Source organism: Sus scrofa, chromosome 16 (genome assembly GCF_000003025.6).
Source record: "Sus scrofa isolate TJ Tabasco breed Duroc chromosome 16, Sscrofa11.1, whole genome shotgun sequence".
NCBI classification, from domain to species: Eukaryota; Metazoa; Chordata; class Mammalia; order Artiodactyla; family Suidae; genus Sus; species Sus scrofa.
The window spans coordinates 23,626,231-23,679,994 of NC_010458.4; the positions used below are offsets into that span (position 1 = coordinate 23,626,231).

Here is a 53,764-nt window from a genome sequence, read left to right on the forward strand (position 1 = left end):
TGCCTACTGGTGGGTGGTGCTTTGTTTCTGGATGAGATTAGAAGTGGCTGTGTGCCTGGGGGGTCTTTAGGCAGCCTATTTACTGATAGGTGGGGCTGTGATCCCACCTGGATTATTGTTTGGCCTGGGGCCTCTCAGCACTGATAGATGGGGCTAGACTTACCAAAATGTCCACCTCCAGAGGAACACACAGCAGATGAATATTCCCAAGACCTTGGCTTCCAATGCCCTTCCCCCACAATAGGCCACAGTCACCCCCTGTTGTCCTAGGAGATCCTCCAAAAACTGCAGTCAAATCCGACCCAGATTCCCATGGAGTTTCTGCTTTGCCCTGGGACCCAGCGCACACAGAAGCCTATGTGCGCCTTTCAGGAAAGGGGTCTCTGATTCCTCCAGTCCCAGGTAGCTCCCATGCATAAACCCCACTGGCCTTCAATGCCAGATGTTCCGGGGTCTCTTTCTCCCAATGCAAGATCCCCACAGTGGGGACCTGACCAGAACTCTCACTCCTGTAGGTGAGTTTCTGTGATAGTTACTTTCCAGTCTGTAGGCTTCCCACCTGGCAGGCATGGGGTTGCTTCTATCACGTAATCGCCCCCCTACCTCTTGATGTGGACTCCTCTTTGTCTTCTGGAGTAGGATATCTTTTTGAAAGTTTCCAGTCCATTTGGTTGAAGGCTGTTCAGCATTTGGTTGTAATTTTATTGTTTTTATGAGAGAAGGTGAGCTCCAGTCCTTCTATTCTGTCATCTTAATCCCCTAGGATTGTCCACTTAACATCTTTTTTTAAATCAAAATCACCCTCAAAACTTTCGTTTCTTTAATCTGCAAGTAATCACGCTGGGATAAAATCATCTTGGGTTTAATCCCAAATTAGTTCAAGACATATCCTCTTACTTCAAGTTTGCAGGTTCTCATAGGCTGAATAAGGACTTTTAATTCAATTCAACTATTAGTCCTTCTGGGGGAAGGGTAATGGATCAAATTTATAGGCCATTCAAAACTGATTCTTACACAGGTCTTTTGTAATGAACTTGAGTTTGGAAGCTAACATTTTAGTGTGATGTTGGACACTATAGATTTAAAAAAAAGGATTATTCATACACCTATATTTTTGTTTCCCCTAATAATTACATCATCCCTCTCTTTTTGTCCCTTTCTAAGTCCCCGGGGTTGATGGTGCTACACATTTTGGCTCAAGAACTTACCATCTAGGAAACTAGTAATGCACTAAAGTCTCCCTAAAAGACAGACCACATGTATGAGATCTTCTGGTACTTAAAATACTAACATGTGTTTTACAATCAATTGAAAATTGATCTACAGTTTCTTCAGGTCAAATACAGGCCCATCCATAATGTATCAGTTGTTATTCAAAATATATATATATTAACAATGAAGCAGAAGCCACTTTTCCTAAGAGCTTAAAATAGGAAAAAGAAAACCCAAATAATGACCGTCTGTCAGTGTAAGTTGTAAGAAAATATATTTATTTTTTCCATGACAATACTATGATAAAATCGTTAAATACATGCATGTTTTAAAAACAAACATAAGTAACATCTTTAGAATTAACAGCCAGCATACTAGTTTTACACTTAAGGTATCTTAGTAATAGGTTATTTATATTCTATATTCTTGCTATAACCATGTTTCCCAAAAGTTATGGAAACTAAATTCTGAAATTATATAATGATATAAAATGTTCAAATTTTCCTTTTGAACAGCAACATCACCTCCAAATTTTCACAAGGCAGAAAATACTTCAGTTGTCATCTCTGTTAAGTGGAGTTTGTTTAATCCATATTAAACTCAGAATTCTGTGAATCAGACTGAATCACATAAATATACTGTAATCTCTAGTTTGCTTCCTGCATAAGTATATTTAAATGTTTCCTGATACATGATTTTAGGTACACAACATCACAACTGATCATTTAGGTTAAAAAAGAAAAGTTTGTAGTGGCAACATTTCAAGAAATGAAAAAGGAAACAGTTTTGGATCTCAGTTTTGGATCTGCAGTTTCTCCCTACCTTTCAGCTACATTTGCACACAACTGACTAAACAAAAATTAGTAAACAGTTACTTAGTATTTATAAAAAAAAACTGAAAATATTTTAACATATAACATCCCCTTTAAAAAAACAATCTACAAACAACCTTATAAAAGACAAAAACTTGTATCTGTTCACAGTATGTGCATTTTGTAAACAGTAATTCACTATAATGCAATTTTGAAAGTAAAAAATGGTGATTTCTTAGCATTATAAGGACCTCTGACTTGCGGCTGGCTAATGAAAGAGAAGAAAAGGTAACATACTCCTACTAGGAAAGCTTAGTGTTTTAAAATGATGTTACCTTTGGACATACCTTAAGTTAGTATTATCTCAAATTTAGGATGCCTCTCTATCCAGGCCAATCTTTTTTAAGCAATTCTGAATAGAAATGTAATTAAGAAGATGCCTTGCTCCTTTTGGAGAAAATAATAGTCTAAAACATATCCCAGGGTATCAAATAATACCTACCCTTCCACAACAGTGAATGATATCAGGTTTCTTCCTGTGTGTACTGTATTCATAATGTACTCACGTTTTCCTGAAACATGTTGGAAGAAAAAATTAAATAGAAGGATATATCATAAATAATGGGGACAAGTGCTGGAAAATCAAACTGGAGACAGTATTTGAAAAACATTTTTATGAAAATCATTATTCAGTATTGTTTTCTATTATCAGTTACAAAAATACTAAGGTTAAACCTAACAATTTAACTTGTCCATGTTTAAGGAAAATTCTCTACCTAGAAATCTTCTAATCTTTTATAATATACCACTGGAATGCTTAGGAAGAAGAGTAAATAAGTTTAGAAATTGAAAGCCACCCATTTAAAATGGAGTATCTAAAAGAAAACACATTTTATTTTCTTGCTTTTCAGGGCTGTGCCCACAGCACATGGAAGTTCCCAGGCTGGGGGTAGAACCAGAGCGATAGCTGCCAGCCTACATCACAGCAACACCCCCGACCCACTGAGTGAGGCCAGGGATCAAACCTGCATCCTCATGGATACTAGTTGGATTCATTTCTGCTGCACCATAGCAAGAACTCCCAGGAAAGCACATTTTAAATGTATAAAGAATGCACTACATTTAAGGGAACCATTCAATCAGGTACACAAAGTAGTTTGGTCATATGGGTAGCATAAGAGCTATGTTAGGATTTTTTGTTTATTTTGCAGTTCTGACTGGCTACTGCAAAGGCAATCTTAGAAGATACACATGTAGGGAGTTCCATTGTGGTGCAGCGGAAATGAATCCTACTAGAAACCATGAGGTTGCGGGTAAAATCTCTGGCCTTGCTCAGTGGGTTAAGGATCTGGTGTTGCCATGAACTGTGGAGTAGGTCACAGACACAGCTCAGATCCTGCACTGCTGTGGCTGTAGTGTAGGCCAGCAGCTGTAGCTCTGATTGGACCCCTAGCCTGGGAACTTCCAAGTGCCCTAAAAAGCAAAAAAAACCAAAAAAAAAAAAAAAAAAAAATATATATATATATATATATATGGGTGTGTGTGTGTGCAATAAAAATCAATTCCATAAAAATCAATTCCTCATCATTTAAACATTCATTTTTTTCCCCCACTCAAATCTCTTAGTTTTTAGGGTATTCAGTTATAGCAACCAAAAAGTAATACAATTTATTACCTTTTTGTATTTGGTTAATAGTCAATCAGTTATAGTTTACTTATGTAAGAGATTTTGAATTTATTGGTTTCTGTTTCTTCAACTAGGCACATTAAAAAAAACATTCAGAGGATTTCCCTCTTAAAGCACTACTTTAAATTTCCATAAAAATGTTACACAGAATTTGTCTTGGATAGGTAAATTCTATAACATGGAGATTTATAATCCAAAATATTAACATTTTTAATGTAAGGATAAACAAGTGCTACTCATGGTTAAAAATAACAGAATTCTGTCATAACTCAGTATCAATTATAAGGGTTTGGATATATTCAAATTACAGCCCCTGAAATTTTACCATACCCAATAAAGCCTGACATTATCCATTAACAGAATGTTGTTCTTAATCCTCCATTACCAGCATTAAAAATGGTTCATCTGTATTATAACTAGCATGAAGATGATCATGTAATAGTTAAGAAAAAAGTACTAATTTAAAGGAATATAAACGTCACCACGCTATCAAAATAAGAGGTTTAAACATTAATAGCCCTGGTACATAATCCACAGAGGTATAAACAGACCAAATTCAAAACGAGTCATTTCCAATGATATTCTAAGGTCATATCTAAAAGATGCAATTCCTCTAAGTTTGGCCACAAATTGTTTTCTTCTGTGAAAGATTTCCTTCTGAATATAAAAAGATGGACATGGTACCATGAAACTTTATTTCAGCAAGAAATACCAGTTTAAAATAAATGCTTTGAAGAAAGAGTTTATCAAGAGAATGAGTGCTCGTCCTAGTCAGCTAAGCTCACACCTTGTTGGTTTGCTAGAAACACTTGTTGGTTGGCACAAACATGTCCCGCATTGTGTACCCATCAAATAAGATACTGTGAACACTCAAAATTAAGCTGGAATAAGGTATCTGGTGATGTCTGTGATATTTCTGCATGAGTCTTTCCCAGGTTTTCAAACTGTGGAGTTGCTTCTGGAGTAGATCTGAATCTTCAAGCCAAGAATCTCAGATCTGCAAAGCTGGATCTTGACATCTACTGACCTTTAGGAAAACTCTGCTGAATTTGCATATTCTGGGATGGGTCTCTGTCAATAAAAAACTGACTGAACTGCCATTACGTGCCTAGTCTTTGTGATTAGCTAATGACCCTATATTTGAGATGCCCAATTCCATACATTCAAAATAAGGAAAAAAGGGCATTTGATTAAAAAAATACACAAATTTTAACAAGGTTCAAAACAGAAAGCAGTAAAAATTAAACAAAAACTTTTTTTTCTCAGATTATATGACTCAGCAGTAGTACAATTTTGAGATAACATTTTTTTGCAGATTGACATGTTAGGGAGTACTTTCATTTCAAAATATCATAAAATTGATTCCAAATTCCTTTTGGAAGAAAATGTTCCCTAGCCTCCTTCACTAAACTACATCTCATTATTCAATACAGAAAGGACTATAATATTCTTGCTTTTTTTTTGGCCCCACTGTGCAGTGGCTTGATGTGGGATCACAGTTCCCAGACCAGGGACTGACCCCAGGCTGCAGTAGTGAAAGCACCGAGTCCTAACCACTAGACCCCCAGGGAACTTCCATAATGTTCTCTAATTATGGCCAGTATGAAGACAAGAAGTTACAGGACTAGTTTCCAACAAGAATACAAGCTGCATGAAGATTTAAGAATGTGACTTTCACCACATTTTCCCGAGGAGTGCGACTGGACTAGATATATTTAAATGCAATCCTTTAGATTCGTGAGCTGGAGAGTAATGCTGGTATGGAAAAGGAGGCTGAAACCTCCTCCCTTAAACTTTTCTGTGAGTGGCTGCCTCTGTGTCTGAGCACCTCTCTCACCTCAGCACATTAACATCAACTATCCAGATACTCGGGTCACAAGGTCAAACCCAGGCTTCTGCAGGTTCAGCACACTGAAACTTCAATCACATATGGATGCTAATCCATGCAATACATAAGTACAAGGTCTAGCTCATGTCAAAAGCCTAGCTAAGTCTTCTAAGAATATTTTTACATTAAATATTTTTTAATTAAGATGGCCACTCACAAGAGAAATGCAGTCACGATGACCACCAGAATCTCCATTCCTCCCAAGGGAAGCTTGATTTGAAATTGGCTAATAAGTGAACAGGCCTGTAGGAAATGTGAAAACATGTCCTTTACACAGCACTCATCAAGACATAATGCAATATACTTCTAGTTCAGACATTTAGAATTTTCCAACCAATGATTGGGTTTTAGTTGGAAACCCTGGCAGCAAAGAGGGGTTTCTCAATTATTTGCCCAGTCAGGAGGGGCTGGAGGGAACACGTCCGGCCTCCTCTTCTAAGCAGCCTTTAGTTGGCCCGTCTACAGAAAGAGCTAATCTGCCTGGACAGAGCCAGGCCTGGTCCCGGCACTGACAAACGGCACATTTACCAGGGTCTCCAGTGCCACAGCAACTGGATCTGGGACAGAGGGTGTTTTTCTGCCCGTCTCCCCTCCCCTCCCCTCTCTGTCCCCACAGGCCCAGGTGGGACGGAGGTGGGGAGGTAATCACTTCCCATCTACAGAGTAGATCTAGCTTCAATCCAATGGGGAAAGACAAGGAAATCCTCAGACCTAAAGCACATTCTTCTAAGCACACTGCAAATTAGAAGGAGCCTGCCCAGACAAACAGAGCCAATCCAGTGATCCAGTGTACAGACGGATCTCTCGAGAGGCAGGGGAGAGGTGAGCTGCACTTTGAACCATTTTCACACAGAAAAAGCTGTGAAGACTTGGACGGAGTGAAAGGACTTGAGCTCCAGTGATATTTACCATTAGTCAAACAAATGAGTCGTTATATATAGGCTGGGGCACTGGATCCAGATGGTCACAGCTGAAAAGCATATGCATTAATGGCAGAGATCAAACAATCTCTTCTGGCCTTTTCCCATTATCTCACGTTAGTGGGGTTAAGATCAATAAACTTCTATCTTAGCCAACACTTATCCTAAGGAGATGAGGTATAGGACTGCTGCCCTTGTGGTGGGCAGGAGGGGTGTGATAATGACGAGCTTCTGCAGGGAGAGAAGGTAGCCTTAGCCTCTGTCTGGGTGGAAGCAAAGGGAAGGAGCCCAACAGGAGAAATGAGGACAGGGTGATCTGTTCAGAGGTGCTCTGGTTTGATACAATTTTCATTGTTGAAAATTATCATGCAGTTTTACTACACTATGTGTATACCTAATTAATTGTATTTCATTCCACATGTTTATATAGCAGGAAGCTCAGGGATTTAATTGATCCTAGCAATTAAAATCAGGGTTCATAAACAGAGTACCTAAATAGATTTTGCCCCTTGTCACTCATATTGTGCCTTTTTTCCACAATATGCTTTTTATAATGATACATTATGTGTTAGAAAAAAAAAATAACTGATCCATTATTTGTAAGTACATTACAGAACCTCAGATGATTTTAAAAAGGGCTATCTTGACTTACTCAGATCTTCCAAATTTTAAAGTACTTTTGCCTTAACTCTCAAAAGACAAAATACAAAGACAACCTGAGGGCAGGAAAAATGCAAGATAATGCTTTTTAGTTTTTCAGTTTTGCTTTTCCAAGAACCACATTCATTCTAGACAACACTTCTGAAAATCAGAGGGCAGAGGGTGCTGTGCTAGACAGCAGAGCAACTTCTGCGCCTTTAATACAGGTAGGCCCGCTGACTCCAAGCAGTCGGATGACTCCCTGCATGAAATAGCCCTCGAGTAACTGTCCCTGTAAGAATCCTTATCTTTTTAGTTTTAATATTTAAAAGTCTGAGGACGGAATCAAATAGTCTGGACTGATGATCCTTTAAGCGGAAGGAACTGCTAAGGTGCAGGAGCAGAGCAGGAGGTACCTGCCAGAAGGTGTCAAAGATCGTCACTGCCTGGGCAATGGGGCTCAACGCACGGTCTTGTCAGGAGGAACCGAGGCCAATCTGAACTATCCAGAGAGCTAATGGTGCCAGATATTGCTTAGTAGTCATTTCAAATAGTAAATCACTGGAATTATATGTTTATGAATAATATCGAATTTGTTCATATATTATAAAACTGACCTGTGTCAACAAAAACAAAAGAGCCAATAATGATTTTTTTGAAAACTTAGTATCTATAGTCTTGGAAATTTAAGTTTTAAATATTAGGGCACCCTAATTAGGGAAGCTAGCGTAAAAAAATAATGGAACAGTTTGAAAAACCTACCAAAGCGAGAAGACATGATTCTGATTTGGGCTGGTCAGTGTCACGCTCATTTTCCAAGTTTGTACCCCTGAGAAAACTGATAACCATTATACAGTAGGCACGGAAATCAGCATACATTATCAAACAAAACACTAAAGAGCTGCTGCTATATTAAAATTATATTAATTTTTTTTAAATGCAGTGGATAAAGAATAATGGTCAAAGTTTTAAAATCTATGCTTGGCTTTCATCTAGAATGGAGCAAATGCCAGGCAAATAAACCTCATCTGTTACTTTGACATTTTTCTCCCTTGCCTGCAAATCTGCTTACAATTCCAAAAAGCATATGCATGAGAAAACCTGATGATGAACAACAGAACAGAATACAGTTGCTGTGGGGTTTGTTTTGCACATATGGACCAGGCAGTTTTCATTAGTGAAATGCTTCTTGAAGGCAGAGCAACGTGAGAATTCTCTGGCTCGAATCACAGATAGCTCCCAACCATGAGTTGTGTGGACTGAATCTGAGTTACTGAATTTTGGCGTTTCGACTACATTAAAAGCACATGAACACTTGCAGTGTAACTCTTGTGAGTGACATCCACCTCACTAACCATGCTTCACAGGATCCCTCCAAGACACCCAGTGCTGCTGCGGCAGCACTGGCAACAGGAGCTTATTGAGATGGCAGACTGGAGTGTCGGGGGACACTGTTAATCGTTTGGTTTGTTCTGAAAAAAGTTTGTAAAGGACCACCCTCCTCCACTGGATTTAGGAGAATCTTCATCTTTAGGAGGAATCAAAAATTGTCGGGAGTTAATGGAGCAGGGGCTTCCAAAAGAGACAATTTCACTGTTGCTGTCTGTGGACCTAGGTGAGTCTGGAGATACTAAGTTCCAAGTATTTACATTTGCCTGAGGTCTGTAAGCTGCAATTTTGTCTAAGTCATCATCTGCAGCCAGATCTTCTACAGTAGAGGTAATGGGGAGGTGCATCTGAGGCTTATAGCCTGCCCCCACCACAGGGTCACTTTCTGGTTCTTCCTCTGGTTTTGCCTGAGGCTGGTACATGGACTGGACGTCGATGTAAACGACCTGTGAGGCCCCGCCGGCTTCATCCACTCCTGGGTTCCCTATCTCTTCCTCAATGACCGGTGGACAATAGGATACAACCACATGGTTTTCGGGTTCTGCATCAGAGCTCTCTTCCAGACGCTCAGCTACTGGAGAGATTATTTCTGTATCTTCTATTTTAGGAACTGCTGATCGAGTTTCCAGAACCTCAACATTATTTGGGGTACAAGGATTCATTTCCAATGTTTTAAGAGCACTGTTTCCCTAGAAATAAATTTTAAAATGGATTAGGGATGGCACAAAAGCTGCTGTAATGCCCCTCCTACAAAAAGAAACGTTTTTTTTCCACAGCTGCTAATAAAAATGTGTCTCTACTATTCTGTAGTGCACAATAGAGCAAAGCTACTTTTTTTCTACATCGGTGTTTTCCTTTGCTCAACAGTAGTGGAAAAAAAGAGCACAGTACAATCTAAAATTAAAATTAATAATTTCAGAAGTTCAGCAGATGTTAAAGCTCTGCCATTTTCTCAATACATTTTACTTTGGGTGATATCTGCATATATCACAAAAGACTAAAAAAAGGAAGTCAATACTTCAAAAGTTAATGTAAGAAAATAAAGGATTACCTCACAGACACTCTTTTGAAACTGAAGAGCTTTACAATTTTCTGGATTTGGAATATCAGGGTAGAAGGTTTCTTTAATCCTTTAAATAAAGATTAAGCACATTTAATAATGATAAGTCACCAATTAGACAGCAAATAATAAGTTATCAGGCTTATTTTGAATACATCAATGAACATTTGAGGTAAAAATGGAAGACGATTCTCAGTGTGATCAGTCACCAACAGCTTTTGAAACAATGCATTGAGAGGTTCTATTTGAAAATTAGAAACAGTACCTTTATTTCTAGAACTGTAATATCTTATGAAAATGAAAATGCAAAGAATTAAAATGGTGATTATGCTATCAAGTCGAAAGTCCAATACAGGCATTACTCATCTAATCAAAATGTGCACACTGCAGACCGGACTAAGCATGGCTGACTACTTGGAACATATTTGCATTATGCAGTCCTCCACTGCTGAAAATAGGCCCTCAACTATTAGAAAAAGGAAGGCTGTTAATCTTGAGGAACAACTGAATGCAAACAAAAATGAAATTTGTTCAGTCCCCCATAGCTGATAAAAAGAACCAGTGATTATTTGAAATTCCTGCAGAAAAAAAATTTTTGTTCAAATAAGTCCAAAATGCTCTAACTTCTAAACTATCTGCTTATTTTATCTTTGTTTGCATTGAAATCATTTTTAAAATATGATTTTTGGTAACGAGAATATGGTCACCAAAACAGGGTATGCTATAGTTCTGAACTATTACTATTCTGATTTACAAGCCAGGATTGCTAGTGTACATTTTCTTCTTTATCACAGATGACAGCAGTTTTAAGGCGAGTGAGAACAGTCTCAGCATGAACACAGCCCCCCAGCCCAGCTCCGGCAGCTGGGCTGGTCAAGCACTAGGCACTTGCCCCCGAGCCCGCTCACCTCACCTCAGCTCACACCACTCTCACTCTCTCGCTGCACTCTGACACACAGTTCTCCCTCTCCAGAGGATCAGCTCTTTCCAATCTCTGTTCCCTCTGTCTGGCCCATTCTTTCCCCTCTTCATACCCTTCAGGACCCTGATCCGGCAGAATCCACGGGAGCCCCAGCTGATCACCTCCACTGAGATGGGTCCCCGCTCCTCTCCTCTCACGGTGCCCCTGCCTTCCCGGCCCCCAAGCCCACTTTGTATGCATGTCTTCATTCACTGAGCATGGGTTTAACGTCCTTCCCACTCTCCTCTAAGTCTAGGGACCATGCTCATTTAGTTCACTACTATATCCCCCTTTCCATGCGAGGGGCTGTGCCTATTTGTTGAATAAATAAATAAATGACTGGATTTTCTAACTAGGTCAGCACCAAAAACAAGGGAAATTGTGATCATTAAATTACATTTAATCTTATATATAACTACTGACATACTTACGCCTGTAAATATTTTTTTGAGCACAACTGCTATTAGTTTAATTAGTAAATACTATAGAGAAAAATTTAAACTTTCACCTTTTTTTTTTTTTTTTTTACCACTTCTAGGGCTGTTCCCATGGAATATGGAGGTTCCCAGGCTAGGGGTCTAATCGGAGCTGTAGCCGCCAGCCTACACCAGAGCCATGGCAACGTGGGATCCGAGCTGTGTCTGCGACCTACACCACAGCTCATGGCAACGCCAGATCCTTAACCCACTGAGCAAGGCCAGGGATCAAATCCGAAACCTCATGGTTCCTAGTTGGATTCGTTAACCACTGAGCCATGATGGGAACTCACCTTGTTAATTTTAAAACCTGAAAATAATGTGCCATGTTCTTGCTTAATATTAACTCCAACATTAATTCTGACTAATACAGGTATTTTTTAACTACCTACTTTCCACCAAAAACATATATGTTAACACATAAACTAAATAAACATGCCCTTGAGAACAAAACAGCAAGAGTAGCAAATCATTACCATTCTCGTTTCCGATAGCAAAGGATACTTGTTACCACTCCAACAATGACTGCCACTGCCACTGGGATGAGAATGGCAATAATTAATCCCACAGCTGAAAAGAATATTGAAAATGTTAAAATCACCATTTTTTAGTATGAACTATGGAATAAATTCATACTACAAGATTAAGTCAGTAGATTACTTGATGAAAAAAAATCCTAACTACTCCAAGGAAAATAAAAAACTACGCAAACATAACCTTAAAAAAGTGCTGTAATAATTTTTATGTTCTTTAGAGCAGGGCTTCTCTACCTTGACCCTACTAACACCTCTGGGAGATATTTCTTTGTCATGTGTTTTGCAAAGAGGAGGCTGTCCCATACACTGTAGGCAGTTTAACAGCATCTGTGGGTCTCTAACCACTAGATACCAGTAGCTCCAACCAAAATGTCACCAGGCATTGCCAATGTCTCCTAGAAGGCAAAATCACCCCTAGCTGAGAATCATCTCCACATGGTCCTTTATTTAAGGGTGAATGTGAATTCCAACCCAGAGCTAGAAAAAAAACATTTTTTTTTTTTTTTTTTTTTTTTTGTCTTTTTTAGGGCAGCACCTTCGGCATACAGAGGTTCCCAGGCAAGGGGTCGAATCGGAGCTGTACCTGCCAGAGCCACAGCAATGCACGATCCGAGCCACATCTGCGACCTACATCACAGCTCATGGCCATGCCGGATCCTTAACCCACTTAGCGAGGCCAAGGATTGAACCCAAGTTGTCATGGATGCTAGCTGGGTTTGAAAACTGCTGAGCCACGATGGTAACACCTAGAAAATACACTTATGATCTAAAGGTCCTGGCTGTTGACAAGCTAGTCAAGTCTATCACTCTTCTCCACTTTCCATCTTAAATTTGTGAGTGTTGTGCTTTATACTTTTTAAAAAGGATATTTCTTACACTCTTCCTTGATATGTTAAAATCACAGAATATTTCCGGCAGAAAAATTTAAAACTATTGACCATTATATAAATTCAACATGAACTTAGAATTCTAGACTTCACATGCATCTTTAATTCATTACTCTCTCAAGTACTCGTTAGGCCATAAGCTTCAGATTACTGATAATAAATATGAAGTCATCCTATGCCCTTTTAACACTGCCTTCTACCCACTATAAAAGTGCAAAAAAACCCTGAAATTTTAAAACCAACAGCTAGAAACACAATGCATTCAAATATGGAAAGCAACTCAATGGCAACATTTAACTCACAATTTTCCTTTGTCACGACAAACATGCTCTTCTCTGGGCCCATTCCTCCGTCTGTATAGGCTCGTAAGACTAGATGGTAACTGGTTTTACCCTGAAGGTCAGCAATTCTCAGTGTCTTCTGGGATATGTCAGTAATATTCTTAACCTTTACGTCAGAACGACCTATTTTTAAAGTGAAGAAGATTATTAGTGATCTCTACACCGTTTTAAACACATGGTTACTCAAACCTGTCATACCCATATCCTTTTTAAATGAGCCAATGCTGGCCACCTCAGGACCAAGCCCATGGAGCCAGCCAGAGCCGTGTTCAAAGTTCCATCTTTGCCAGTCAGTAGCTATGTTACAGGCCTATCATTTAAACCACTCTGACCTTGAGTTTCTCCAACGTGAAATAGAATATCACAACTTACCTCTCAGGGCTGTGTGAAATTTCTGTGCATATTCTCTAGAATACTGCCTGGCATATAGCGGGCGATCAATAAAAGTCTCTTCTCTTTCTCAAGAGTATGAAATCCCACCCAACCAAAACTCACTGGGGCGGGGACACTATCACTCAGGCTGATGGTGCCTGTGAGCCAAGTGAGAAACTCTAGGGAGCAAGAACAGACATCGAAAGAAATGGCCCCAAAGTGTGCAGGCAATGAGGCAGTGTGCCTGAGTTCTCAAATGAGACACTAGTGAGGAAGCCTTTGAATCATTCTGAAGGGAAACGTGAAGAACTATTTAAACTACTGTTTTTAAAATTTAACCAAAATAATACAATAGTTTAAAAACTAAATCACACTATGTAGCTAATAACCAAAAGTAGCAGTTTTCTGTCAGTACCCACCTACAATCACTTTAAAATCAAGTTACTGGTTTCTCTGGGTACTTACTTGCATATTTTGAAATAAACTTAGATTGGCAATGCTCACTTTTAAATTTTAGACATTATCTGCTCCAGTCCACACTGCATCTGTTTCCTCTTACTTCTCCTGGTGTCTTTCATGTTAGCAGATATCTCAACCACCTAATTATCCCTGTCCAATTGTCATGTTCAAGGGTGAGCCACTAAAAGGTGCACTGGAAGCTTGATGTGCATAGGTGGGGTTTATTGATTGGTGGGCTTTACTCATCACTGGTGGGGAATGACCAGGTGGGTTCCTGGCTTTTCATTAGGATAATACCCCAAATAACAGCATCTTTTATGTCTTTCCTCAGGAGCCATTTACTCTGATCCTCTCGTCACCTACCCGGGAAGTAGGCCTAGCTGAAGTCCTATTAATTAGGTGGGAAGGAAGAAGAGGGCAGGTCATACTGTTTATTACGGTGTCCCCTGTCAGAAGGCTCTCTGATTCAGAATAAACCTCTTGTTCTCAAGCAGGGGAGGGCAGTCACATGAGCAGCTCAGAGCTGGCGTAGAACTTGGGGCTTCTAACTGTTCCTTCCACAGACTTTCAATCAATTCCTGCTGTTCAGGCCAGATGCATCCTAATCGTTGGCCTGTAGGATGAACCAAATTACTTCTCACTGATCCCTGACTGTCCATCTAGATTTCCCCATCCTCTAGGCCACCTGGCCAACTTCCATACGTCAACGTTTCCAAATCCTCTTTTTCGCTTCTCAAGTTGTGTGTCTTTGTGGCCTAAAAATATATATATATATATATATATATATATATATATATATATATATATATATATATTTGCTTTTTAGGGCTGCACCCGTAGCAATGGAAGTTCCTAGGCTAGGGCTCAAATCGGAGCTGTAGCTGCCAGACTACACCAGAGCCACAGCAATGCAGGATCCTTAACCCACTGAGAGAGGCCAGGGACTGAACCCACATCCTTATGGATGCTACTCAGGTTTGTTACCCGCTGAGATACACAATAGGAACTCCTCTTTGTGGCTTTAAGCATTTTTTTTTTTTTCTATTTTACTCTAATTTTAGCAACTAATCCACCCTAACTAGAAGTCTACATGCTAGAATTTTAACTGGTTCAATTATAAAATTTCTGAGCATCTGAAGGAAATTACACTAAGACTCGATGTTTGCAGAATCTGATCTTTAGGGCGTCCTTCAACTTTGAAGGTTGAGGAAATGCAGAACCTGGTCATCTGGAGGAGGTGCATTTGCAGCTGCTCTTGGGAGGGGACTCGGCTAGTGCCCAGTTGATCAGCATTTCCATGCAGCCTTGTTGTTCTCTACTTGTCAGACAGGCATTAAATAATTCAAATGGTTTCTTGCCAAGGAGAGGTCGTTAGTTGGGAAAATGAAAGTTCTCAAATTGAAGACATGATACGCCTGTGTTGTTCAGCCATGAATAAGAAACATCTGATTCCCAACAGAAATACAATTTAGAGTTTAAAGCCAAAAGTCTGCGATAAACATTTCTGTATTATAAATCTGAGGATTCTCAAAGGTCCCTGGACATAACACACTAACCAATTGTCAAGGACTGACTGTACTTTTCAAGATTTAATGGACATACACATTATCCCTGATCAACAATTAAGTCAGTAGGGCCATGGCTGTGTGGATGGTTCTTGTCAGATAGGAGGAGGCTTCCAGGCCATTAGTTAGGTTCCTGAGTTTTCTCCTCCATCATTACAAGCACAGGAAGACTTTTTTTTTTTAAGCAATCTTCATAAGATGCTATATGTTATGGATCATGCAAGATTAGTCAGAGATCGTCTCTGTCCTATGAGACTCAATCCAAAGATTTGGATTTAAATGATTTCTGAAAGACTACATGCCATTTATCACATGTGATATAAGAATCTTAAAATTCTCATATTCATCAAATGACTGCATATTCACTTTCCTATTTTTCAGAGAGTTTTGGAATTCAGTATAAACTACTCAGCAGCATTTTCTTCCCTCTTTTTCTTCTTCTTTTTTTTTGTAATTTAATAAAGAACTTATAAGAAATAGTATAATTATTCTAGTAATTTACCTACCTGATTCCAAACCCTCCATCTTAAATGTATCTCTCTCTCCTTTTTCAAAGTAAAATAAATATCCTCTTAAAAAGCCTCTAAGCTCTTCCACAGGAATATCTTCCCATTTCACTAAAATTGAATCTGCAGATGTATCCTCAACAGTAAAATTTGGTGCAACAGTTGGAGCTGTAGAAGGAAAAAAGTCAATAGCTAAATGAGGGTTTACTGATACAGAGCATGACCTTAGGTTTTTTTCTTTTCTTCCTTCCTTCCTTTCTTTCTTTCTCTCTCGCTCTCTTTCTTTTCTTTCTTTCTTTCTTTCTTTTTTCCAGCCTTGCCTGCAGAATCCTTAACCTCTAGGCTACCAAAGAACTCCAAAGCATTAAAGTCTAATGAGATTTTTAGCTTCAAAGACAGCTAACTTGGAACTAGAATTTCATTCTCTATTTAATCATAAACTTTCATAGATATTATCACACTTTTGCTGTGAAGACACAAAGGTAGAACTTACAACTTTTAGAAGTGATACATATCTAGGGAGGTAACCTATGTAAAATCTTTAAGTGGCTACTTGAATAGACCTCATTTACATTTCCCCTCTTTATTGTTAGTTTTAAGTTAACAGTTTTTAAATTTGTATAAGTGCAAACTAAGTATTCTCTGACATCCAAATTAAGAATTTTCTCAATGACAACAGTAAAACTGCAAAATATAAACATTTAAGAAATAAAGAATAATTATAAATATTTTAGTTTTACAAATTATTTTTCTTCCTTGAACTAGTATCTCAATTCAATCTCTTTTTAGAATTCAATCTTACAATTATTAAATATTTATAATTTCTCATGTTATGCCTTGAACTCTAAGAAAACTTACCCAATTCTTCTATATATCCAATTATAGAACGCAGTAATTGATATCCTTGATTTCTGCATCCATACAGGAAAAAATTATATCTTACTCCTGGTCGAAACTGATCTATAAGATGAAAACAATCAGCAAGCTTTCATAAGTACATATTACTATGAATATTTATGTTATTCATATTTATAACTCACTCTGAAATTTCCAAAGCTAATTTTTTTTTTTGCTTTTTAGGGCCATACCTGCAGCATATGGAGCTTCCCAGGTTAGGGGTCAAATTGGAGGTACAGCTGCTGGCCTACACCACAGCCACAACAATGCAGGATCAGAGCTTCGTCTATGACCTACACCACAGCTCACGGCAACGCCAGATCCTTAACCCACTGAGCGAGGCCAGGGATCAAACCCGCAACCTCATGGTTCCTAGTTGGGTTCGCTTCCACTGTGCCACAATGGGAACTCCTCCAAAGCTAATTTTTAAAAAATTATAGAAATATGGGAGTTCCCATCGTGGCAAAGTAGAAACAAAACTGACTAGTATCCATGAAGACTTGGGTTTGATCCCTGGCCTTGCACAGTGAGTTGCAGATCTGGCGCTGCCATGAGCTGTGGTGTAGGTGGCAGACACAGCTCGGATCCTGCGCTGCTGTGGCTGTGGCTTGGGCTGGCAGTTATACTTCTGATTGGACCCCTAGCCTGGGAACTTGCATTTGCCGTAAATTCGGCCCTAAAAAGCAAAAAATAAAGAAAATATATATATATATATATACACAGAAACAGACCTGCATTTTCAAAATTGGTAAATATCCAGAGTGAAAACTAGTTCAACCAAAATTAAATGCATTCACCTCTGTTGTAATGAAAAGTTTAGGGTTGTAACATGACATCACGTTGAAGGGGAAAAATGGTAATCAAGACTTTCATTTTGTTCCTTCAAATGAAGCAATGACAACTTCTTCCCAGATTTGGTCTAGGGTTAGTTTTCTAACCTGTCTCAGGTGCATATCATGACTCTGAAAAGTTCTTCCCTAACTAGCGTTCTTTTTGGGTTGGAAGGAACCCGCTGATATTCCTGTGAAGAAGAACGTATCTTTCTTCCCAAGAAGCAGATACTAAAATTTCCACTCTACCATGACACTACAGTGTTAAAGGAAATGGGCCTTAAAGTCTATTTCTATTCACAGCATCACCATTAGTGTCCTTGAGTTCACTCCACAAGACAAGCAAGAGCAGAACTTAACTTTAATCTAAGTTGGTCATTTTAAAATGCCTCTTCAATACAATGCAATGGGGGAAATGCTGGGACCTCAGAGGTGGACATAACAAGGCCCCTGGCCTGGAGCTGCTGGCAGAGAGGTGGGAAGACAGACGAGGTGGGGGTAACTCTAAGACCTTGTGTTAGACTAGAGGGACCTCTCATAGCCTGTGTGTGGCCCTTTCAATGAGGCACCAAATGAATCTAAGAAGATCAGAAAAGAGCCACCAAGAAGTGCTATTTGAACAGCGCCTTGAAGGGTACTTAGTAGCTCACCAGCAGTGATCTAAGAAGAGACTGCTTCGGGGGAAATGGCAGCCTACAGGGCTGCATCTAATTTGTGGAGTACCATTACTCTCGTGTGGTTAAAGCACTCACTCTCTGATTCGGAACACCAGTGGTCTGCAGGCTCAAAAGGAAGATGGTCAACCTCTAAAATCTCTTTGCAACTTTTCTCTTTGGGGACAAGTATGCTTGAGGGTCTGATTTTACACTGCATGTCTGTTAGTAAAACCAGTTTTATGTTACAATTATGCATATCAATATTCTATAGGGTTCAGCCACCTTAAAAAGGAAAAGAGCCTGAGTGGTTTAGAGCATTGGGACAGTGTTTTGAGATCATAAAAGGGAGAGGAGAGTTGAAAGAGTAGATGAGAAAGGAAGAGGAAACATGCCTGTTGTGGCCACACTCTGTCCTAGCAGCAGCAAATAAAAGACAAAAATCCCCAGCCTCTTAAAGCTCTGAATAGCTCTGAGTTGCTTTAAAGTTAAATTCCTGGTGTGATCAAAAACGAGTTTTGTGACCTTGGGCAAGTTACCCAACTTCTCAGAGCCTTTGTTCTTTCAGCCGCAGCAGGGCCTTTGCTCATCTGTCTTGGCAGTGCAAGTCCTCCTTCCCATCCTACAGGTCTCAGCTTACATTTATATCCTAGATATTTTACCTAAAGAGGTACATCTCCACATCACTCCATTCTGCCTGGTCCATGCGGATTATTCTCAAAGCCCAGGTGAGAAAGGATGGAAGAGTGGTCAAGATTTTAGAGTATACTTCCAATGTGTCAGGCTCAGGCAGACACGTGAGGGAAACACAAGGCAAGGGGCAAGGAAGAGGAGAGCAGGGTGCGGCTGGGCACACCAGTTAGTATATTTGCTGTAAGAAAGGATAAAGGCTGAGTTCCCATTGTGGCTCAGTGGTTAATGAACCTGACTAGTATCTATGAGGATTCAGGTTTGATCCCTGGCCTTGCTCAGTGGGTTAAGGATCCGGTGTTGCTGTGAGCTGTGGTGTAGGTCACAGATGTGGCTCGGATCTGGTGTTGCTGTGGCTGTGGTGTAGGCCGGCAGCTGTACCTCTGATTTGACCCCTAGCCTGGGAAGCTCCATATGCTGCAGGTGCAGCCCTAAAAAGACCAAAAAAAAAAAAAAAAGGATAAAAGCAACTGTCAGGGCCTTGGCCAGTTACCCATGTGAAGGAGTTTGGCTGTACTCCAAGTAGAACTGGAAAATAATCTGCAGCCACACGTAGGAATCAGTGAACGGGGCTCACCCTTACCATTCGAGAGTGAACAAAGTAAAAGAGCAGAACGTGCTCCCTGAGAAGGAGGAAATCAGCAGCTGCTGGCTCTCCTGAGCTTCACTAACCCTGACGGAGAAGTGATGACGTCAAGAAGCTCACTACTAACAGGTTCCAGAATTCCCAAAGGCAGAGGCACAGGCTGCTCTCATCAGCTACTCAGAGGGCAGTGACAGTGGAGGGAGGGCTATAACTGCAAAGGACAAGCCTGGAAGTTACCATGCAGGTCTCCTGGCTGAACCTCAGGTGGTACAGTATCAAGGCAGCTCACTGCATGGGCTCCTTAGCAGTCAGGCACTGGGCGCTGCCCCCCGCCCACCACTGTGCCCTTGAGCTACATCAGGGCAGGTAGTAATGAGTGCAAGTCCGTGGTGCTCAGAGACCTGGCCCTGGGCAAACAAGGGCAAAAGGACAGTGAGTTGAGATCACGGTGCTTACAATTTTGCAGTCTGCTTCTTTTATGAGCATCTCCCTCTGCTGTTAAATATTTAGTGCTACTTACCTTTCCATTCTGTAACTGTGCCATAAATTACTCATTCTCCTATCGGCTGTTTGGGTTGTTTCCAATTCTCACAATTATAAATAATGTTGTGTTGAACATTCTTAGATGCAAATCTGTGCTCTCAGATTATTTCTTATAATAAATTCCTAGACAAGCAATGACTAGATCAAAGCCTATGAATCGCTTTACACAAATACTGCCACAAACCACCTTCCAGAAAAGATAAACCAACCCACACCCAGCCCAGTGGTGAAGGGCTACAGTCACTGAGCTGCAACCAGTCACTCCATGTGTTGCTCTTGTTAGAAATGTATTTTTTGATGGTGAGTATGCTACGGTGTAGACAGGAGTAGAAACATAGTGGTGTACACGTGAAACTTACATGACGGTATAAACCAATGTTATCCTGATAAAAAGTAAATTTAGAAGTATCTTTGAAGAACTCCAAGAGACACTTACCAGATTCTATTACAGTTTCAGTGCTGTTTGAAGGGACTTTTTTCCAGTCCATGAGGCAGGGTTCAGACCGAGATGAGTTACACCATTTAATTACGTAGTCGCAAGTCATGTTGGGATTGTAATTCCAAGTGAGGAGAATCCCATTTCCCATTCCAACAGCCTGCTCTACTTTGAGATCAGCTTCAAGACAGAAGGATATTTTACCCATGTTAAAAATATTTTAAGTAAATCTCATGAAAATGGGCAAGAGTTATAAAAATGACCTCACTCTACAGATATCGTAACATAGTCTGGCTCTTTTTGCTAACTAGATGAACTGTTAGCAAAGTTTAGAAGCACTACTGCTCTTTTTAACTATGGCAATTACCTGTACACACAGATTAACCTGGCAGCTGGAAGAAAACAACAGAAAAGCACAGAGGATCAGGTAGGGACATAGCAGGGCTGGGACATGGAGATCAAGAGCCATGCAGGCTAGGGCAGAGGGGATACGGGCACTAGAGGGGCACGGCATGGAAACGGGTCAGAGAGAGGCAGGTGGGAAGCTGGTGAAGAGCGCGAGGGCAGGTCAGAACCCCTCCCATCGTCACCCCTGTGGATGTGAGCGCCATGAGAGCAGGGGGGCTCGTCCCTGCAGCTCCAGCCTGGGGCACAGACCCTGCAGAGCAGCAGCGCAATGCAGTGAATGATGGAAGGCAGACTGCTGCCCCATGGGCAGGTGAATGAAGGGATTCTGGAGCCGGGCAGGGATGAATGTGGTGGAGAGGGAAAAGCACTCCTACAGTACAGAGGGGTGCTGTGGGGGTTAGCGGAAGGGGCCAAGTCTGGCTTCCTCAAGTTGCCTATCTCAGCCGAGGTGATAAGGGAGGCCCAAGGCTGGGGGTGAGGAAATAGCATGGTTAGGACAGCGTGGCCAAAGGGGAGAGGGAAATTTTCCATGTAATGGGAGAAAAAAGTAATTTTTTTTTTTTCTTTTTCAGCCCCACAGCATATGGAAGTTCTTGGGCCACAGCTGAGACCTGCACCACAGCTGCAGCAATGGCAGATCCTTAACTTGCTTCGCCACAGAGGGAACTCTAGAAGTAATTTTCTATAATTGATATATATTAAGGGTTCAGGAAAAAGCCATGGAAAGGGTTTTTTAACAAAATGCATGCACAAGCAACTACTACTGGACACAAGACAGCAATCTGGCTTGGAACAGAGAAGACTTTGGATATGACAACTTCCTGGCTCAATGTAACTAAAATCCACAGCGTAAACTTCAGCTGAGGCTGCAAGGTCTCCAACTTGGGAGAGCCTCAGGGAATAATCATTTGTCTGGGCTTCAGTAACTGTCTGAAGACTGATGACCAGACTGTTGTTAGTTCCATAAATTACTATCTCCTGAGAGACACAGAGAAGAGGTATGAATATAGTTCCTGAATTAAAAAGATAATATAGCTGTTGCCTATTGTTGTGAGAGCTATGAAATACCTATTCTAAATCAGTAGGTTATCTTGTTTTGGGTGTTCACACATCTCTCCCTTTTGTTATTTTTGCCTCTACACCACTGCCCGCAGACCCTTCTTTCTGGTGTTATGTGTCTCTGAAATGGATTGTGTGCTTCCATTCCTTACTTCTAATGTACCCATGACCTACTGAAACAAAGGAAAGAACCAGTTACTTAACAAGCAGTAAGACACTGCCTCAAGCAAGAACTGAAAAGATACTCAGGACCCACACTGGACCAATTGTTCTTTCTCTAGGAGCAGGTGGCCATAGTGTGGGAGGACAGCAAGGTGGGGGGTGGGCAGGGAATGACTCAGAAAAGGAATTAACTCAGAGAGGAGGCAGGGGTGGCACTGAAAACTCCTGATTCAAAAGCCTGTCAGATGGGATTAAGATGGTGGAATAGAAGGACTGGAGCTCAACTTCTCTCCTAAAAACAACAAAATTCACAACTAAAGGCTGAGCAATCTTCAACCAAATGGACCAGAAACCTTAAAAAAGATATCCTACTCCAGAAGACAAAGAGGAGGCCACATCAAGACGTAGGAGGGGTGATTACGTGATATAAACAACCTCATACCTCCTGGGTGGGAAGCCTCACAGACTGGAAACTAACTGGTTCACAGAGACTCACCTACAGGAGTGAGAGTTCTGAGCCCCACATCAAAATCCCACATGTGGGGATCTGGCACTGGGAGAAAGAGCCCCTGGAACATCTGGCACTGAAGGCCAGCGGGGCTTGTGCGCAGGAGCTCCACAGGACTAGGGGAAACAGAGACCCCATTCTTAAAAGGCGTACATGGACTTTTATGTCCACTGGGTCCCAGGGCAAAGCAAAGTCTCCATAGGAATCTGGGTCAAACCTGACTGCAGTTCTTGGAGGACATCATGGGAAAACGGGTGAATGTGGCTTGTTGTGAGGGAAGGGCATTGGAGGCAAAGCTCTCGGGAATATTCAGCAGTATTTATTTCTCTGGAGGTGGCCATTTTGGGAAAGTCTGGCCCCACCCTTCAGTCAGCACTGAGAAGCTCCAGGGCAAACAACAACCCAGGTGGGATCACAGCCCCACCCATCAGTAAATAGGCTGCCTAAAGACCCCTCAGGCACACAGCTGCCTTTAATCACATCCAGAGACAAAGCCCCACCCACCAGAGGGATTAGAATCAGCTCCACCTACCAGTGGGCAGGCATCAGTCCCTTGCATCAGGAAGCCTACAGCAAGCCCCCATACTGACTTCAGCCACATGTGGGGCAGACACCAAAAGTAAGAGAGGCTACAACTCTATTATCTGTAAAAAGGTCACCACACCAAAAACCTATAAAAATGAAAAGACAGAGAACTATAACTCAGATGAGGGAGAAAGAAAAAAAACCCCAGAAAATCAGCTAAGAGAGGAGGAGATTCTTATTCTCCAGGAAAAAGACTTTAGACTGTCGATGCTGAAGATGATACAGGGCATTGGAAATAAACTGGAGGCAAAGATGGACAATTTACAGGAAACACTAACCAAAGAGATACAAGATATAAAACTTAAACAAAAAGAGACGCAAAATACAATAACCGAAATAAAAAATTCACTAGAAGCAGCTAACAGCAGAATACAGGAGGCAGAAGAACGAATATGCGAGGTGGAGGACAGAGTAGTAGAAATTACGAACGTGGAACAGAAAAGAGAAAAAAAGATTGAAAACAAATGAAGAGAGTCTCAGAGAACTCTGGGACAACGTGAAGCTCAACAACATCCATATTATAGGGGTGCCAGAAGAAGAAGAGAGAGAGAAGGGGACAGAAAAAATATTCCAAGAGATAATAGCCGAAAATTTCCCTTACATGGGAAAGGAACCACTCACTCAAATCCAGGAGGCACAACGAGTACCATATAAAATAAACCCAAGGAGGAACACCCCAAGACACATAATAATCAAACTGACCAAAATTAAAGACAAAGAGAAAATCTTGAAAGCAGCTAGGAAAAAGAAACAAATAACATACAAGGGAAACCCAATAAGGTTATCAGCAGATTTTTCAGCAGCAACTCTGCAGGCCAGAAGGGAGTGGCATGATATACTTAACATGATAAAAGGAAAAAACCTCCAACCAAGATTACTTTACCCAGCAAGGCTCTCATTCAGATTTGAAGGAGAAATCAAAACCTTCTCAGATAAGCAAAAGCTGAGAGAATTCAGCAACACTAAACCAGCCTTATGACAAATACTAAAGGAACTTTTCTAGGCAGAAAAGAAAAGACAGCAACAGGAAACAAAAATACCACAAATGACAAGGCTCACCAGTAAAGGTATCTATACAGTAAAGATACGAAATCATCCATGCACAATTATACCACCAAAATCAGAAATCATGAGAAGAGGTGGGTACAAATAGAGGACACTGGAGATGAACTTGCAATTAAGAGAACAACAACTCATATACATATAGACTCTTATATCAAAACTCCAGAATAACTGCAAACCAAAAATCTACAATTGATACTCAAACAAGTAAGAAAAATCAACTCAAATACAACACTAAAGATAGTCATCACACCACAAGAGGAGAGAACAAGACAAGAAGGGAAGAAGAAAGAGTTACAAAAACAAATCCAAAGCAGTTAATAAAAGGGCAATAAGAACATACATATCAGTAATTCACTAAACGCCCCAACCAAAAGACATAGACTGGCTGAATGGATACAAAAAAACAAGATCTATATATATATTGTCTTCAAGAGACCCACTTCACTTCTAGGGACACACACAAATTGAAAGTGAGAGGATGGAAGAAAATAGTCCATGTGAACGGGAATCAAAAGAAAGCTGGAGTAGCAATACTCCTATCAGACAAAATAGACTTTAAAGTGAAGACTATTTTAAGGGATAAGGAAGGTCACTACATAACGATCAAAGGATCATTCAAGAAGAAGTTAAAACAATTTTAAATATCTACATACTCAACATAGGTTCACCAGAATATATAAGGCAACTGCTAACAACCTTAAAAGGACAAATTGACAATAACACAATAATAGTGGGGGACTTTAACACCCCACTTAGAGCAATGGACAGATCATCCAGACAGAAAATTAATAAGGAAACACAGGTCCTGAATTAAACATTAAACCAGATGGACTTAATAGATATTTATAGGACATTCCATCCAAAAGCAACAGAATACACATTCTTCTCAAGTGTACATGGAACATTCTCTAAGATTGATCACATCCTGGGCTACAAATCCAACATTGGTAACTTTAAGAAAATTGAAATCATATCAAGCATCTTTTCTGACCACAACACTATAGAACTGGAAATCAACAAGAAAAAAACTGCAAAAAACACAAACACGTGGAAACTAAACAACATGCTACTAAACAACCAATGGATCACTGAAGAAATCAAAGAGGAAATTAAAAAATACCTAGAAGCAAATGACAACAAAGATACGACACATCAAAACCTATGGAATGCAGCAAAAGCCGTTCTAAGAGGAACGTTTAGAGCAATACAAGTCCACCTCAGGAAACAAGAAAAAGCTCAATTAAACAAACTAACTTTACATCTCAAGCAGCTCGAGAGAGAAGGACAGACAAGACCTAAAGTTAGTAGAAGGAAAGAAATCATAAAGATCAGAGTAGAAATCAATGAAAGAGAAACAAAGAAAACCATAGAAAAGATCAGTGAAGCAAAAAGCTGGTTCTTTGAAAAGATCAACAAAATTGATAAACCCCTAGCCAGACTTATCAAGCAAAAAAGAGAGAGGACTCAAATCAATAAAATTAGAAATGAAAAAGGAGAAGTAACAACAGACATCACAGAAATACAAAGCATCACAGGAGACTACTATATGCAACTATATGCCAATAAAACAGAAAACCTAGAAGAAATGGACAAATTCTTAGAAAAGTACAATCTTCCAAGACTAAACCAAGACGAAATAGAAAAGATGAATGGACCCATCACAAGAACTGAAATTGAAACTGTGATTAATAAACTTCCAACAAACAAAAGTCCAGGACCAGATAGCTTCACAGGCGAATTCTATCAAACATTAAGAGAAGAGCTAACACCTCTCCTTCTGAAACTGTTCCAAAAATTGCAGAGGAACACTCCCAAACTCATTCTATGAGGCCACCATCACCCTGATAACAAAACCAGACAAAGATACCACAAAAAAAGAAAACCACGGGCCAATTTCACTGATGAACATCGATGCAAAAATCCTCAACAAAATACTAGCAAACCACATCCAACAATTCATTAAAATGATTGTACATCATGATCAAGTGGGATTTATCCCAGGGATGCAAAAGTTCTTCAATATCCACAAATCCATCAGTGTCATACACCACATGAACAAACTGAAGAATAAAAACCATATGATCCTCTCAATAGATGTGGAAAAAGCCTTTGACAAAATCCAACACCCATTTCTGATAAAAACCCCTCAGAAAGTGGGCATAGAGGGAACCTACCTCAACATAATAAAGGCCATAGATGACAAACCCACAGCGAACATCATTCTCAATGGTGAACAGATGAAAGAATTCCTGCTGAGATCAGGAACAAGACAAGGATGTCCACTCTCACCACTACTCTTCAACATAGTTTTGGAAGTCCTGGCCACGGCAATCAGAGAAGTAAAAGAAATAAAAGGAATCCAAATGGAAAGGAAGAAGTAAAACTATCACTATTTGCAGATGACATGATACTATACCTAGAGAATCCTAAAGACTCTACCAGAAAACTGTTAGAGCTCATCCACGAATTTGGCAAAGTCGCAGGATACAAAATTAATACACAGAAATAGACAGCATTTCTAGACACTAACAATGAAAGACCAGAAAGAGAAATTAGGGAAGCAATCCTGTTTACCATCACATCCAAAAGAATAAAACAGCTAGGAGTAAACCTACCTAAAGAGACAAAAGACCTGTGCTCTGAAAACTATAAGACACTGATGAAAGAAATCAAAGATGACACAAATAGATGGAAAGACATACCATGCTCTTGGGTTGGAAGAGTCAATATTATCAAAATGACTATACTACCTAAAACAATCTACAGATTCAATGCAATCCCTATCAAATTACCAAGGACATTATTCACAGAACTCGAAGAAAATATTTTAATGTTTGTTTGGAAGCACAAAAGACCCAGAATAGCCAAAGATATCCTGAAAAAGAAAAATGGAACTGGAGGCATCAGGCTCCCTGACTTCAGACTATACTACAAAGCAACAGTCATCAAAACCGTATGGTACTGGCATAAAGACAGAAATATAGATCAGTGGAACAGGATAGAAAGCCCAGAATTAAACCCATGCACCTACAGCCAACTCATCTATGACAAAGGAGGTAAGAATATACAATGGAGAAAAGACAGCTTGTTCAAAAAGTGGTGCTGAGAAAACTGGACAGCCACATGCAAAAGAATGAAATTAGAACACTCCCTAACACCATACACAAAAATAAACTCCAAATGGATTAAAGACCTAGATATATGACCAGACAGTATAAAACTTTTAGAGGAAAACATAGGCCAAACACTCTCTGACATAAACGACAGCAACATCTTCTCAGATCCAACTCTTAGAATATTGACAGTAAAAACAAACAAATGGGACCTAATTAAACTTAAAAGTTTCTGCACAGCAAAGGAAACCCTAAACAAAATGAAAAGACAACCCACAGAATGGGAGAAAATCTTTGCAAATGAATCAATGGACAAGGGATTAATCTCCAAATTTTGTAAACACCTTCTGTAGCTCCATACCAAAAAAACAAATAACTCCATCAAAAAATGGGCAGAAGATCTAAACAGACAATTCTCCAAAGAAGACATACAGATGGCAAAAAAACACATGAAAAGATGTTCAACATCACTCATTATTAGAGAAATGCAAATCAAAACCATAATGAGGTACCACCTTACACCACCCAGCATGGCCATCATCGACGTCTACCAACAATAAGTGCTGGAGAGGGTGTGGAGGAAAAGGAACCCTAGTACACTGTTGGTGGGATTGTAAATTGGTGCAACCACTGTGGAAAACAGTATGGAGATTCCTCAGGAAACTCGAAATAGAACTACCATTTGATCCAGCAATCCCACTCCTGGGCATCTATCCAGAGAAAACCATGACTCGCAAAGACACATGTACTCCGATGTTCACTGCAGCACTATTTTCAATAGCCAAGACATGGCAACAACCTAAATGTCCATTGACAGAGGAGTGGATCAAGAAGATGTGGTACAGGAGTTCCCGTCGTGGCTCAGTGGTTAACGAATCTGATTAGGAACCATGAGGTTTGCAGGTTCAATCCCTGGCCTTGCTCAGTACATTAAGGATCTGGCATTGCCATGAGCTGTGGTATAGGTTAGAGATGTGGTTCGGATCCCGCGTTGCTGTGGCTCTGGCATAGGCCGGCGGTTACAGCTCCGATTAGACCCCTAGCCTGGGAACCTCCATATGCTGCAGGAGTGGCCCAAGAAAATGGCAAAAAGACCAAAAACAAAGCAAAACAAAAAAGATGTGGTACATATACACGTTGGAATATTACTCAGCCATTAAAAGGAAAGAAATAACAGCATTTTTAGCAATATGGATCGACCTAGAAATTATCATGCTAAGTCAGCCATACAATGAGACACTAACATCAAATGCTTTCACTGACATGTGGAATCTGAGAAAAGGACAGACTGAACTTCTTTGCAGAACAGATGCTGACTCACAGACATTGAAAAACTTATGGTCTCCAAAGGAGACAGTTTGGGGGTGGGGAGATGTGCTTAGGTTGTGGGATGGAAATCCTGTGAAACTGGATTGTGATGATCATTATACAACTACAGATGTGATAAATTCATTGAATAATGAAAATAAATAAATAAATAAAAACAAAACAAAACAAAAAAAACCAAAAGCCTGTCAAGGCAGCTAGGCAGGATCCGTCTAATCACTGGTAATCCATCAAACTTAAAGGGGGTGCTAAGAAATTTAAAAATTACATCACAATTGTTTTTTAAGCTTATACTGAAGATCTAATTTAGTTTTAACAAGAATTTCTTATCAAAAGGATTCCTATTAATAAAGAATATCTTATCAATAAAGCTGCCATTTAAAAGAGTAGTTTTTCCTACCTGTTTGAAAATAGCCCAGCTGACTTAAGCATCAACCCTCACAGTCTTGGGGAGATATGAAAATGGTATCTGGATAAACTATTAAAATATTTCTTCCTAAGAGTAATACCCACCACGACAACTCTACAACACTATGTGTTAAACTAACTGGGCTTAGTCATTATTTTATCCATCAATGGAGGTGGTTCAAGTCAATACTAACGGCTCTCAATGACTACTCGATGTTAGTCTGCTTGTTCCTCCTTATCTATCAGCAGCAACAGGGGATATGAGGAGAAAGCTGACATATATGGGAGTAAGCAATACCTTCAAAATGATTCACCTTAATTTCCTGTTCTTATGTACTGCTTTTATCTTAAGTACTCACCATTTGGAATTTCCATACTAGCTATTTTAGAAGGTGGTGAGGAGCCAACAGAATTTTTTGCCACAACACTGATGATGTAGTCATTTTTATCAAGTTGTATTTCTGCCTTGTGCTGAGGATCAGGAATCTCAGAAAGGGACTGTGTTTCCTCATCTGAGGAGCATGATACATTATAGGAAAGTATTTTCCCATTAGCTTCATTAACGGGTAAAGGCTACGAAAAACAGAAAAACAAATTCTGTTATAAAAACCTGCAAAGACTGATTGTGTGACAAGGAAAGGCCTTGAAACTAAACTGGACATGCCACTAATTCTAACAAAGTAACATCAGAAAAGATGAAGTGGTTAACAAGTGCTCAACACAGATTTAAAATCCACCAAGACCTGGATAAATCAGGAAAGCAATGCTGAAGAAAAAACTATATGTGCTGTAAGCAGTAGGAGCACACAGAAATATAAAAATTAGTAACAAAACAATATTTAGCCTCACATTTTTCAGAAACAAAGCAAAAAAATTTATGAGAAGCACTGCTCTACTTAAACTTTAAAAAGTATGACATCAGGTGTTTTAAAAGTTACTGTTTTCTCAATGAGTAGTACTTGCTCATTACAGAAAATTTTGAAAATATTCAAAAGTTGGAAGAAAAGAAAAATCTACACTTCCATCTCTTAAATATTCTTACATTTTGATATTTCCTTCAAGTTGTTTTTCTAGATGGAGACTTTCATTACAATTGTTGCAAACAAACTATATAATTTTATATTATTTTTCACTTTTCAATAATATACACTTATCCATACTAATATAGTTATATACATTCTAATAGCTTTATATTTCATGTAGTGTTTTTACCAGTTTACTTGAATATTCCTTAAATAAATGAAATTCAAGTAGGTCTCAATTTTTCACAATACTAAAATGAACCATTTGGTGCCACTTTTTTTTTCTTTTCATGGTTAGGATTCTTTTTTTTTTTTTTTCTTTTTCTTTTTCTTTTTATGGCTGCACCTGTGGCATATGGAGGTTCCTGGGCCAGGGGTTTAATTGGAGCCTATGCCACAACCATGGCAGCACCAGATCCAAGTCAAACCTGCCACCTATGCCACATGCTGCAGCAATGCTGGACCCTTAACCCACTGAGCAAGGCCAGGGACTGAATCTGCATCTTTGAAAAGACAACATCAGGTCCTTAACCGGGTGAGCCACAACAGGAAAGCCAGGATTATTATTATTACTATTTGCTTTTTAGGGCCACAGGGGCACCACATGGAAGTTCTCGGGTTAGGGGTCGAATCGGAGCTCCAGCTATTGGCCTATACCACAGCCACAGCAACTTGGGATCTGAGCCATGTCTGGGACCTATATACCACAGCTCGTGGCAATGCTGGATCCTTAACCCACTGAGCGGGGCCAGAGTTACCGCTGAGCCATGACAGGAACTCCCTAGGAATAATTTTTAATGTGGGTTCCCAAAAGTGGACTTATTGCATAAAAGAAGATAAACATTCAGACTTCGTTATTTATATTGTTAAACTACTTTTCCAAAAACTGCTCCAATTTAGATGGCAATATATGTGACCCTCTGGTCTAGAGAACACTGCCATTAATACGCTGCTGAAGACACTGTTCCAGCAGAGGTTCCCCTGTGGTTCTCCAACGGCTGGCCCAGTTTATTCATTACCATCCTTAGACCTATGGGCTTCATTTGATACTATTCACTTCTTCACACATCCCTGACACCCCTGGTTTCTGGAAAACCGCTTTCATCTGGTTTTCCTGCCCTTCTGACCTTCTCAGTCTCCTCTGCTGGATCCTCCTCCTTTGCCGGTCCTTTGTATGCTGCCATCACCTACGCTTCTACCCTAGTTTCTTTCTGCCCGGTGTGCTCTTCCCCAGCAATCCCATGTATAAGCTACTCAAAAATATGTCTTTAGCTCTGATCTCTCCAGAGCTCCAGAGCCTTAAGTCAAACCACTACTGACTGGACTGTGCTCCAATATCATTGGCACATGTTTAAGGAACGCAACATGTCCACAACTTAATTTTTCACCCAAATATGGCACAACCATCAACTAGTCACTGAATCACGTCAATATTTTAAATCCTTGGCTAACCTTCGAACAATATTCTGAAACTTCTCTACATTGAAGTAATCTGTATAACAGTTACAAAATTATTGTGAAATCTGAGTCAACTGAGTAGCCCGGGGACTTCTGAATTGAGAGTCACTTACAGACAGCCTCAGAGCAACAGAACATGTGCACAACTTGCTCACAGACTACACTTTACTCAAAGCTGTACTGATGTCAATAACAAAACTCAGTATTTAAACTGCTCCTATGAAATCTGATGGAGAAAACAAATGTTCATGGTTTGGATGTCCATAAATCAGATAAAAAAAATACAGCAACAAAAATGTTTGCTCTAGTAAGGAAAAACTAGTAAAATATAATGCAATTCATATTTTACCTAAAATTTTACAAAACTATGTAAAACTTTACAATTGTCATAATATAATGCAATTTATTTAAGGGAAAACAAATTATACATGATACATATAAAAGGTCAGTTTCCTATTCTTTGAAGAAAAAAATGCAACATAAAAACTTGGGATTCTAACTTGTAGTTTCTGGCTGTATTTCTGACTAAAGTGAGAGAGATGGAATTCATGAAATCCTCTGTCCTTTACGGGCCTCATAAAATCCAACTAAAGAATGCTCAAATCTGAGACAGACATCCTCCCTACACTGACTGTGGTCCAACTGCAGTGATGAGAAATTTGAGGGTTTTAGAAGCCAGGCTACATTCTCAGCAATGCTGCACACTAAGCCAGTCTGAGGAATCCTGGCAACCTGCTAACCCAAGTACCATATATAAGTAATTTAGCATAATAAAGTTATTTAAATATTCAAGGAAAATTAGATATTTACCTTCCAATATATTATTAAATTTTTTCCATCAGAACTCCACTCTCTCCAAGTATCTGGTCCTTTTGAAGGAACTAGGAAAGAAATGTAAAAGTTAGTGTCTGAAGGTGCATACTATGTCTTTGGATAATATCAATAATTGGGATGGTAGTGTTTGAAATTTTTATCTAGACTTTTAGAATTCTCAATAAAAATGTGAAGCAGTCAGTGGCTTCCACTTAGAAATCAAAGCAACAGAATAGCTGAGCCCTGAACATATGTAAAAGACAAGGCCCCTAACAATGGGTTAAAATCACCCACAAGGCCCTAAGAGAGGGGACCTCTCCGTTGCACATCCTCCTACCTCCCTAGCTCCTCATCAAAATGCCAAGGACACCTGCCCCAGGCGTTCTGCACTTTCTGTGCCCTCTCCTCCTCTGCCTAGAACTTTCCTCCTTTGTATTAACCATGAAGCTTGTGTCTCCACCTCCTTTCTATCTCAGATTAATGTCACCTTATTAGTGAAGTCTTTTCCAGCTACTCTAAAATTGCAACTCCCCATTCCACTCCCCAGTGCTCTTGCTAGGTTGATTTTTTTTTTTTTTTTGTCACTCTCACTGCCATACTATTATGTAAACCCTTAATAACTCATTTCTAATCCTCTATCCTATAAACTCCATGGGCAGATGTTGTTGTTTTAGTCACTGCTATATCCCTTGTGACCAGAACAATTCCTGATATGTCCTAGATACTCAGTATTTGTTAAGTCAATTAATGCCTTCATCTTACTGAGGTGTAAATAAAGTGTTTCCTTTTGGCAGCAACAGCTCATCAACTGAAGGCCAAAGCTCCTGCAGTAGCCTGTCTCCAAAATGACCAATGATCCCTGTCATGCCTCCTGACATTTGCCCTCTGCGGTCCCTCCTGCATCATTCAAGGTTGGCCTGTGTGACCAGCTGGGTACAGCAGGTGTGATGTTATGTTCTTGCTGAGGGTAGGCCATAAAAGACATCATGGAGGCTGTGCTGTAGAGAACCAAGACTGGGAGGTGCTGGCTGCCATACTGAGGACGCTCCAGCAGCCCTATGGAGAGGCCCGCGTGATGAGGAACAGAGGCCTCCTGCCAACAGCCATATGAGTGAACTGTCTTGAAAGCCAATCCTCTAGCCCCAGTCAGGCCTATGGCCCTACCTCCATCCTGACTGTAGCCACATAATAGACTCTAAACCAGAGCCACGCAGCTAAGCTGCTCCTCAATTTCTGACCCACAGGCACTGTGAGACAATACATGTTTGCTGTTTTAAGACACTGAGCTTTAGGATAATCTGTCATAGCAACAGATAAGTAAAAAACTCTCTCCCTGGACTCAGACATGATCCAAATAACTCTTACACATACTGTAAAGCTCCTCTTATCTCTCTAGTCTTTAGATGGGGAGACAAAAATCTGGATTAATGTTTTTGTCTTACTGTTGGTTAAATTTTTTAGAAGAAATTTTATACTTCCTATATTATATGGTACAAATAAAGCCTTTGCTCTCTTTTGTTGGATAACTTCTGAAAATTACAGCTATTTCTAATTTTTTTTGCTGTTGAAGATGACATCTGATTAATCAAGAATAGAATCTCATTCTGTCTTTGGAAATTGTTATGTTAAAAAAACTAGTTACCTGATTTTACAAATATTTTGGCCTGGGTGTACCATAGAAACCAAAGTTTAAGACCCTGTAGTCCCAATCCATTTCTTAGGCCTACGTCACAAACAAAAATTCCACCAAATTATCATTATTAATAATTGTTTTCAATGAGCAGACACCTTAAAGTAGACTATTAAAATTCCAGGAATAGGAAGAAAGAGTGTGAGAAAGAAAAAAATCACCCTATAATCTTAATCTTCCTGCAGATTCAAGTTTGGTTCCGTATGTATCTTTTTTTTTTTTTTTTTTTTTTTATGGCTGTACCTGCAGCATATGGAAGTTCCTGGGCTAGGCGTTGAATTGGAGCTACAGCAGAGACCTACACCACAGCTACAGCAACATTGGATCCATAACCTACTAAGCAAGGCCAGGGATCAAACCCATAACCTCACAAAGACAATGCTGGGGTTCTTAACCCATTAAACCGCACAGGAACTCCTGCATCTTTTTAATATAGCTGCAACCTTACTGTGAATAAGGTAGACTAGTCCTGTCATGAAACACATGTCAAGCATTTTTCCATATTTTTTTTTTTTAAACTTTTTTTTTTTTTTTTGTCTTTTGTTGTTATTGTTGCTATTTCTCGGGCCGCTCCCGCGGCATATGGAGGTTCCCAGGCTAGGGGTTGAATCGGAGCTGTAGCCACCGGCCTACGCCAGAGCCACAGCAACGCGGGATCCGAGCCGTGTCTGCAACCTACACCACAGCTCACGGCAACGCCGGATCGTTAACCCACTGAGCAAGGGCAGGGACCGAACCCCCAACCTCATGGTTCCTAGTCGGATTCGTTAACCACTGCGCCACGACGGGAACTCCCATTTTTCCATATTATCATAAAACTTTAAAAACTATCATTTAAAATGTCTGCATGATATTTTACTAGTAGGTATTATACACCTACACAGTTTATCTAAACATTCTACTTTTAGTCACTTTGGTGACATTTTCTTAAAAAAAAAAAAAAAAAAAGCATAATTTCAGGATCCATGGTAATAATTAGTTATAAATCATTCAGTAAACTTACTGGCTTCTGTGGTTAGATACTGTTTTTCATTGCTCCATTTGCTCCATTTCCAGAAAGGCTCAGTGCAACAACGAATGCGAAAAGTATAAAGGGTATACGGATTTAACTTGTCCACAACAGCAAGATAATTTGAATTTTCTACTCCTTTCACTGTGACAGTCCGCTATTAGAAAACAGATAAACATATATATTACATATTTTTAAGAAAAAAGCCTTTCTTTTTTCTTTTTTTTTTAATTTTTTTTGTCTTTTTGCCTTTTCTAGGGCTGTTCCCGTGGCATATGGAGGTTCCCAGGCTAGGGGTCTAATCAGAGCTGTAGCCACTAGCCTACACCAGAGCCACAGCAACACCAGATCCGAGCCAAGTCTTCGACCTACACCACAGCTCACAGCAACGCCGGATCCTTAACCCACTGAGCAAGGCCAGGGATCGAACCTGCAACCTCGTGGTTCCTAGTCAGATTCGTTAACCACTGCACCACGATGGGAACTCCAAGAAAAAAGCCTTTCAAATTTGTAACATAAATTGACTGAATGTTGTAAGAGTTTACCTCCCTAAGACCAAAGACAGTTCATTCAATATACTTTAATTCTTACATAAATGCCAAACCAGTGAAACTATGTTCTACAATAGGAATAAATAAAATTGATCTTTTTTTTGTTTTTTTTTTTGGGCCGTGCCCGCAGCATATGAAGGTTCCCAGGCTAGGGGTTCCAATTGGAGCTACAACTGCCAGCAACTCACGGCAACGCCGGATCCTTAACCCACTGAGCGAGGTCAGGGATCGAATCCGCAACCTCATGGTTCCTAGTTGGATTCCTTAACCACTGCGCTACAACAGGAACTCCAAATTGAGGTATCTTTTTAATCCAGATGTTGGATTTAAGTAATAGTGGTCAATTACATTATGCAGAGAAGATGACATAATTGTGATAATCAGTCAATGGCTACTGGTGATGCAACATACCTTAATATAATTTAGTAATCTAAATGATGACCTTGAGGATTAAATATTATTATTCGGATGGTATTTGGAAGCTTATTGGAGGCAGGCATCGTCTTATGCATCTTTTTGTACATGGCACTTAGAATCTCTAGTGTGACACTAAGCATACAGAATATTCAACAAATACTTGAACTAAATAAAATCAAGATAAAGCAATTCTAAACAAACGTGAGGATGTGCATGCCTCAGGAGTTTCTGAGTTTCCAGTTACCTACCACAAAGGAGCTTTGGGTTACATTTTGCAGTCTGACTGATTTTCTAGAAATTGTCAGTAATTTTCCAAATGACTAAGTACAACATCATTTGTTTTGGACCTACCACAAATTACAAGATGGTGCAGCATAAAAGTCAACCTAAGTATTTAAATAATGTATGAAAAAGTCATGTTTTGACATATAATGACCAATTATAACTTGCTCCTATCGCTGCGCTTAGCAGTTTTAAAAATCGCACTTCTCTCTGGTGCTGATCAGGCCATTAACTAACGCCAAAGGCTATGTATGGCAAAAACTACTTGTTCACTTCACAAATTTATTGAGCACCGGTTATGTGCCAGGTGCTATACTAGATATGGAAACATTCTCCTCTGAATAGTAAAAGTCAAACTTATGTTCTCTAATATCCAGTATTATAACTGTTTTTAAGTGCTAAATATAACGCTATCATGATATTGATATACATAATGCCTTGGCTCTTCTTAATCTAAGTAACTGAGAGATTATGCACATCAATTAATTCTTTTTGAAAGTTAAGTATTTTAGCTAAAATAAGCTCAAAGGAAGTTTAGATAAGAATTTTACTTACCAATTCACGTGCTAAGTTAGTTTTACTAACTTCAATTTGACATAACAGTTTAATCTTTGCAAAGTTGCCTGGTAAATGCCAGGAAAGAGTAACAGCTGTTGAATTAATATCTTTCACTTTGATTGAAGTAGGAATATGGGGATGAACTGTAAATATAATTTTCAAAGGTTATTTTAAAAGCTATTTTCTAATATGACAAATGAAAGTCAAAGAAAACAAAAAACAGGAGAGGTGTCATTAGTGCTGATCAACAATATTTTACCCACTATTTGTGGAATAAACAAATCTCACCTTTACTGCTGACATCATGCCTGCACTTTTTAAGAACCAACCACAATCAAATTTTCTCAGGTGGCATCAGAAATACTAAAAGGTAGGAGTTCCCATCGTGGCGCAGAGGAAACGAATCTGACTAGGAACCATGAGGTTGCAGGTTTGATCCCTGGCCTTGTTCAGTGGGTTAAGGATCTGTTGTTGCCATGAGCTAAGGTATAGATCACAGATGCAGCTCGGATCCTGCACTGTGGCTGTGGTGTAGGCTGGCAGCAGTAGCTCCAATGGACCCCTAGCCTGGGAACCTCCATATGCCCCTAAAAAAAAAAACAAGAAAAAAAAAAACAAAAAAAACTAAAAGGTTGTTAGATCATAGCCTCCACCTTTAAGGAACTCCTAATTTACTTGGAGAATGACAAAAAGAAAGAAAACCAACAAGCATATATACAAGTTAAGTCCTAGATGTGTGGTACCAATAATAACTGCTACAGGCATTGATGTGTAAGTGTAGATGTACAGTGAAGATGGGACTTCAGAGGCGGGTTGAAGGATGAATCAGACTGAAATTGGCAGAACGGCTGCAGAAAAGCATTTCAGGTTGGGGCCTTGGCAAGAACAAAGGTACATATCACAATGGTGATGGTATGTATTAATTTGAGTAATGGTGAAGAATCATGTGGAAAATAAGGTTGCAATGGCAGAGGGCAGACACATGCAAACACTGCCTCTCAAGTATAAAGTACAGCCTTTCTGACCTTAGGGGAAAAAATCAAGAAATAAAGATGATGCAAAGAAATAACTGATAAAAATGACTTACATTTACAAATAAGGCAACCAGAGTGTCTACTGAGCACTTGCCAGGCTATGTTTTAACACGTTTTGTTTAAGCCCTGATGCCCCTGACTCTGAGTCTCTATGAGGAGGCCTCCACTCCACTGTTCTGTGTTGCAGAGCCTGCCATGGAGTTGATACACATGGAATGACCCAGGAATGAATGCCCAAAAGATGGACCTCTTTTATTTCTATTTTGAGCTATGTATGAATAGGATTGGTAAAAAGCCACAAATTTTCGTCAGCAGTAAAAAGGAATGAAGGATGTATTGACACGTTCAACAGCGTGTATGATCTCAAGAACATCATCCTTAATAAAAACGTCAACCTCCAAAGGTTACATAGTGTACAGACTCCATTTATAAAACAATCTCAAGATGACTAAACAACAGAGATGAAGAATAGATTAGTTTTTGTGGGGGACTGAGATTTGAGCATGTGTGTGCTGGTGGGGGGTGGGGGTGCTAAAGTGACAACAGGAGGCAATTCCTTTGGGGCCATAGAACTATTCTGTATCTTGATTACACTGGGTGATTCGTGAATCTATACATGGATCCAACTGCACAGAACCACACACACACACACACACAATTAAATGCCTATAAAAACAGGTGAAAACTGAACAAGGTCAGTAGTCTAGTTTGACAGCCTGGTTCAGTGTTGAACCAGTGTCAGCTGCCTAGTATGGATATGGTACTGCAGTTACATAAGATGTTACTACTGGGCTATGGATTTAACGTGTTAGTATTTTTGCTAAATTATGAGTCTATAATTATTTCAAAATAAAAAGTTTTTAAAAATTGGGCAAAAATATTTTCAGAAATCAAAAACTGTTAGATAAAGCTACTTAATGGCTTCTCAGAAACAACCAATTCAAAATTTTATTTGAATTCAACAAAACAGTAAAACTTGAAATTATAAATTTTAAAGATTTTTAAATGGAATTTACAAAATGAATATTAAGTAATTATAAAGAAAATAATCAGTACAAAGTAATCCCTAGAAGCTTTTTTCATTAATCTCAAGACATTTTACCACTTCTAAAGTTATTTTTAAGATACTGGTTTACGCAGCAGCTTACCTTTTTCAGTTATGTTAACTAAAAGTGTTGATTCTGATTGACCCAGAGGATTATGAGCATTCAACGTAAAATTGTATATTTCTTGGTTTGGAAGCATTTGAAAGAATAATTGATAGCTTTCATTTGTGGACACTTCAACTCTTTTAAATCTAACATATTTTCCTGAAAAACTGAATTAAGAGAGCATTAAGGAATATTAAAATAACTTCAAAATGGCAAGAGATATATTGCAGAAAAAAAAATGAATGGGTAACTTTCTAATAACTAATCTTTTAAAGAGTTTTTATTTATGATTACACATATACTTCATACTCAGGAAAAGAAAATACATACAATATAGAAAATAGAATAATCAGCCATAAGTTCACTACCCAGAAACAGTCTTCACATTTGCAGGTTCTCCCTTCTAGGCTTTTTAACAAAGAAGATTAAGATACCCAGTCTGCCTGTGTTTAAACTGCAGTATTTATAGTACACCCAATTTTCTACAGCGTATTTGATTTTATATATTGCTCATGTTACAAACGAAATAGAGCCTTTCCCTGTGTCTTTTAACATCCTTCCAATGTACTCTGCGCTGTGTGACAACCTTTCCCAAACACCTTTACCTTTCAAATAAAGTGTAACTTGTATTGCGTGGGCCCACCAAGGATGTTGGTCTTCCTGGATTCCAAGTGCATATAATCTCTTTTAAATCATACGTCTCACAGTTCAGTTTTTGAGGAATATCAGGTGGATCTAAGAAAGAAATATAAAAAAAGATATACTTTGATTGCATAATTTTCTCTGCAAACGTTATGTTTCGTAAATGTTAATTACATCTTGGAAAATTTCCTTAAAAAAGAAAATAGTTTGTCTGCATTTGAACGATGCAGGAATTACCATTCTTTGTATAGCATGTTATGTCAGAGTTCATATTACATTAGACATGATGGATTAAAATATACTAAAGAATGACTACTAGCTCATTTGGAAACTCCCCAGGAGCAACCTGAGAGATCAACTACTATTTTCTTCCCCTTAAATTCTATTTTGGAGTCCATTAAATCTATCAGAGGAACCTGTGCCCAACTAGTTAGATAAATCTACAGGTTAAAAGTATTATTACCTATCATCTTTATGTTATGATTTGAAAAGGAGTACCAAATCATAAGTCAATAGAAGCCATGTTACAAATTTCAGAGTTCTGAACTAAGTTATAAGAACTATTATTTACAAAGTAACTCTTGGTAGAATTCTGCATCTCCTTATATTCAAAGTGACTATTGCTCTTTGGTTGTTTTTGTACTTTAATAAAACTGTTCTGTTTTTGTAGGGGTAAGATTAGAAAAAAAAAGTGTTTTTGTTTTTGTTTTGTGAGACCTTCCTGTGATAAATGAAAATTCTACAGTCTGACACTGATTTCAGAAAGTGAACTTTCTGCAACCTTGTTCCACCAAGCATATACAGAAATTGATACTTCCTACTGCCATATTTATCCAAACTATCTTTCACTGGAGGTGAGTTTTTGTTAAATAATTATCTACTCCTTGAAAAAGTCTAAAATATAACTTTTTAAAAACCCAAAATTTTAAAAAAGTCCTTAGTTTATCAAATAAGACTTAGAAAATTTTACATAGCTGATGGGATTAAGATGGCGGAATAGAAGGAATGGAGCTCAACTTCTCTCCTAAAAACAACAAAATTCACAACTAAAGACTGAGCAATCTCCACCCAAATGGACTGGAAACCCATACCCTACTCCAGAAGAAAAAGAGGAGGCCACATCCACAGGTAGGAGGGGTGATTTCGTGATATAAACAACCCCATACCTCCCAGGTGGGAAGCTCAACAGACTGAAAACTAACTGGCTCACAGAGACTCACCTACAGGAGTGAGAGTTCTGAGCCCCACATCAAACCCTCACATGCTGGGATGTGTCACTGGGAGAAAGAGCACCTGGAGCATCTGGCACTGAAGGCCAGTGGGGCTTGTGCGCAGGAGCTCCACAGGACTGGGGAAAACAGAGACCCTATTCTTAAAAGGTGCACACAGACTTTCACGTGCACTAGGTCCCAGGGCAGAGAGAGGTCTCCACAGGAACCTAGATCACACCTGACTGCAGTTCTTGGAGGACATCCTGGGAAAACAGGGGTGAATGTGGCTTGTTGTGAGGGAAGGACATTGAAGGCAAAGCTCTCAGGAATATTCAGCAGGCATGCCTTTCTCTGGAGGTGGCCATTTTGGGAAACTCTGGCCCCACCCTTCAGTCAGTGCTGAGAAGCCCCAGGGCAAACAACAACCCAGGTGCCATCACAGCCCCATTCCTCAGTAAACAGGCTACCTAAAGAGCCTCAGGCACATAGCAGCCCCTAATCCCATCCAGAGACTAAGCCCCACCCACCAGAGGGATTAGAATCGGCTCCACCTACCAGTGGGCAGGCATCAGCCCCTCCCATCAGGAACCCTACAGCAAGCCCCCATACAGACTTCAGCCACAAGGGGGGCAGACACCAGAAGTACAAGAGGCTACAACCCTATTATCTGTAAAAAGGTCACCACACCAAACATCTATAAAAATGAAAAGACAGAGAACTATAACTCAGATGAGGGAGAAAGGAAAAAAAACCCAGAAAATCAGCTAAGTGAGGAGATTGTCAGCCTCCAGGAAAAAGACTTTAGACTGCTGATGCTGAAGATGATGCAAGACATTGGAAATAAACTGGAGGCAAAGATGGATAACTTACAGGAAACACTAACCAAAGAGATACAAGATATAAAACTTAAACAAGAAGAGATGCAAAATATAATAACTGAAATAAAAAATTCACTAGAAGCAGCTAACAGCAGAATACAGGAGGCAGAAGAACAAATAAGCGAGGTGGAGGACAGAGTAGTGGAAATTATGGATGCAGAACAGAAAAGAGAAAAGATTGAAAATAAATGAAGAGAGTCTCAGGGAACTCTGGGACAACGTTAAACGCACCAACACCCGTATTATAGGGGTGCCAGAAGGAGAAGAGAGAGAAGGGGACAGAAAAAATATTCCAAGAGATAATAGCCGAAAATTTCCCTTACATGGGAAAGGAACCACTCACTCAAATCCAGGAGGTGCAACGAGTACCATATAAAATAAACCCAAGGAGGAACACCCCAAGACACATAATAATCAAACTGACCAAAATTAAAGACAAAGAGAAAATCTTGAAAGCAGCTAGGGAAAAGAAACAAATAACATACAAGGGAAACCCGATAAGGTTATCAGCAGATTTTTCAGCAGCAACTCTGCAGGCCAGAAGGGAGTGGCATGATACACTTAACATGATAAAAGGAAAAAACCTCCAACCAAGATTACTCTACCCAGCAAGGCTCTCATTCAGATTTGAAGGAGAAATCAAAACCTTCTCAGATAAGCAAAAGCTGAGAGAATTCAGCAACACTAAACCAGCCTTATGACAAATACTAAAGGAACTTTTCTAGGCAGAAAAGAAAAGACAGCAACAGGAAACAAAAATACCACAAATGACAAGGCTCACCAGTAAAGGTATCTATACAGTAAAGATACGAAATCATCCATGCACAATTATACCACCAAAATCAGAAATCATGAGAAGAGGTGGGTACAAATAGAGGACACTGGAGATGAACTTGCAATTAAGAGAACAACAACTCATATACATATAGACTCTTATATCAAAACTCCAGAATAACTGCAAACCAAAAATCTACAATTGATACTCAAACAAGGAATCTCTGGAGAAGAAATATATCTCATAGTAAATAAGCGCATAATCCACCATGAAAGGGGTCATTTGACATCATTCTTGGAATGCTGAAGTCTTCTTAGATCTGATTTTGATTTCCTCTCCATCAAAGAACTTATGATAATTATAATTAAATAATGCCACTGTACAATTAAATAATACAGTTCTACAATTGTATTATTAATAACCATTTCTCTCCATGGTACAATGTAAAGTCTATAATGTCTTGTTTATCACATCACCTAGAATGGTGTAATGTCTTCATTGAAGAATCAATGAGGTGGAACAAATTGTGAGGACATATTTATATAGTTACACTGTTTTTTTAACCAACTTATGCATTTTATATTTTACTTATTTTCAGAGGGTGTATTATTTTTGTTATGCTTACAAATTAAGTTATTCTTTTTACTATGCTATATAAAATATTTAAGGTATATAAGGCTTTCTTCTTTATAAATTTTAGTTGCATAATATAACAATTTAATATAATGCTAATTTTTAAAGAAAAATTGAAATGTAATAGATAAAACTAAGTAGTAAAGATGAAAGCCATAAAATTGGGATAAAGTATAGAATAAATTTCCTATTTGTCTCAGCATATTTTCCATTCCACTTCTCCAGTGGGAGTCACTTAATCTATTTCTTAAGATCCATGTTATAATAATCTGTGTGAATGTAATTGTGTGTAAATGTATGTATTTTATTCTGTAAAAAAATAAAAATAAAAGGGATTGGAAAAAAAAAAAAAGAAAATTTCACATACTTTCCCCAGAGATAAGTATTACATCCTTCAAGGTATCCTAGGTAACATTAAGAGAAGTAATGAATATTTATATGACAGTTTAACAACTGGATAATAAAACTAAGCAACATGTTTATTTTGAAAATTGTTTTAAACTCAAGGTCAAACTTTTTGTCATCTTATTAAAATACCCAAAGTTCTGACTATATTTAAAATGCTGATTACTTTAGGATTTGTCAGATATATTAAGGTGAAATACTTAAAATCCAAATAATAGGAGCAAACTAGACAGAAGGAGGAAAAAATATAAGCAGGCAGTATTTGAAATATAATGTACTCACTAAAAGAATCAATTGAAAATAGGTAAAAGCCTGGTATAAATCAACTGTATTTCTAAATTGCAGCATATAGAAAATGCAATTTAAATACATCAATTTTTAATAGTATCAGAAAACAACACCTAGGAATAAATTTACCAAAAGATATATAAGACCTGATATCCCTCAAATAAATCAAAGAAAATCTAAATAAATGGAAGAATATATACACCATGTCAATGGTTTGGAAGACTCAAAAGTGTAAGGATAAAAATTCTCCTAAATTGATAGATTTAATATAATAGCAATCAAATTCCTGGCAGGTTTGAATATGTATGTGTGTGTGTAGGGGAAATGTGACAAGCTGATTCTAAAATTCTTTTCAGTCTTTTCAGTAAATGGTGGGTTAACAGGATACCCATCAGGGAAAGAAAAATGTATACTGATCTCTAACACACTACAGCCTGCCCTTGCTGTAAGTTTCTAAAGAGCTCCTTCTGAAGTGAAATGCTACCGCTTCTCCTGAATTGACAGATAATGATTAATATTTCAACCTCCAAATGTTACAAATGAAAGCTAAATTAAGAATTAAATAGGTTTGCTCTAGTACCATGATAAAAGATTATTAGAATAAAAACAGTGAATATCTCACTTTTTTTTTTTTTTTTTTTTTGTCTTTTTGCTATTTCTAGGGCCGCTCCCGCGGCATATGGAGCTTCCCAGGCTAGGGGTCGAATCGGAGCTGTAGCTACCAGCCTACACCAGAGCCACAGCAACGGGGGATCCGAGCCGCATCTGCAACCTACACCACAGCTCACGGCAACGCCGGATCGTTAACCCACTGAGCAAGGGCAGGGACTGAACCGGCAACCTCATGGTTCCTAGTCGGATTCGTTAACCACTGCGACACGACGGGAACTCCTATCTCACTTTTTGATATCACTTATTAAGCAGCTTTACTACACTGCTTCTCAACTTAGATTCCATGATCATTTGTGAGGAATGCTGCCAGTCATTTCCTAAAATTCCATTTAGGAAAGAAAATTTAATTTCAAAATTTAAATCTGAATATACCCTCACTCTCATTTGAACTTCAAAACACCTTACTGGGAAGGCCAAAAGAGAGTAAGGTTGCAATCATCAAGCTGAGAAGGGCATCTAATTCCGGTTATTCCCTTGGGAATCTATCAGCAACTCAATGTAATTCATCACAAGTTTCTATGAAAGTAAAAAACAGACTGCGAGTGGCCGATCTAGAGGACAACTGAGAATCATTAAGAAAAAAAAAAGTATAAGAAAAATCACTAAGCAATCAAAAGAAAATCAGAAAATCCGCTTACCACATTTTACAGACTGTATTCATGACAGCCTTGGACCACCGAGAAGCTTTAAGTTAAACTGTGAGGAGGAAAGGAAGCACTGCGGCAGCACAGCCCTCAGTGCATCATAACGTTACAGTTACCGCAGGAGAGGGGGCAGAAACAGTCTACCTGCAAAATTACCTGTGGCTGCACAACACAAGCCACAGTGGCCGGGCAGTCCAGACACAACCACCTTTGGAAATGTCATGGAACGCTGGAAGTGCCGGAGTGACCGTGTTAATGAAGATGCCCTGCGTTACAGAGCGTACATCACACACAGTGAGAGAGCACTCTTCCTCTCCCGCATCCTCCAGGCCCCCTCCTCTCATCAAAGAAGCACATGCTGGGCTATTGAGAGATTCTGTGTAGAATCATTATAACTTCTGTAATTTAAGTACTTAAAAAAGGTATGCTTTAATGAGGTGGGAAATGAAATTTACATGGAAAAATTCCTAAATAATGTGGGATTAAGAAATATCATACACTAACTATCCTTGACTCAACAAAGCTGTTAACTAAGAATTTAAACTAAAAATTAGCAGTTGAATGTTTCAAATCTTACTACAAAACCTACAAATTACACAGATATAGGTATGTAGAAAACAAGCTTAGAACTCACCTTAAAACAAGCAAAAATTCTAGTACCTTCATATATCATTTGTACCAAAGAAAAAAAAAAAAGAAAGAAAACCAACCCCCCAAAAAAGCATTAGGGCTCTCAAGAAGGACCAAAACAGATAAACAGAAACTCTTTTAAAAAAAAAATCATATACTTACATCCTGCAAAAATAACTGTTCCAAACATGTTATCTTCTACTGAGAAAACCACATTTGTTCCACTACTTTCAGAAGCAGAAATATTACGGATCTTGATTGCAACATTTTTCCCATCAAGATGGATAAGGGGACAATTTGTTCTGCCAATCTGTGCCGATAACACTTTTTCTTGAGTCACACAACAAACTGTTATATCTGAGCCTACAAGTACCACTTTATCTTGAGGAAAAACTTTAGTCTGAGAATCAGGAAACCCTAGAAAGAGCAAAAGGAATTATAAATACTTTAAAAGTCCTTTACATAAATTAGTCCAGTGTACATAAAACACACTGTTAGGTACCTTGTAATAATAGTGGCCCAAAGATAAAGTATGTCCCTCAGGTTTCAAAGGAGCAAGGCATACATAAGAAATAAAAATGTATGTGGTTTTATTTACTTATGATGGGGTGATGGTGGGGGAGTAGAGGGTATTGTAGGCCAATGTCTAAGGTCACAGGTTAATATCTAAGAAGTCTAAAGGTTCAAATTCAGTGGGTTTATACCCACATGTGAAAAATCCATGCCAAGAAAAAGATGTTCATTAAATAATTTCATTCCTTTGAAATTATTCTATGTATTTCTACAAGACATCTTACTTTCCATCAGCCTACATATATAGTTAATAAGCACTCCACATCTTGAAGAGCCCTTTTTAAAAAATCCTTTGTTTTTATTTTCCTAAAGAGTCAATTATAAAAATTTTCTCTAGTCTCTACCTACTTACTCTATAATCTACTGCAACGTGGCTTCTACTCTGAGCATTTTACTAAAATGGCTGGCTGGTCTAATTGCTCAATCCAAAGGCAGCTACTCAGCAATTTTTCCTTTAACTTCCACAGCATCTGGCATGTTGACTCAGGTCTTCCTTTTCAAAACTCCCAACTCTCTTGGGGTGCAGACCACTGCACATTTGCTATTCTTAGCCCTCTGCTTTACTGGCCACTTTTTCTTCCATCCTCCCGTCTCACACAAGCTTCCATGGGATGTGTTCTTCGTCTCCATGTCCCTTTTCTTGAGTTAACTTAACCTCTAAGATTTAAAAAAATTTTTTTATAAAAATATGTTTTTATTTCAAGGTTATTAATAAAAGAATACATTTTTGCTTCAGAGGTCTACAACAGGTAGTCAACAGTGTTGATAATTATAAATACACATTCAAATGCATGATTGTTTTCCTTGTATAGATACACACACGTGCACACACTTTGTTGCCAGTATTTTCAAGTCTGACAAATATCATACCAAAAACAAGATGCAAGATGTGTTTGGTAAATATTAGTTGATGGTGCTAAGTTAAAATTATGTGAAGACTGCCCAAGTGTATTGTGTTATGTGCCTTCTCTCTCTTTTTTTTTTTTTTTTAATGATTAAAGGGTTTAACTTCCAAAAGTTTTATTTATTTTTTTTCTTTTTTATGGCTGTACCTGTGGCATGTGGAAGTTCCTGGGCTAGGGATTGAATTGAAGCTGCAGCTACTAGCCTATGCCACAGCCATGGCGACACCAGATCCAAGCTGCATCTGTGACCTACATGCAGCTTGTGGCAATGCCAGATCCTTAATCCACTGAGAAAGGCCAGGGATCAAACCCACATTCTCACAGAGAAAACACTGGGTCCTTGGCCCATAGTGGGAACTTCCCAAAGCTAGTTCTTTTTTTTTTTTTATTTTTTTATTTTCCCACTGTACAGCAAGGGGGTCAGGTTATCCTTACATGTACACATTACAATTATATTTTTCCCCCACCCTTTCTTCTGTTGCAACATGAGTATCTAGACAACATTCTCAATGCTATTCAGCAGGATCTCCTTGTAAATCTATTCTAAGTTGTGTCTGATAAGCCCAGGGCTCCCGATCCCTCCCACTCCCTCCCCCTCCCATCAGGCAGCCACAAGTCTCTTCTCCAAGTCCATGATTTTCTTTTCTGAGGAGATGTTCATTTGTACTGGATATTAGATTCCAGTTATAAGTGATATCATATGGTATTTGTCTTTGTCTTTCTGGCTCATTTCACTCAGGATGAGATTCTCTAGTTCCATCCATGTGCTGCAAATGGCATTATGTCATTCTTTTTTATGGCTGAGTAGTATTCCATTGTGTATATATACCACTTCTTCCAATCCAATCCTCTGTCGATGGACATTTGGTTGTTTCCATGTCCTGGCTATTGTGAATAGTGCTGCAATGAACATGCGGGTGCACGTGTCTCTCTTAAGTAGAGTTTTGTCCGGATAGATGCCCAAGAGTGGGATTGCAGGGTCATATGGAAGTTCTATATATAGATTTCTAAGGTATCTCCAAACTGTTCTCCATAGTGGCTGTACCAGTTGACATTCCCACCAACAGTGCAGGAGGGTTCGCTTTTCTCCACAGCCCCTCCAGCACTTGTTATTTGTGGACTTCTTAATGATGGCCATTCTGACTGGTGTGAGGTGATATCTCATGGTAGTTTTGATTTGCATTTCTCTTTTAATCAGCGATGTTGAGCATTTTTTCATGTGTTTGTTGGCCATCTGTATATCTTCCTTGGAGAAATGTCTATTCAGGTCTTTTGCCCATTTTTCCATTGATTGATTGGTTTTTTTGCTGTTGGGTTGTATAAGTTGTTTATATATTCTAGAGATTAAACCCTTGTCAGTTGCATCATTTGAAACTATTTTCTCCCATCCTGTAAGTTGTCTTTTTGTTTTCTTTTCGGTTTCCTTTGCTGTGCAAAAGCTTTTCAGTTTGATGAAGTCCCATGGGTTTATTTTTGCTCTAATTTATATTGCTTTGGGAGACTGACCTGAGAAAATATTCACGCTGTTGATGTCAGAGAGTGTTTTGCCTATGTTCTCTTCTAGGAGTTTGATGGTGTCCTGTCTATATTTAAGTCTTTCAGCCATTGAGTTTATTTTTGTGCATGGTGTGAGGGTGGTGTTCTAGTTCATTGCTTGCATGCGCTGTCCAGGTTTCCCAGCAATGATTGCTGAATAGACTTTTTGTTCCTTTTTTCCTCCTCCTTTCAAAATTATTAATATTAGTTTATTTCTTTCTGTTCTTCATTTTTGTTTCTTTTGTCGCCATTTGTACTTCTTGGTTCTGTCTGGGAAAGTTATGCCCCTGCTCATATAAATGTTTGGATTGTTTGTTCTAGTTCTGTGAAAAATGTCATGGGTAATTTGATAGGGATTGCATTGAATCTGTAAGATTGGCTTTGGGTAGAGGTCCATTTTACAATATGTGACTTTTTTTTTTTTTTTTTTTTTTTTCATATGCAATTTTTAAATCAGGCAAATAAAAAAATATAGATTTATTCAAAAAAAAAAAAAAAAAAAAAAAAACCACATGGAATAATCTTTCCATTTCTTTAACATCTTCTTTGATTAAATTTTATAGTTCCTGGCATATAAGGTAAAGGTACCTCCTTGGTCAGTGTATTCCGAGTATTGAGGTATTTGTGAGGATGCAAAAAAGAAAACATATTAAACAGTAATATTTTGGATTCCTTTCTAATGATGTCATGCTGGTAATGAATAAACGAAGAAATATACGATCTGAAATGTTAATCATAGAATTTATTTCAAAAAAGAAACAGAGGGTCTTGATCAGGAATGGATGTTGGACTTTGTCAAATGCTTTTTCTGCGTCTATGGAGATGATCATATGATTTTTGACTTCTGTTAATGTGGTGTATGATGTTGATTGATTTGCATATGTTGAACCATCCTTGTGAACCTGGGATGAACCCTACCTGGTCATGGTGTATAATTTTTGGATATGTTGTTGGATTCAGCTGGCTAAGATTTTGTTGAGAAATTTTGCATCTATATTCATCAAAGATATTGGCCCGATAGTTTTCTTTTTTGGTGTTATCTCTGTCTGGTTTTGGAATTAGGGTGATGATGGCATCGTAGAATGGTGGGAGTATTCCTTCTTCTTCAACCTTTTGAAAGACTTTAAGGAGGATGGGCACTAGATCCTCTTTATATGTTTGATAGTATTCGCCTGTGAAGCCAGATGGCCCTGGACTTTTATTTGTAGGGAGTGTTTTTATGACTTCTTCAATTTCATTTCTAGTGATTGGTCTGTTCAGTTGGTCTGTTTCTTCTTGATTCAGTTTTGGCAGGCTGTAAGAGTCTAGAAAATTGACCATTTCTTCCAGATTGTCAAATTTGTTGGCATAGAGTTGTTCATAGTATTTTCGTATGGTTTTTTTGTATTACTGCAGTATCTGTTGTGATTTCTCCTTTTTCATTTTTAATTATATTTGAGTTCTTTCTCTCCTCTTTTTAGTGAGTCTGGCCAGGGGTGTGTCAATTTTGTTTACCTTTTCAAAGAAACAGCTCTTGGTTTTATTAATTTTCTCTATTGTTTTTTTGAATTTCTACTTTATTGAATTCTTCTTTGATCTTTATAATTTCCTTCCTTCTGCTGACTTTGGGTCTTTTTTGTTCTTTTTCTAATTTGCTTAGATGGAAGGTTAAGCTGTCAATTTGGGATCTTCTTTTTTGAGAAAGGCCTGTATCACTATAAATTTCCCTCTGAGCACTGCTTTTGTGGCATCCCATAGATTTTGAGAGGTTGTGTCTTCATTATCATTTGTCTCAAGGTATTTTTAATTTCCTTCTTGATTTCCTCATTGACCCATTGGTTTTTTAGTAGCATGTTGTTTAGTCTCCATGTAGTAGGTTTTTTCTCATTTCTTTTCCTGTGGTTGATTTCTAGTTTCATGGCATTGTGGTCAGAGAAGATACTTGAGATAATTTCTATGCTCCTAAATTTATTGAGGTTAGCTTTGTGTCCCAATATGTGGTCAATTCTTGAGAAGGCTCCATGTGTTGTTGACAAGAATGTGTATTCTGATTCTTTTGGATGTAGTGTCCTGAAGATATCAATTAAATCTAACTTCTATTGTTTCCTTCAGGATCTCTGTTGCTTTATTGGTTTTCTGTCTAGAGGATCTGTCCATTGGTAGGTATCAAGGGAGCATTCCTGAACATAATCAAAGCCACTTATGATAAACCCACAGCAAATATAATACTCAATGGGGAAAAACTGAAAGCCTTCTCACTCAAATCTGGAACAAGACAGGGATGCCTACTCTCAGCACTGCTCTTCAACATAGTTTTGGAAGTCCTGGCCACAGCAATTAGACAAACAAAAGAAATAAAAGGCATCCATATAGGAAGAGAAGAGATCAAACTGTCACTGTATGCAGACGACATGATACTTTACATAGAAAACCTTAAGGACTCAACCCAAAAACTACTGGAACTGATTAATAAATTCAGTCAAGTAGCAGGATATAAGATTAACAGTCAGAAGTCAGTCGCATTTCTGTATACCAGCAATGAAATATTAGAAAAGGAATCCAAAAATACGATACCTTTTAAAATTGCACCTCACAAAATCAAATACCTCGGAATACACCTGACCAAGGAGGTACCTTTACCTTATATGCCAAGAACTATAAAACTTTAATCAAAGAAGATGTAAAGAAATGGAAAGATATTCCATGTTCAAGGATTGGAAAAATCAATATTGTAAAAATGGCCATACTACCCAAAGCAATCTACAGATTCAATGCAATCCCTATCCAATGACCCAGGACATTTTTCACAGAACTAGAACAAACAATCCCAAAATTTATATGGAACCACAAAAGACCCAGAATTGCCAAAGCAATCCTGAGAAACAAAAACCGAGCAGGGGGCATAACTTTCCCAGACTTCAAGAAATATTACAAAGCCACAGTCACCAAAACAGTGTAGTACTGGTATCAAAACAGACAGACAGACCAATGCAACAGAAGAGAGAACCCGGAAATAAACCCTGACACCTAGGTCAATTAATCTTTGACAAGGGAGGCAAGAACATCAAATGGGAACAAGAAAGTCTATTCAGCAAGCATTGCTGGGAAACCTGGACAGCTGCATGCAAAGCAATGAAACTAGAACACACCCTCACACCATGCACAAAAATAAACTCCAAATGGCTGAAAGACTTAAATATAAGACAGGACACCATCAAACTCCTAGAAGAAAACATAGGCAAAACACTCTTGGACATCAACAGCATGAATATTTTCTCAGGTCAGTCTCCCAAAGCAATAGAAATTAGAGCAAAAATAAACCCATGGGACCTCATCAAACTGAAAAGCTTTTGCACAGCAAAGGAAACCCAAAAGAAAACAAAAAGACAACTTTCAGAATGGGAGAAAACAGTTTCCAATGATGCAACCGACAAGGGCTTAATCTCTAGAATATATAAGCAACTTATACAACTCAACAGCAAAAAAGCCAATCAACCAATGGAAAAATGGGCAAAAGACCCGAATAGACTGTTCTCCAAGGAAGATACAAATGGCCAGCCAACACATGAAAAAATGCTCCACATCGCTGATTATAAGAGAAATGCAAATCAAAACTACCATGAGATACCACCTCACACCAATCAGAATGGCCATCATTCATAAGTCCACAAATAACAAGTGCTGGAGGGGCTGTGGAGAAAAGGGAACCCTCCCGCCCTGTTGGTGGGAATGGAAACTGGTACAGCCCTATGGAGAACAGTTTGGAGATACCTTAGAAATCTATACATAGAATTTCCATATGACCCCACAATCCCACTCTTGGGCATATGATCGGACAAAACTCTACTTAAAAGAGACACATGCACCCGCATGCTCATTGCAGCACTATTCACAATAGTCAGGACATGGAAACAACCCACATGTTCATCAACAGATGATTGGATTTGGAAGAGGTGGTATATATACACAATAGAATACTACTCAGCCATAAAAAAGAATGACATAATGCCATTTGCAGCAACATGGATGGAACTAGAGATTCATACTGAGTGAAATGAGCCAGAAAGACAAAGACAAATACCATATGATATCACGTATAACTGGAATCTAATATCCAGCACAAATGAACATCTCCACAGAAAAGAGAATCATGGACTTGGAGAATAGACTTGTGGGGCTGCTTGATGCGAGAGGGAGGGAGTGGGAGGGATCGGGAGCTTGGGGTTATCAGATACAACTTAGAACAGATTTACAAGCAGATCCTGCTGAGTAGCATTGAGAACTATGTCTAGATACTCATATTGCAACAGAACCAAGGGTGGCAAAAAATTGTATACATGTAAGAGTAACTTGCTCCCCGTGCTGTACAGTGGAAGAAAAAATTTAAAAAATTTAATTAATTAAAAAAAGAAAGAAAAATGGGAAAGGGAGAGGCAAAGGGCCAACAAAGTCTCTTTTCCCTCTACCTGGTCAGGGCCCTCTGGCCAGTTCTCCATCTCAGGAGGAGCCCAGAAATTAAATGGCCCCAGTTGTGGCTGATGGGTCTGCTCCACTGGTGGGTGAGTTGGCCCTCCAGTGCCCTGAGTGGTTACGATCTGTGGCTGAGGGTTAGCCAAAGAAATGTGGGCTGTCTCTAAAACCCTGAGGAAGGACTGTCCAGGTTAACTGAGGGTCTGAAAGAATATTGTGGTCAGTCCATGTGAATGGAAATAATTCCTGGCATGAAGGGTGTAGAGGAAGGGTAAAAAGGGCATCTTTTAGGTCAAGAACTGAGAAATGAGGAGTGTTAGGAGGTATACAAGACAGAAGAGTATAGGGACTTGGGACCACTGTGTTAATGGGAAGGAGTACCAGATTGATGAGGCCAAGATCCTGAACTAATCGGAAGCATCTGTCTAGTTTTTTTACAGGAAGGATAGGAATATTGAACAGAAAGTGAGTAGGTTTGAGGACGTTGGCCTTGAGGAGAAGCTGAATTATAGGCTTTCATTCTCTCTGTGCTTCTAGGCTAATAGGATATTGAGATTGG

The 53,764-nt window shown here is 38.9% G+C and overlaps 1 protein-coding gene across 1 annotated transcript; it reads right to left on the reverse strand.

The window, feature by feature from the left end:
• Nucleotides 1,470–46,494, reverse strand: LOC102167255 (leukemia inhibitory factor receptor). The gene is made up of 14 exons (XM_021076924.1): nt 45,905–46,494; nt 39,570–39,699; nt 38,962–39,131; nt 36,777–36,922; nt 34,966–35,128; nt 32,270–32,340; nt 29,339–29,552; nt 20,346–20,525; nt 16,569–16,670; nt 15,711–15,878; nt 12,770–12,931; nt 11,521–11,614; nt 9,599–9,677; nt 1,470–9,236 (listed from the first exon to the last, which is right to left on the reverse strand). Exons 1-14 carry the CDS (start codon nt 45,930–45,932, stop codon nt 8,613–8,615), a joined length of 2,331 nt encoding a protein of 776 aa, XP_020932583.1. The 5' UTR covers nt 45,933–46,494; the 3' UTR covers nt 1,470–8,612.

Bases quoted from the DNA above. Each gene is read 5' to 3' on its own strand.
- LOC102167255 (XM_021076924.1), bottom strand. From the start codon at position 45,932: ATGTTTGGAACAGTTATTTTTGCAGGAT. The intron at 39,700-45,904 runs GTAAGTATATGA...TTTCTTTCTTAG, and splicing joins AACAGTTATTTTTGCAGGAT to ATCCACCTGATATTCCTCAA. The intron at 16,671-20,345 runs GTAAGTGTCTCT...TTCATCTTATAG, and splicing joins TGAAACTGTAATAGAATCTG to ATCAGTTTCGACCAGGAGTA.